General features: G+C 30.8%; 13 protein-coding genes across 31 annotated transcripts; 7 read left to right on the top strand and 6 right to left on the bottom strand.

Annotated features, from left to right (window-relative positions):
• Positions 1-1042: 1042 nt before the first annotated feature.
• On the bottom strand, positions 1043-11393 carry Scaf6 (SR-related CTD associated factor 6). Of its 6 annotated transcripts, none has more exons than XR_012991534.1 (11): positions 11234-11393; positions 10550-10720; positions 9270-9933; positions 9125-9196; positions 8490-8886; positions 8014-8417; positions 7448-7813; positions 2018-7365; positions 1878-1935; positions 1479-1761; positions 1043-1240 (listed from the first exon to the last, which is right to left on the bottom strand). XR_012991534.1 is itself a non-coding variant. In XM_076307644.1 (8 exons), the coding sequence occupies exons 1-8, from the start codon at positions 11250-11252 to the stop codon at positions 7071-7073; spliced, it is 2388 nt and encodes a 795-aa protein (XP_076163759.1). In that variant the 5' UTR covers positions 11253-11393; the 3' UTR covers positions 1829-7070. The 6 variants fall into 6 exon arrangements, 1 of the variants encoding a protein (XP_076163759.1); XR_012991535.1 differs by having other exon boundaries at positions 2023-7365; XR_012991533.1 differs by having other exon boundaries at positions 1878-7365.
• Positions 6030-13312, top strand: Eif3g1 (eukaryotic translation initiation factor 3 subunit g1). Of its 4 annotated transcripts, none has more exons than XM_076307652.1 (3): positions 6030-6292; positions 11971-12441; positions 12518-13312. In XM_076307652.1, the coding sequence occupies exons 2-3, from the start codon at positions 11997-11999 to the stop codon at positions 12928-12930; spliced, it is 858 nt and encodes a 285-aa protein (XP_076163767.1). In that variant the 5' UTR covers positions 6030-6292; positions 11971-11996; the 3' UTR covers positions 12931-13312. The 4 variants fall into 4 exon arrangements, with proteins under 4 accessions (XP_076163767.1, XP_076163768.1, XP_076163766.1 ...); XM_076307653.1 differs by lacking the exon at positions 6030-6292 and adding an exon at positions 11180-11590 and having other exon boundaries at positions 11980-12441; XM_076307651.1 differs by lacking the exon at positions 6030-6292 and adding an exon at positions 11182-11536.
• Positions 13313-14963: 1651 nt separating this feature from the next.
• Sccro4 (DCN1-like protein SCCRO4) lies at positions 14964-18025 on the top strand. 3 transcript variants are annotated; one of them, XM_076306513.1, is made up of 7 exons: positions 14964-15095; positions 15174-15266; positions 15497-15709; positions 16131-16269; positions 16672-17038; positions 17116-17323; positions 17398-17872. In XM_076306513.1, exons 4-7 carry the CDS (start codon positions 16142-16144, stop codon positions 17481-17483), a joined length of 789 nt encoding a protein of 262 aa, XP_076162628.1. In that variant the 5' UTR covers positions 14964-15095; positions 15174-15266; positions 15497-15709; positions 16131-16141; the 3' UTR covers positions 17484-17872. The 3 variants fall into 3 exon arrangements, with proteins under 3 accessions (XP_076162628.1, XP_076162629.1, XP_076162630.1); XM_076306514.1 differs by lacking the exon at positions 15497-15709 and having other exon boundaries at positions 17398-18025; XM_076306515.1 differs by lacking the exon at positions 15497-15709 and having other exon boundaries at positions 15031-15266; positions 17398-18025.
• Positions 18026-19371: 1346 nt separating this feature from the next.
• Positions 19372-25289, top strand: Unc-45 (unc-45 myosin chaperone). 2 transcript variants are annotated; one of them, XM_076305956.1, is made up of 5 exons: positions 19372-19769; positions 20000-20436; positions 20591-20920; positions 20996-21436; positions 21542-25289. In XM_076305956.1, the coding sequence occupies exons 2-5, from the start codon at positions 20017-20019 to the stop codon at positions 23168-23170; spliced, it is 2820 nt and encodes a 939-aa protein (XP_076162071.1). In that variant the 5' UTR covers positions 19372-19769; positions 20000-20016; the 3' UTR covers positions 23171-25289. The 2 variants fall into 2 exon arrangements, with proteins under 2 accessions (XP_076162071.1, XP_076162070.1); XM_076305955.1 differs by having other exon boundaries at positions 19373-19836; positions 21542-25288.
• LOC143144019 (cell division cycle 7-related protein kinase) lies at positions 23429-26519 on the bottom strand. Of its 4 annotated transcripts, none has more exons than XM_076305957.1 (9): positions 26129-26463; positions 25446-25643; positions 25145-25358; positions 24949-25042; positions 24718-24860; positions 24527-24641; positions 24110-24440; positions 23879-24000; positions 23429-23765 (listed from the first exon to the last, which is right to left on the bottom strand). In XM_076305957.1, exons 2-9 carry the CDS (start codon positions 25483-25485, stop codon positions 23643-23645), a joined length of 1182 nt encoding a protein of 393 aa, XP_076162072.1. In that variant the 5' UTR covers positions 25486-25643; positions 26129-26463; the 3' UTR covers positions 23429-23642. The 4 variants fall into 4 exon arrangements, with proteins under 4 accessions (XP_076162072.1, XP_076162073.1, XP_076162074.1 ...); XM_076305958.1 differs by having other exon boundaries at positions 26190-26463; XM_076305959.1 differs by lacking the exon at positions 26129-26463 and adding an exon at positions 25970-25985.
• On the top strand, positions 26215-27765 carry LOC143144023 (mitochondrial import inner membrane translocase subunit Tim22). 3 transcript variants are annotated; one of them, XM_076305965.1, is made up of 5 exons: positions 26215-26387; positions 26677-27027; positions 27100-27284; positions 27369-27441; positions 27519-27765. In XM_076305965.1, exons 2-5 carry the CDS (start codon positions 26787-26789, stop codon positions 27599-27601), a joined length of 582 nt encoding a protein of 193 aa, XP_076162080.1. In that variant the 5' UTR covers positions 26215-26387; positions 26677-26786; the 3' UTR covers positions 27602-27765. The 3 variants fall into 3 exon arrangements, with proteins under 3 accessions (XP_076162080.1, XP_076162079.1, XP_076162078.1); XM_076305964.1 differs by having other exon boundaries at positions 26215-26478; XM_076305963.1 differs by having other exon boundaries at positions 26215-26596.
• Septin1 (Septin 1) lies at positions 27315-31446 on the bottom strand. Of its 2 annotated transcripts, XR_012991324.1 has the most exons (7): positions 31058-31446; positions 30692-30884; positions 30353-30611; positions 29907-30272; positions 29724-29828; positions 29460-29648; positions 27315-29293 (listed from the first exon to the last, which is right to left on the bottom strand). XR_012991324.1 is itself a non-coding variant. In XM_076305961.1 (6 exons), exons 1-6 carry the CDS (start codon positions 31079-31081, stop codon positions 29516-29518), a joined length of 1080 nt encoding a protein of 359 aa, XP_076162076.1. In that variant the 5' UTR covers positions 31082-31446; the 3' UTR covers positions 27315-29515. The 2 variants fall into 2 exon arrangements, 1 of the variants encoding a protein (XP_076162076.1); XM_076305961.1 differs by having other exon boundaries at positions 27315-29648.
• Positions 31447-32149: 703 nt separating this feature from the next.
• Eif4h1 (eukaryotic translation initiation factor 4H1) lies at positions 32150-35059 on the bottom strand. Its single transcript, XM_076305962.1, has 5 exons — positions 34805-35059; positions 33942-34112; positions 33573-33799; positions 33110-33340; positions 32150-33024 (listed from the first exon to the last, which is right to left on the bottom strand). Exons 1-5 carry the CDS (start codon positions 34834-34836, stop codon positions 32882-32884), a joined length of 804 nt encoding a protein of 267 aa, XP_076162077.1. The 5' UTR covers positions 34837-35059; the 3' UTR covers positions 32150-32881.
• Positions 35060-35356: 297 nt separating this feature from the next.
• On the top strand, positions 35357-40153 carry Mybbp1a (MYB binding protein 1a). Its single transcript, XM_076307503.1, has 10 exons — positions 35357-35549; positions 35660-35857; positions 35932-36330; positions 36419-37005; positions 37099-37211; positions 37302-37825; positions 38051-38680; positions 38760-39008; positions 39090-39523; positions 39610-40153. Exons 1-10 carry the CDS (start codon positions 35373-35375, stop codon positions 40028-40030), a joined length of 3732 nt encoding a protein of 1243 aa, XP_076163618.1. The 5' UTR covers positions 35357-35372; the 3' UTR covers positions 40031-40153.
• A 582-nt stretch (positions 40154-40735) lies between these two features.
• On the top strand, positions 40736-44167 carry Noc1 (Nucleolar complex protein 1). The gene is made up of 5 exons (XM_076307226.1): positions 40736-40959; positions 41040-42163; positions 42230-42848; positions 42931-43344; positions 43422-44167. The coding sequence occupies exons 2-5, from the start codon at positions 41051-41053 to the stop codon at positions 43940-43942; spliced, it is 2667 nt and encodes an 888-aa protein (XP_076163341.1). The 5' UTR covers positions 40736-40959; positions 41040-41050; the 3' UTR covers positions 43943-44167.
• Positions 44168-44174: 7 nt separating this feature from the next.
• On the bottom strand, positions 44175-46187 carry LOC143144627 (chromobox protein homolog 5). Its single transcript, XM_076307227.1, has 4 exons — positions 46126-46187; positions 45607-45719; positions 45297-45531; positions 44175-45184 (listed from the first exon to the last, which is right to left on the bottom strand). Exons 2-4 carry the CDS (start codon positions 45700-45702, stop codon positions 44958-44960), a joined length of 558 nt encoding a protein of 185 aa, XP_076163342.1. The 5' UTR covers positions 45703-45719; positions 46126-46187; the 3' UTR covers positions 44175-44957.
• A 671-nt stretch (positions 46188-46858) lies between these two features.
• Idh3g (Isocitrate dehydrogenase (NAD(+)) 3 non-catalytic subunit gamma) lies at positions 46859-48762 on the top strand. Its single transcript, XM_076307053.1, has 3 exons — positions 46859-46943; positions 47062-47287; positions 47483-48762. The coding sequence occupies exons 2-3, from the start codon at positions 47075-47077 to the stop codon at positions 48419-48421; spliced, it is 1152 nt and encodes a 383-aa protein (XP_076163168.1). The 5' UTR covers positions 46859-46943; positions 47062-47074; the 3' UTR covers positions 48422-48762.
• Positions 48763-48939: 177 nt separating this feature from the next.
• Positions 48940-52410, bottom strand: LOC143144539 (putative ATP-dependent RNA helicase DDX10). 2 transcript variants are annotated; one of them, XM_076307051.1, is made up of 12 exons: positions 52252-52410; positions 51991-52182; positions 51644-51916; positions 51441-51562; positions 51174-51375; positions 50939-51101; positions 50673-50856; positions 50426-50602; positions 50115-50341; positions 49830-50029; positions 49364-49746; positions 48940-49256 (listed from the first exon to the last, which is right to left on the bottom strand). In XM_076307051.1, the coding sequence occupies exons 1-12, from the start codon at positions 52348-52350 to the stop codon at positions 49124-49126; spliced, it is 2355 nt and encodes a 784-aa protein (XP_076163166.1). In that variant the 5' UTR covers positions 52351-52410; the 3' UTR covers positions 48940-49123. The 2 variants fall into 2 exon arrangements, with proteins under 2 accessions (XP_076163166.1, XP_076163167.1); XM_076307052.1 differs by having other exon boundaries at positions 51991-52151; positions 52223-52325.
• Between the last annotated feature and the right edge of the window lie 1015 nt (positions 52411-53425).

Genomic DNA, 53425 nt, shown 5'->3' with positions numbered 1-53425 from the left:
AATGCAAACAACAGTATGCTAATCCGATGTGTATGCTAATCGTGTTGCCGATTATAAATTTTCCCACGAACATCGTTTGTGAGCCAGGTTAATTGACTCGATGAATTTTCATGGTAACGTTCGACTTCGAATACGAAATATGGAAAAAGATTTTATTTCGATACGAAAATTCCAAACTACAATCGTGATCGTGTTAAAAAAAACTCGACGAAACGATGTAATAACGAGAAAGTATTACTGGATACACGTGAGTCACAGTGTACACCGTCTAAATGTTTCACGTTACCAAGAAAGTGAACCGTTTGACTCCCGGTCTCTTTAAAGCGGCTACGAACTTGACGTATGCACGAGTACGCGCGTAACACGACCGATTCGAAAATAGGTGTCTTATTTTCTGCACAGCTCAGGAGAAAATAAACGCAATCTGTGGCAACTCCGAGTTATTTTTGATCTGGTACACCATTACGTGCATCGTGTCGCGCTTAATCGCCTCGCTCGAGACCCGTTGAAAAGAAATTATTGGAGTCAATATTCGCCAATTAAGTGACATCAAGTCGACGATATTTTGGTACCTCTGAACGTTAGATGTAACTATGTTTGATAAGGGGTCGTTATCGTGGACAAGATCTTTAACCTTTGATTCCGGATTCTGCCGCGAGACGGAGCAATTTAAATTCCTTCTAGAGCACTCGGCGGATTCCTCTTCGAGCCGGAATTAAATTATGCATCGTTGAAACGGTGACCATGTCCCACCGAGCCTACGTGACTTTCAGATCGAACGACTACCGTGGGTGGACAGATGTCGATGAATATTCAGCGATGTTTGCGTGCTTTCGTCGCGTATTTTGTCCAGGTATTTTCGGACACTTTGATCGTCGATTCAAAAATTCTCCGAATAAATATTTCATACTCTAAAAATCGTAATCGAGAGACAATTATCCATCGATAACTTTTAAATACACAACCCTCCTAATTAGCCAACTTGAAAGATTTGGATAAATGAAGAATTGTGTACAATAACACGAAGCAACTCAACTAATGTCGGAAACATTTTATTTCCTTAACGTCAAGCGTTATAAAAATTACAAAATCCACAAGGCTGTTGATACAAACTGTGTCCCGTGGATACTAATTATTGCATCGAATGAAAATTAATTGATCGCTCAAGGCCACAAGGAGCTATCTCCACCATACTGTTTGATCATCTTAATGTTCTATGTCTCACATTTTTGGCACGAACCTACGGACACAAACTATTCGATGGAATATGATCGCCCGAATTGGGCAATTAAAGTTGCATTTAATACACATCGCCTAATATTTCATCCTTTCCCAACTCCTTTACCCCAACCTTTGCTCTTTTTACAAACGCATAATCTGCATTGCGTAAAACTTGAAGAACATTGAATTGGCAACAACGTGACAAAGTGAAATTAATGTGCCCGCAGTTTTAGAACAGAGAGAAAAAGAAAACTTACACAAGGGTCGGGAGAGGGCACGTGAAAGCAATTACGTCACGGTGATTGCATCGTGGTGCATCGAGGTGCTTCCCCTCGATTATCGCCTGAAAATCACGTCTCGCAGAAATGTCCGCTCATTTGTCCTTGGCAAATTAGAACATTCGCTCGCTCTGCGCATAATTATAGCCGTTACGACGTTCCCTTCTCGCCCTGGATGGTTCTTGGGTTCCGTGGAGAAGAAATCCCGATAGGTCCGCACGTTCCCAAGAAACACACTCGGAACTTAGCTTCGTACTTGAACCTGAAAATCCCACGAACGTTTCTTTCCTTTTAATTGTACGCGAGCCTATCCGACAGGTTACGCTATGTTATCTCACGCTCTAATTTGAATTCCCCTGTTACGAATTAACTACTAACCTGAAAGTGTCGAAGGAGCTACCTACCGCGGCCCTTCTATCCGATAATGTACAGAAATCTGTTGAAACGTAATTACCGATTCGAGTTAAATATGATATAAATACCATAATTTCATCCGCCCGAATGTATACAGTGCCTACCTAACCTCAGTTACCTACTAAAACGGTGTATCAACAATTCTTGAGCACCGATACAGCGGAAGGAGAACGTTACGCAATCCGAGTTACATTTTCTAAATCAATATCGAGTAAAAGCATCGCGTTTTCGAAGCCCGACTACACGTCGCATTGATGCAACAGAGCGCTGTGTCATTTGTGATTCGACATGCATAACGGACCAACGTCCAAGAGATGTCATTGCACACCGTGCACAAAATAACCAGTTCTGTCGAGTGCGCGGTCGGACACATTGCGTGCACGTGTCGGTAAGGGTAAACGCGTGGTCGAGCGCGTGACTCGACGGCCGAGGCGTGCCCTTCTCTCGATCACGTGGAATGTAACGCGGTACATTCCCTCCCTCTTTCTCACTCTCACGTCATCCCCCGTCTCTCTTCGCCACCGCCTTTCCACCACGGTTACGAATGCACGCGTTCTCTCTAATTCACGAGTCACGCTAACCCGTTTTCTCTCTTCGCGTCGGCCGACACGCAGGTATGCCGATCACTACCTTCGTCGTGGCGTCTCTTTGCGTGCACCTTTCGGTTATGGGAGAAAGAGAAGTCGCACGCGAGAAAAAAAGGGCTGCTCGAAGTCCTTCGACAAGTATAACGAGGTGTACGACTCTTAACAACATCAAGGAGCAACTTGAGAAGCACTACAATCTTGGGATTAATAACAAGAATAACTAAGAACGTTCGTCTAAATTGTTCGAGACAGTGTTAATTTCACTAATCTAATGATTATGATCTTAGAACGTGTAGAAAATATACATACGCACACTGTATTATACACACACATATATATACATAAGTTGTTTGAAAAATAGAAATACGTTTATCCCGATAATACGTCAATCTACGTAACTTTATACCTAACAAATAAAGAACATTCTATTCGTGATTAATTTAAAATCGACATGGTAACATTACAATATACTAAAAATAACGCCACGTTTCTTTAATAAAAAGAGTATCCCTATTTGACTGTTGTGACAACATATTGTACATATCGACAATCAAATTCAGATAAAGTAACATACCGACATTACCATTACTAACTTGAAGCTAATTATAGCCTTGTTATCATAACGTCGAAAATAGACCGCCTAGAACGTTCGCTTGAAATCCATGTTGGATTCTCGTTATCGATAGCTACATACAAGGAAATCACCATTACAAGTCACTATTTAAAGCTATCCCTAGAGGGGAGCACTTCCGGCCCAAATACGCGTCTCGAGTGCAAGATCCGGTTTTTGCGTGACGATTATGAGGTCACCTGCGACAGAGCGTGATTTATTGCCGACTTTCGAATGGTAGCATACTCACCAGAAATCAGTGAATAGCTAAATGGAAAATTGAATTGTTCACTTTAAGGATTATGCATTCCAACTTTAACATTTTCAGGAATATTCCCATAGCGTTGACAATATCGTTTGTTTAGCATTGAATACTCGATCGCGCGTAAAGTACGACACAACATCGAAGATATTGATAATAGATGAAATCCACGTGCCCGAAAATTTAACCGCACATTTACATTTCTTTCGATTGCTTGATAAATATTTAGTCTTGTTTTTCTTTTATGTGACAGTAGCTGCACAAATTGTTGTTACATTAAATCTACAACGTTGCAGAATGCTGCAATGTTGCAAGCGAATCGACAAGATCGCGATATGTCTTTATAAGGAGCCATGGACGTAATAAGCCCAAGGAAACTTATTTACAAGTCATTTTAATTCGTCAGCGTCCGTGAAAATCTTGACAAACAAGGGTAAAATGATACACGGTGCTTGCTACTTGCAGTCGGTAATGTAAGATTCTCTTCTTTAGTGATGATAAAAAGTCACACACTCGGAATGGCGCCTCACGTAAGTTACGATTTTATCACCTACTTTCGCTCTACCTTTGTTTCCATATACTACGAAGAACGTGCGAAAATGTTGATCTTGTATTTTGGTTTCAAACCTTATTATTCTTATAAAGAATATTATTTTAATATTTCTTCTAAATAGAAAATTCTAAATAGAGATTTTTGAAAAACTTGAATTTTCTACGGTATCGTAGGTATGTACACACACGAATAACATTATCGACGCTGTATACTGTAATCTATGTTGTAAAATTAGATACCTTTTCCGTCTATGAAACGAATGTTTGAAAGGTCAAAGGGTGTAGTGTTGACCATGTTACAGATTATCATTCACCGACACGTTTTATATCACGCAATAGGTCGAGATAAGATTAATACACTTTCATGTGTAAAATAAGTTTATGAAAATGTCAATTTTATGTACACAAAGCATTAAATTAAAAACCACTTAAAGAGGGAATAAGTATCTTGCAACAACACATCTTATACACTCCCGTTGCCAGGAAAAGTGCAATAAAACGAATCATTTCCTTACGAGTTAATTTATCCCAATTCATTCCTCGATAATCAGTAGTCTCTTCTAAGAATACCTGTGCAAACTTAAACACTATGTTCTAAGAATAAACACTTTCAGGAGGCGTATGCATTCGATGAATACGTGCCGTTGCCAAATCGTTAACGTAATCTACTTTTTATCTTCGCATACTTTTCGAGTCCGGTGTCACGTTTTACTTAAACGTGCTGCATCAGTCGACCGAGATCGTACACGCACGTATATGTATCGTTTCCCACGAACACAACCGATTCTTTTTAAATACAGCCGTCTTGTGATCCACGATAAGAAACGAATCGGGCTTCAGAAAACATGACTTTTCGATACTTCTTGTCTCGTGACGTTTTGTTACAGCTTTTACAACATGATGTCACAAGCTTTCCGAACAGCGCACTAATCAGTGGTGTTCGTTCGTAATTACGTAAAACGTGTCTCCTTAGAGTCCCCTTTAAATCGTTTAATTATCGTATTAACGAGTAATGGCAATTATTCGTACTCCGCACAGTGCATTGACACGATTGCATCTTGGGGCAACGATCATCGACGCGTTACATGTACGTGGCATAGAAAGGAATACTTGCCTCTCTGTCGAACTGGATTCTCTAATTTGTTTGTCGCGTTTTTTTTATTGTCGCCAAAATTACGGGTTTATCGACAATCTTCGACTTCAACAAAACTGTCTCCCTGGGTGGATAATTGATATTGCAAAACCATCGTTAAAATAAATGTTTACGGTTCCTGAAGCCATTTATCTTCGGTACATTCGAGAAACGTTATCAACCTACATTACGTCTCCGGTGGCATTGAATATTTACGATGAAAAAGAATAAATGATGAATCAAAATTGAGATTTTCAAGATTTAAAATATCTATCTCTTATTTAATAAATATTAATGTTTCGTTCTAACCTTAGAATCCCATGAGAGCGTTTTACTACATATATTTCTTTTGTATAGATTTCGTATGAACGACTGGATGAAAAATATCACGTGATATAAAAAGAATATCAAAACTTCGATGACCTTGTACGATGGCTGTTAAGAACGCACACACCAGACCGGCTTTGTTTACGCCACCAAGCGAGTACTCGAGCTGTTATCGCCGCGAAACCGGTTCGCCGTTGGATTTATTTGGTTTCGATATCGACTGTCGCCGAGGGAGTTCAAGAAGGCAACTCACGATTAACAGTGTCATCAGACATGGAGCACTTCTTACTCAGTTACCAAGATTTTTGATTCTTTTACACCCCCAACCCACATACATGTGACAACCGATGATAAACAAAGGCATAAAAATAATCTAAGAAACGCTATTATTCTGAGATATCTCTACACCAATTAAATTAATTAAATTAATTTTCTCTGAGAGCTTCGCTCCGGCAGTTCTGTGAAATTCTAGCGAACGTCGAGCACGCAGTAAAGTCGTGGTAATTCTAATTACTCACGCCTTCTCCGCTTTTATTTTTTCTATTTTGTTCTTCATATTAAACATACACTGTTTATTTGTCGAGTTATCCTTATGTATCCAATATAATCATTTATTAATTTACTAAATACAAGTACCTTTTTTAGTTTCGTATTTCTCGTGTGCAAATGATGTCTGCACGCAAAATGTTCTCTTATTCCCGAACACGGACAGGATACAATCGTTTATTTAACGTTCAGTGAATTAGTTCATAATTTCACATAAGAGGAGAACGAACTCCAGTATGGTGTCGTGTGGGATACAATTAAAACATAAGCGTATGTTAAGTTTGTGTTGGACAATAACTGCGCAATTGGTCGACTTTGATTCCGTAGAAGACGACTTTTTAATACGAATAAACCGTCGTTTTGGTATGTTTAAAGTTACATTTTTCAAGTTATTCAAATTATTAATAGACAATTTATCTATCATTATTATCATTATCATTATCATTATCATTATCATTATCATTATTATTATTATTATTATTATTATTATTATTATTATTATTATTATTATTATTATTAGCGGTAACCTTGCCGAAGATCGAAGAGTTTTGTACATAATGTACAATAGATGTATAAAACTGTTCTTTTCGTATTATGCACCACGAAAATTGAATTTAGTAAATAACAGCCGCTCCTGGTGCACACGGTATCATAAACTTCCTATGATTCTTGTCTTTTTTATAAACTGACAAGTAATCATTATTATAAACAGTTGTCCATATTTTCATCATTCACTCATATTTTCCTCAGACGGAAATATACAGATAAATGATTTTTATCTCCATAAATGATCGACACAGCATCGAGAAGATGTATTCCTAATTGTCTGAAGTATTAAAATATAAAATAATCGACCGTTATTCCTAACGAGAATATAAAATTAGGTAACATGCATATGCGTAACTTGACAATTTCAATGATAAACAGTTACTATATAACATTAGTAGAATCAAATAAGAAACAGATGTACAATTTATTCGCCCACTAATAATCAGAAAAATACTATAGATCCACAAACTCAATCCATACGGACTGCTTTCATTGTGTCGACCATGAAATAACGCGAATTCACATTGTACGCGATAATTATACCTGTCGTTGAAAGGGTTATAGACAATTCAATTAGTTTACTTGATTATATTCAGTCCCGTTCACCCCTTTCCTCGGCACGCTCTTCCGCTCTCGCTTTCATTCTAGTTATAAATGCCTGACCTTTACTCTTTCTAAAATTCTCATACGGATCGTTTAGATTTATACCAACGCCTTTATATTGATCGTTTTTATCTCGAATTTCACCTCCCGATATGGGAGCTTCGATACCCTGTTCATTGGCACCAAGTCCCGCACCACTCCAACCCATTTTCTTGAGCAACTGATGACCTTTATTGCTCTCATCGAGACTAATTTCTTGAGGAGCTTTACTGTAAGTCGAACCACTGAAAGAAAAGAACCCATAACAATCAAGTTTTCCATTAAATTGCAATGCTGCTTTCTATCGAATATCGCATCAATACTTACAGAAAACTGGGCGGAGTTGGACTCCGGTCTTGCCTATCCAATCGTCTATCAGGACTTCGATCCTTGTTGCTATTCCTCCTCCTTCTGCTTCTATTATTATGATTGCTATTACGGCTGTTGCGTCTGTGATTAGTTGCTGGAGATCTGGATCTGCTTCTACCCCTCGATCTCGATCGTGATCTACTTCGCGATTTACTTCGATATCGTTTCTTTGGTGGACTAGGACTTTTGGACCTTGGCCTCAAAATTGGTGACGGTGATCTTGACTTTTGCCTTATACCAGCTATTATATCCTCTTCCTTACGCTTACGCGCAGCATTCTTTGCTTTATAATACTCGTATAGACCTAATTTTTCCCATCCATCGCTAGAATATATAAACATTACATTTAAAAAAGGTTCATTATTATTTTTATTGTTTTTATTATTATTATTATTATTATTATTATTATTATTATTATTATTATTATTATTATTATTTATTACTTGTATTTGATGGACTAGGTAGATATTTTTAAATATTGTATTGCTATTATTTCATAGATATAATTTATATTAAAACTGTACCTATCCCGTGGAGAGTCATGATTTGGCGGTGCATAGAATGCTTCCACAGCTGCCACCAGCCGATCACTTGGAGGAGCAGGTGGTGGAAGCCTAATAGCATCTGGATCCAAAGGTTTATATTCGGCATCTTCTAATTTAATTAGAGGTACCATCAAACCAGCAGGAAGTTCATAGTAAGGCATACTGGGCATTAAATCTTCAACGGAAGGTTCGTGTATAACAGGCGGTGGACCAAATCCAGGCGGAGGTTTTGAAAAATCTGGTAATGGAACATTTGTGAATGGTGGAGGTTCACTTCCAGGAGGTACACCCCATCCAGGTGGTGGTTGACTGAAATTTACATCTGTGGCAATTGGAGCAGGAGGGCCGGAATGACTAGGTGGTATAGACATATTCTGCTGGTTCTGTAGAATATTATTTTCAATTAGTATGCACAGAGTATATAAAGATAAATTACACAGAAGTTATTGACATACCAATTGTGGTGGTGGTAGAGGTGGAGCTTTCAATTGTTGATCAATTGCTATTTTTTGTTGCTCAATGTTCTGAATTTGTCGTAAAGCATGAGTAACAAATGCTTGATGTTGTGCTTGATAATTATCAAATGTTTGTTTCGTCGATGTTGTAATTGGTGTAATTGCACTGGCATGTTGTGCAACTAGATTAGCCTGATATTCGGACCAAGATGCACTTGGTTGTTTTAATTTATCTATAATTCCTTCATCAAAGTAATTATTTTTTGATTCCCACAAACTTAATAGTTTATTTAATTTATTAAGTTGTTCGTCTGATGCAGCTAGTGAAGTGTTACAGAACATGGGAACAACAACACTTTCCATTGCCTTGCGAAGATCCATAGATTTCTTTCTTGCACTAAAGAAGTTTAAAGTTAAATATTGTGCACAAGTACTATATAGAAGTTATCAAACTTTATGGCTATGAATACTACTATATCAAAATCGGAATATCAAGTGTTACATTAGTTCTATCGTAAGATACATTTTAATATAAAACATTTATAGAAGTAACAAAATATTTAAATTAAAATTTTATAAATGCTCCAAAATGTGTAATCCATGAATGATTTCAAAATATTTATCATTATACTTACCAATGATGTAAGACATCATTGACCAAATAGATAATATGAAGTTTATGACTAAAATTTGTTGCCTGAATTACTCTGAAATACATAATAAAAAATTAATTCCAATATCATTTACTTCTAAAATTATCAACCTAAATTTAAGACATACTTTTTTAACAAATGGTCTGCAACAACTTGATTACTTTGTGGAGTAACTGAGTTTTGAAGTATCCAGGCTTTCCCTGCACTTATGCTATCTTTAGTGCAGCTATCGATAATAGGTTGTAACACTGTATCAAATGCAGCAAGATCTGTATTTGTGCTTTGTGCATTGTTTTGCAAAGCTGTTTCTTGAGCTTGTCTAACAGCATCCTCAACCCTTCCTTGTTGTTGTGCCATCAGTGCAGCATGTTGCGCAGCCAGATTTTGTTCCGATTGTCTGATTTGCTCCTGTAGTGTGGTCTGCTGTGATTGAAGGTTTGCTAACTCATTTTGAAGCCATCCAGGGGGCCCGCCAATGTTAACCGGTTGCGTAACTCCAGCAATGGGTGGATTCACACCTCCCATAGCACCAGGAACTGGTCCAATCGGTGGTCCTGCATTTCCTGGCCCTCCAATTTGTCCAGGTACTCCAGGTATAACAGGACCGCCTTGATTTCCTACTGGTCCAATCCCCACTACTGGGTTTAATCCATTGTTCTGAGTATTTAGGCCAGGTGCAAGACTGACGTTATTCAGTGGCTGCGCGACGGTAGCGGCTGTTTGCTGCTGCTGCGAAACGTTTAAACGTGGGTCTGCATTTTGCATTGGATTTATTCCTTTTTGCTTTAAAACTGTAAACGAATGACGGTGGATTATTGTAAGATGTTTGATTCCTTCAATGGATATTGAAAAAGTATACAAATAGTCCAATTTCTGTTGACTCTTATCTTCTACCAGTGCATAATAAAATTCTTGGCATTTATAAGAGAAGTATATCAAAAATTCAGTAAGTCTTTTGAGAGCACTATACTCTTTCCCTGTGTATATATATACATATACACACACATATATACATATACTTTTTTTTTACAGTACTAGGGTATTACAGGGTATATAGTTATTGTAGATGGATTATAGTTCCCACATAGATTGAAGCAATATATTGACAATGTAGTCCATATTGGATAAGCTCCAGCAAGAATCTTAAAACTACATCTTCTTAAAATCACCATTGCCAAGAAATAGAATATGTCTTTAGCTAAAGCATTCTGCTTAATAAATAGCAATCCCAAAATCTTGAAATGAAGTGCTCATATTCGATGAATAATAGTTTTGTATGTTGACTATGACGAATTCAGACCCTTTCACCCGTATCTCTTTTTCAAAGTCATTCCTTGTTCGTCGAATAAAGCATGGCCATTATGCTTCTCAATTGTTGTAGCTGTTAAGGGGCTGTATCCCACTTACTGGCTTGCTCTGTAGTCACTTTGTACTGATAGTAGTTGAAGTGCTCTCCACCGAACAGGAAACCAAACTTTGGGTTGTCCTTCTGCTTGTTTTTCGTCATCTGCTCAAACTCCGGTCCGTTACGAGCCACAAACTGTGCCAGCTTGTCTATGATGTTCCGTAACTCTGTATCTGGGTATTATACCAAAATCAATGGAATTAGTACAATGATAAACTATTTAAGAATTGCATGTACAAGTATTACAATATAAATGGCAATATTTAAATACAGTACTGAAATAGGATCTCTTATTTTTAAAGTATGCAGTCCTAAATCAGCCCATCGTAACCTGAAAGATTGAATCCGTTTTGAAAGTTATCACTTTGTGAACATATCTATGAAAATTTTTCTGAGGATATTTTAATTCGTCGATCGAATAGTTTTGTAATAGTAACCTAATGTGTTGCACAGGTTTACATAACCTACTATCTAGAATCTACTTTTTTTCTTTTTTAAATATATTTCGTTACTCCCGTCGTGTAGAAACTCACAAATCCTCAATTCTGACTAATTAAAGTGCTAAAACGATAGATCACAAACATTACAATTAATAAGGAAGGTGGAATGTTAATACGCTCGCTCGAAGAGGGAATGTGCAAGACCGCGCTTGACCGGATCGCCAGATCACAACATTCGTTTCTTACCTGCAGGTGCCTGGTCCATTATCGCGACTACTCTTTTACTTTCACACTGAATTCGATCACGTTCGTTTTTAGTCTCGTTAACACCTTTCGGTACACAATCGAAATTCGGCTCCGGAAAACATTATTTTCTTACAGTGAACACGACAACGCTAGACGTCGCCATTAATTTCGGAACATTCATGTTTCGCAGACCTACCGCCAGGACCGCTGACACGCCGACTTATTACACGCGGAAATTCCTCCATTTCGACTCATTTTCATTCGCGTTAGAGAAGTGTTACTTTCCTGTCAATTTTTCGTAGTGTATGTGTTTCATTCAATTCCTCTCCTGATTATTATAAATTATAAATATTTACGGTAATACATTTCTAACAAAATTAATTTTTTAAACATCTTATTACCTTTACATTTTCACAGCACAAACGTTCCTGTTAGTAATCTATTCATAAGACAGAAAAAATAATTCTTTGAATTTCTTTTATTATATTTAATGTATTTTTTTGTCTGATTTTAATCCTTTATAATGAATTATCTAACATAGTTTTAACATTACCAGTAATGTTGCTTTGAATAAATTTAGTAATTAATTTCACTTTTAACCTAACGATTAACATGTCACATCTGTCTTATTTAATGTAATTATATCACTTTTGTATGTGAATACATAAATGCATGATGCTGCAATTGCCATCTATTGCTTAGTAATTTTTTTAAATGTTATAATTAATTATTTTCAGTGGTTTTAGTTTCATAGATTTCGAAGATGCCAATAGCAGATATAAAATCCAGTTGGGCTGACGAAGTAGAAGAAGAGGGAGGAGCATTGCCACCACCTTCTGAAACTTATGAAAATGGATTTAAAATTCTCACCGAATACAAATATAATCAAGATAACAAAAAAGTTAAAGTTGTCCGCACATACAAAATTGAGAAACGCATAGTTTCAAAGACTATCGCTGAGCGTAAAAATTGGGTCAAGTTTGGTGATTCTGCAGATGATCGACCTGGACCAAATCCTGCCACTACAGTTGGTGGTGAAGATGTTTTTATGCAATTTATTTCCAGCAAGGAAGAAGAAAATAAAGTTGAAGAGGATAACCTTGATAAATTGAAGAATATGGGTGATAAAGGTGTTGTTAAATGTCGTAACTGTAACGGAGACCATTGGACATCAAAGTGTCCATACAAAGATACCGTTCTTGCTGGAGGCATGTGTATTTCATTACCATAAATTTATATTTAAGAAAGTTTAACATTTCTTGATTCTATGCATTTAATTTACAGGAAAAGTACCAGACGATAAGAAACCACTTGTTACTCCTGGTGCTCCTGGAACAATGGCAGAATTGAAACCTCAGGGTAGCAAATATGTACCACCTGGTATGCGCGATGGAGGCAACAAACGTGGAGATTCTATGCAAATGCAAAGACGCGATGACATTACTACTATACGTATTTCCAATTTATCTGAAAGTACTACAGATGCAGATTTGGATGAGCTTGTTAAGCCATTTGGATCTGTTCTCAAATTTTATCTTCCTAAAGACAAGCAGACTAATCTTTGTAAAGGATTTGCATATGTACATTTCAAATATAGAATGGAAGCTGCAAAAGCTATTGCTACACTCAATGGTTACGGTTATGACCACCTTATTTTGAATGTGGACTGGTCAAAGCCACAAACACAAAATAATTAAAATTATTAAGTCAATTAAACTTCGATTACCAGTCTGTAAAGTTATCTGAAAATCTGTAAAACTGTTTCTTGATTTTGACACCAGGAACAGAAAGATAAATTAATTGATTTCAACCTCTAATACTTTAACAAAGTAAATTATTATAGAACTAAACTTCTAAGAGTATAATCAAGAAGAATGTTAAATGTATTAATTAAATGTTTGAAATTAAATTTAACAAATTTACAAAACAATCTTTCTGTTCCTGGTGTTACAATTTACTACCAGTTTTAATTTACTCAAGCCAATTCCATTTGCTACTGTAAAAATCGAGAATGTATCTATTAAACTGTAATTTGTATTAGCATTTTTCTGATTGAAAATAGATATATGCTATAATGTTCTGCATTTGTTGATTGAATATTAAAAATCTTTTATTTAAAAAGTCCCCTTCACTATCTTTTGGACATGTAGTCAGTGACATAAATTCTTATTGCGTGAAAGGAAAGTCACCAAGTCTCATCTTTTTTATTATCATGGAATTTTGCTAGATGAAATGTTATATAATTTTATTTAAATATTATATGTAGTAGTTACACAGACTAGTTATAAGATAAATATGCGAGCAATGCTTTTTTGTGACACACGGATTAAAAATTCGGGAGCCTCGTTAAAATTTCCATGTTACTTTCAACGTTATCGATTCAGATTAGAATAAACTTTCAATACTATTAGGTGTAAAAATTGAAACTCAATGTAGCAATAATTGATTATTTCGATAATAATCAAAATCACTACCGTGCACAAAAAAAGGTGGGTAAAGTACTCCGGTCGGTACGGAAGAGAACGCAGAGGGTACTTCAAGGTACCGTAGGGATTCATGTTAGGCCCCTTACTATGGAACGTCAATATGACACTGTCCCGTGTGACGAAGGCTTCCCTAACGGGCCAAGAAGTGTGCCCGATACGTCGTCGAACAAATCAAAGAGATTGGTCTATAGGTGGCGCCCCATAGCCGAGGTGATGAGTTATCACGCATTTCGGCGTGAGGAGCTGCCGCCTCCTCTGATCCGGGTGAGTGACGCCACTGTCAAAGTAAAGTTCCAAATGAAATATTTACTTTCCTTGTTTTGCTTTCATTTCCTTTATGCGATTTTAAATGAAGAATCAAGGAAAGAGATATGAAAGTTCCAAGTGTCCTTTTTTCTTTAGAGTATAAGGTACACTTTACAAAATAGGAGTCTGAGAGTAATTGGAACTTGGAAAATTTCAATAAACTGTTAAGTTTAATATAAATTAATAAACTGAAAGGTTTAATAGAATTGTTAACGATGTACAGAGACGAGTTTTCTACATTTATTACATTTACCGACTTCGTAGAAACATCGCCGTTTTTAAAACGAAGAGGTCGCTTCAAAACCACTAATATTTAACGAGGTCGGTATTGCATGACACCACCCTACAAAATGATACGTCTACATCTCGTCTGTGATTTCAAAGCCATTGATATTTTATGAGGTTGTTTCTTCCAAATTGTGTTATATCAAGTTGCGTAAGACAAAATGTATATACATTCTATATCTCTCAGCTGTACCCCTGATCCATGTGACACGAAAAAACATCACTTGTAACGCCTATTCTATATTTTGCTGTGCATTAATTCCCATAAGGTAATTCATCTGTGTCAGTAATAAAACGTTATACCGACTGTGGATATGTACTATGATCAACTTATAAGATTATCAATAGATGTAAACAAATACTTTACAGGTATTTATATTTTATTATTTAAATACACTGAATAATTTAATTAATTTTCAAATAAACAGTTTAAGAAAAATTCATAGAATTTTAATATTTTGGCATTGTACAAAGCAAATTTCTATTTATCTGATAAGAAGAAAACAATTTTGTGAGTAAACTATTGTTTATGTAAAATATTAATTTGATATCTGCATGTTTCTACACAAATTTTCCCACGTTAATTCAAGCTATCGATAGTATCGAAATAACGCGATTAAAACAGCATCGATATCTGTCTTTTATTTTCCAATAGTTGCTCCCACTAGTGAGAAATAGATTCTGCATTTGGCATCCCTGCGAAAAAGGCATGCTGACTCGAAACGGCAATAAAATGAAATAAAGCGGAGCTGTGAAAAAGTTTTATTTAACCGTGCAGCGTTTAGGTAGTACAAAATATCCAAATTAATAGATTAGCTAAATATTTGACGACGCTGACACTATGCTTAATATTATTTTTATAGACTGAACTACAAAGCAAGTTTTATATTGATGTTGACTTTTGACTGTGCGAAATACATTTCTGGTACAATTACTCTAGTGGTTCGGTGAAGAAGGTAGGGAGGGTCTTTTCGATTCATTATACATTTATATATTTCATTATAATTATGTGGTAATCATTGATCCACATTCCTGCAAATGTCTAACATTAAAATGCGACTCGTGTCGCAGCTGAAAATAATTTGCATACATAAGCTCTTTTAATAGTAACTTGCACCTTCTATTTCCACATTACAAACGCAATTCAAAATTAATTCTACTTATACAATGTATTGATGGCTCTTAGGTATTTGTTTGCAATATCACATGTACAAAGCGGTTAAAACTAGTGTAAGAAAAGTTGAAAATTACGTGATACTTCAATTAATCGTCGAACCTAACCTCATACTCGATCTTATAACACGGAAAGGAGATGTCAGTTTAGCTAGTACAAAACAGTTGTATTACGGATCCTTTGAATCTCCTTAATTTTTCTGATTACTTACATCTTTGCTGCGTGGTAAGTAATGTATTTTGTATGCTGTATTAATATATGCACAAATTGTCTATGTAATTTTTTTACACTTATTAATAAGATCATCTTTTGTCAATCTATATTTGTTTGTTTTTCCTGATTCAATAAAATTGAAATATTCTTTACAAAAATATTTGTTTTTTTTTTTTAATTTTTAAAAAAATCTATTGCGTACATAGTAGTATAAAAATAATGTAGATGCAATATGATGATTTGTTGTAATTAATATTTATTAAAGGTACCAGTCTATATGATTAGAATACTTATTAGCCAAATATTTATTTTATTATAATATATTTATAAAACATTTTTTATGCTTATTAACTTACAAACATTAAAACATTATTTAAAATTTAAAGTACTTCATGTTATATCTATTTATAAAAACAGTAAATTTTGGTTTTAGTTAAAAGAGGGATGCCACGCAGCAAGCGTAGAGCGCCCTCTAGCACAAATCATCACCATACATCTATTGAAATGACACCTAGTGCCCATGAAGAGGGTATACCAAGGCATCCGTCAAAACGACTTAGACACACGTCTAGGTAAATTATATTGAAGTATTGTATGTCTAGAGTATTCATTTTTGCCTAATAACATTATAAAATTAAATTCTACATGAACACTCTTAAGTATTATTTTAGATAATACATTTCTTTTTATTCTAATATAATCTCGTTTAAAAGAATCATAATTAGAATAAGATATGAGTTACAAAAGTAAATAAATAATAATAATTGGAAAACTTGCAGTTGTATGTAATTGTATGAAAGTGTCTCATTTATGGAATTCAAATGGAATAATATAAAAATATATAGGGAGAGATAAAATATGAAAATGTTTTTGAACTTACTTATTTTAGCACATGTTGGAACAATGTTTTTAATTCTATGAAACAATATTGAAGTTGATTAGATATAGTAAATACTGATACTTATTTCTTTCAGTGCAAGACGCTATACAAAAACAGAAGATGTCTCGAGCACTTCATCCTTTTCTCAAAAGAGGTGCATTACATGGTTTAGAGAATACACAACACCTGATGATTCAGACACACTTGGTCCTGAAGGAATGGAAAAGTTTTGCGAAGACATTGGCGTAGAACCTGAAAATGTAGTAATGCTTGTCCTTGCATATAAAATGAATGCCCGTCAAATGGGTTTTTTCACACTAAGCGAATGGTTAAAAGGCCTTTCGGAATTGCAGTGTGATTCTATTAGTAAAATACAACAGAAACTTGAGTACCTAAGGAATCAGTTAAATGATCCACATACTTTCAAGGGAATTTATAGATATGCTTATGATTTTGCTAGAGTAAGCATTGCCATTTATAAATTTTTTAATATTTTATACATCTGTGTATAAGTGTTATTAATATTGTTACATTTCAGGACAAAGATCAAAGAAGCATGGATATGGAAACTGCAAGAATTATGCTACAATTACTTTTGGGAAAGCATTGGCCACTGTTCACACAGTTTGCTCAGTTCCTAGATCAATCAAAGTACAAAGTGATCAATAAAGATCAATGGTGCAACATATTAGAATTCTCTCGTACAATCAATCATGATTTATCTAATTATGATTTAGATGGAGCATGTACGTAATTTTATAATGTCATTAGCAACAATTTTATACATTGTGTACATTCATTATATAAATTGTTTTCACAGGGCCAGTGATGCTTGATGAATTTGTTGAATGGTTAAAAATGCAACGAGGTAAGGAAGCATCATCAACAGAAGTTAGAGGCAGCTGAAACATTCAATAAAAATAGTCCACTGAAATAAAAAGAACTCATCCCTTCTATCATCATATTTTGTTAATAACAAAATTTCTGTTTATATCATAATCTCGCAACACTTCAGTTATCACCATTCGTATTATATTTTTTATTAATCGGTAATGTAAGTAGCATATTTTAATGTCATTTTGCAGTATGTTCTAAACAAATTCTGCTTAAAAACTTCTTAGATTATTCTCAATTACTTATCACCATTCATAACTGATCCAATGTTTGTCGTAGAACCTCGTGTGATTAAAAATAAAACTCTTTTAGTATAAGATTTATTTTTGCAATTTACAACAAATAATTTCAAGTGAGAATTAAAAAGAAATATAAAAATCTAATATTTTCAATGTGACAAAATTTTGTGTAAGTAGAACTTATTTTTCTGACTTATTTTTGTGTTTTATTTTCATAAGTCGATAAATAATTACACAAGTCCTATATTTTAGTGTTTTCATTTAATATACAATTTCTAGAGATTACAAATAAATTTATTTATGAACATGTATGCAAAATTATTTACAATGTATGTTTGCAATATACCTAATAATTACACGGAACTATTATGTAGATTCATAAATAAAATTACTTGTATACTAGATAAGTGCTATTACAATATTTAATATTTGAAATGCAACAAAACACATTGGAACACACTACTTACACAATATTAAATATTTCCTATAAATGCTACAAATATTAATGTAAATTAAAATATCAAGTCTCTTATTAAATCGTACATTGATAAAGTACAACTGGAATTTTTCTCAAAAATAATGTTTTGAGTAAAGTTATATTATTTTCATTATTATATATAACACATATATAATACATAATCTATTAATTTTATAACTTTTTACAGTAACTAAACACATCATTTTATTTAATGGTTTTCAAATTAAAGAAAATTAATATTAAAATTGTTTTTAAACTGCATTTTTTATCACAAAAATTTTTACGACGACTTAAATGGATTGATGTATGGTGATTATTTAAATAATTCTGTAATATATTTTAATTCATACAACTTGTTATTTAGCAGAATATTTAGACATACGCTGCGGTTCTAAATTCTATTTCATAAATAAATTTTGTCAAATAATAATAACATAGGAAATCATTGCAATTGCAATTACGAATTAGTTTAATTATTAAATCAAATTTGTTTAGTTATGTGTACTTGTATATTTTTTCCTCCATGTGTACTTCCATTACAAATAATGTCATTAGCAATATAATATAAAATTAAATTTCAAATTTCGCTCATAACTTCCAAATTAATAGTATCCTTAAACTCATGGATGAAAAGTATCTAATGGAAAATTATAAACTCATACATAATGAAGGAATTAGAAACAAGAATTTAAAATCATTGTATGCCGCTGCAATATAACTGTCATGTGGAGAATGTAATGTAATGAAGAACGTGAAATAAATAAAATACTTTTTTCAATATCTGCCTGTTCATTCATATAAAAAGTTATTATAAAATATATAATTTCCATGTAATGTGTTTGTAATTACATTCCAACAATTTAGTAAACAATAGCTACAATGATGATACAATTATTTCAATCCTTTTATAAATATTAACAGTTCCATTGTAAATTATCACCCGTTGTTACTTGATACATTTAAAAACTGCACCTGTATTTACTACTACTATAGGTGCTTATGTGCGTTTGCGCGATTATACATTTTTACTTGCAAGAGGTCACTAATTCTCGGACCAACCACGATGCCTGTTCAAAGATGAAGTTTCGATTGGTGTTGGAACTAGTGATTTTCTCTTTATGTGGTAAAAGGTAATAGATCTAGATGTTGCATAGTGCACAGGCGCAACATCTCAAACGTTTACACAATTGTACTACAGGTTAAAACCTCTTGTTTAATTTTATTTCAAATATGTATATATGAGTTATATAAAAACTTCAAAATAAAAAGTATAAAGTGATATAAAGAAACACTGTTTCATTTATAAATATGTTGTGATTAAACACTATTAACAGCGCATGTATTGTGGAATTCTAGTTAGTATGGTTAGGATATAGCTAAGATGAGAACACTATTGTTTAGTGTATACGAAATCTATTTTAATACGACGCTTATATTTTCGTTCAAACCGTTGGGCGAACACAGTTTAAAATAAACTTGAATCAATCTAGTAACGTCTGGGCAGTTCTGAGTCCTTTTTAACGCGATGAGGAACCGTTACCAGCCTCAGTATTGTGTTGCAGACTTTGGAAAGTGTTACCGGTAATCAAATTTCTGACGAGTGTATCTTTAATTCGAAGTTTATACAATATATATTATATATTTCCTAGTACGTATTACATTAATATTACTTCTAATTTTCTAATAGTTTTCCATTTTATGTTCATTAAATTAAATTAATATTGATTTATTTTATGCTACAGTTAATACAGTACATGTCCTTTAAGCCAATAAAAATTTTTGTTGTGGATCTTATTAAAGTAATTTTTCAGTTAAAACATCTTGCACCATGACAAAAACAAATCTGACTGCACATGAATGGAAAGAAAAAGGTAATGAAAATTTCAATAAAGGAAATTGGTCAGAAGCTTTGAGTTGTTATACAAATGCATTAAAGCTTACAAATGAAGACAATTCTGAAAAAGCTATATATTATAAGAATCGTGCAGCTGTATATTTAAAACAAGAGGAATATAACAAAGCCATTAGAGATTGCGACGAAGCTCTTAAAATATGTCCAAACAATCCTAAAGCATTATTTCGCAGATGTCAAGCATTGGAATCATTAGAAAGATTTGAAGAAGCATATCGTGATGCAAGATATATTATTTCAGCAGATCCTGGCAACAAGGCAATTCAGCCTATTCTTGCACGATTACATGAAATTGTACAAGAAAGATACAAACAAAATTCTCGCGTTAGTGCCAAGGTTGGTACTATAACATTAATTGTATAGCATAATAGACCTCACATATAATATATAAATAACTGAAAAAATGTATATTGCAAATTACATTAAAATTTATAATGAGATTTAATATAGTGATAGTTATAATTCAGTGTGCAATTATATTCTTTTGAAGGTATCACAGATGATGGATTTAGCTTTTGAAACGAAAGGGGATAGTGAAAAGCGTGAAACGGCAATGAATAATTTACTTGTTCTTGCTCGGGAAAGAGCAGGAGCAGAAATAATGTTTAATGAGAAAGTTGTTCCTAAACTAATAAAAATATTAAAACTTGAGAAAAATGAAGAAATAATAATAATCGCAATTAGAATTATTGCAGAATTATGTAAAGATAATATTAATCGGACTGAAATTATTGTGAAAAATATTGGTATACCTTGGTGTTTAGAAATGATAAACAGTAAAATTACAGAAAGAGTAAATGCTGCTCAATATTGTCTACAGGTTTGTAAATGTAACAACTATGAAAAATCATTAATATGATTAAAATATGTATTTAAATTTTATACCGTGTTGCAGACTATACTTAATACTTATAGTGGGATGGATAATAAACCAGATACAAAACCAAAAAAAGAATTATGTGATAAATATAATAAAGAAATTGATACAATTTTATCTTCTTTATTATACAGTGTAACAAGTAGAACAATCTCTGGAATAGGAAGAGATGCTATTATAGAACTTATTATGCGCAATATACATTACACTGCTTTAAATTGGGCAGAACAATTGGTGGAACTTCGTGGCTTACAACGTTTAATGGAGGTAGCAAGTGAACTTGAAGAATATAAATATGAATCTTCAATGGATATTACATCATCCACTAGAACCGTGACTAGTGTATGTTTGGCAAGAATTTATGAAAACATGTATTATGATGCAGCAAAAGAGAAATTTAGAAATGCTATTGATGAATACATTAAAGATAAATTACTTACACCAGATATGGAATCTAAGGTAAGCAATATATGTCTTTTACAACATTTTATGGGAAGCTTGTTATGAAAAACACAAGTGTTTAACTTGTGTTTCTAATATTCTTGTTTATCCTGTCTCAAATAGATCCGAGTTGTAGTTGCAATAACAACTTTATTACTTGGTCCATTGGATGTTGGAAACACAATAATTGCTAAAGAAGGTATTTTGGAAATGATACTTGTTATGGCTGGCACAGATGATTTATTGCAACAAAAGGTTGCTTGCGAGTGTATTGTTGCTGCTGCGTCAAAAAAAGACAAAGCTACTGCAATTATCAATCAAGGCGCGAATATATTAAAAAAATTATATCAATCTCGAGATGATTCTATCCGAGTACGTGCTTTAGTAGGTTTGTGTAAATTAGGTAGTTCAGGTGGTTCAGATGCCACAATAAGACCATTTGCTGATGGAGCAACAAAAAAATTGGCTGAAGCTTGTAGAAGATTTTTAATTAATCCTAAAAAACAAAAAGATATGAGAAAATGGGCAGTTGAAGGATTATCATATCTCACTTTTGATGCTGAAGTTAAAGAAAAATTAATTGAAGATCGTGAAGCTGTTCAAGCAATGATAGAAGTTGCTAAAACTGGGGATCAATCTGTGGTCTATGGTGTTGTTACAACATTAGTAAATTTGTGTAATGCTTACGATAAACAAGAAATTATACCAGAAATGGTAGAATTAGCTAAATTTGCTAAACATCATATACCCGAAGAACATGAATTTGATGATATAGATTTTGTAAATAAGAGAGTAACTGCTTTAGCTAAAGCTGGTGTTACGAGCGCATTAGTTAGCCTCTCTAAAACGGAAAGTCAGAACAGCAAAGAATTAATAGCACGCGTTTTCAATGCAATTTGTAGTCAACCAGAGGTAAGAGGAATTGTTGTCCAACAAGGTGGAGCAAAAGCCCTTTTACCATTGGCTTTAGATGGAACAGATAAAGGAAAGAAGCAAGCATCACAAGCTCTTGCACGTTTAGGAATTACAATAAACCCAGAAGTTGCATTTCCTGGACAAAGGATAATGGAAGTAGTTCGACCATTCTTAAATCTTTTAAATCCAGATTGTTCAGCACTTGAAAACTTTGAAGCTTTGATGGCATTGTGCAACTTAGCAGGTATTAATGATGGTATTAGAAAACGAATATTGAAAGAAGGAGGTTTTCAAAAAGTTGAAGTTTACATGTTTGAAGATCATGAAATGTTAAAACGTGCATCCACTCAAGTAATGAATAATTTAATGATGTGTGAAGATGTTATAAAGTACTACGAGCAAGAAAATGATAGAGTTAAATATCTAGTAATCCTTTGTGAAGATGAGGATATAGATACAAGCTTAGCAGCAGCAGGAGCATTAGCAATGTTGACATCAATTAGCAAAAAATCATGCATTAAAATACTTGATTCAAAGAATTGGCTGGAATCATTACGGTTTTTGCTCGCTAATCCAAATTCCGATTTGCAGCATAGAGGAGTTGTAATTGTTTCAAATATGATCAAAAGTGTAAAAGACGTCGCAGCCAGATTAATTGAAACTGATATAATGGAAATTTTAATGGCTTTAACAAAGAGTGATACAGTAGAAAATATAAAGATAAAGGAAATAGCAGCTAATGCATTAGAAGCTGCAGCAGAATGGAAACTTATTGAGAAAAGTGCAAATGCAGAACAAGTATCACAAAGTATAAATAATTTGGAAAATGTTGAATAAACATGCAACATATACTTAACTTAATTATTAAAACCATAAATACGATATCAAATATACAATTATGATTATATTTTATATTCGCATGAAGTGCCTTAGAGGATGTATTCATTCTTGTCTTTTATAGCAAATAGTGCAACAAAAGGGTTAGATACTTATTTAAGAATTTTTTGTCCAGAAATAACTAAAATTATGTAGGTATTGCATTTATTAACAATTTGATATATATTATTGTTGCCAATTAGAATAAAATTATTTATTTACTGTTTAGAAATTTTAATTATTTATTTTATGTAAACAGCATATTATGTTTGTATACATGTATATGTATATGTACAAGTTACATGATATGCAATATTTTTCAGTATAACAAAAATTAAATACAATATTAAATTTGTATACGTTTCAATATATGCACACTTTTCATACCAATATGCAAAAAATAATAAGTAATTAAAGTAACTGGAAAAATTTATTATAATTTAAAAAATGGATGATCTAAAGCTTGGTCTGCAGTAAGGCGTGTTTTGTAGTCTAAATCCAACAGTCTTAGTAAAAGATGATATGCTTCTTTTGGAAACTGAACATTTGATGATGCCTTAAAATATATAACAAATATTCTTTAATACAAAGTTATAAATATTGTTACATAAAATTTTTTAAAACGACACTAATTATTAATGATTATAAATAAATGATAAATCAAAATACCTTTTTATACATGCTATGATCTCTACTATTATTTAATAAACCTTTATTTCTTTTTTGTAACTTCTGACATAAAGATACAATGTCAACCCCTGGTACATCTTCATTAAAAATAATTTTTTTTCCTAATATTGCAAAGAAAATGTTTAAAACATGAAAAATAAATAAAATGGAAGTGAATAAAATATTTTGCAATATCTTTTAATTAAATTAAAAAAAAAATAGTTGTGATACCTAATTTATGTGCACATTGCTGCATTTTACTTGATCCAAATATGGTAGTTATTTCTGCTAAAGCTGTACAATCATCTGGAGAATGGAAAAATGGTTGTGTACCACTGAGAATGCATAACATCATAACTCCACTTGCCCAAATATCGATTGCTGGTGTTTGTGAAGGATATTTTAATAAAACTTCAGGTGCACGAAATCCTGGTGTGCCAGCTCTTGGGGCTGCCTGCTCTGGTCTCGATGTACACAGCGAACATACTTTTGGTTTTCCGAAACAATAACATTTTTCTCCTGTAACTTTTTTTCTCGAACTAAGAGAAAGATTTAAACTATTCTGGAAAAACATTTTAAGAAAATAGTATTAAAACCTTTTAAAGAAGTACGAATATTGTTTATTATTCTAAACAATGAATACTTCACTTCATCTGATCTTTTCCGTTTGAGAGACTGAGTTTCGGAATTAATTGACTTAAGTTTATTAGACTTATCTTCAGCTACATATTCTTGGGCTAATCCAAAGTCTACTAATAAGTATCTATATCATATAAGAAAATGATGTATTAAGTTTATATTAAAACAGTCTCATATAAAAATAATTAACACACATTTACCTTTTATTGCACCGATCATATAAAAAATTACTAGGCTTAACATCTCTATGTATAATATTAAATTGATGGACTCTTCGTAATGCAGTTAATAATGCTATCATGTAATCCTTTGATTCTTGAACAGTCATATTTTGCACATAATCCTATTTACAGTTATTGAAGAAAAATTATGAAGTCACAGTATTTGTTTAAAATTATATAAAATTCATTGAAATGTAAATAAAAATGTACCGAAAATTTGTTGTGTCTCATATATGGCATTACAAACACCACCGTTTCAAAACTTCGTAGACACAATTCTAATCCAACTACATAGTCCTTTCCTCTGAAAAGAAATTTTGTTCAGAATTTTGTAATATAAGTGCACATAAATGTTTATATATATATTCTTCATTAAAATATAATCAAGATTTAACATGTCTATTACCCTATCTGTTGCATACATTGCAGTTCACGTTCAATCTTTTCAGGATGACGAGTAGGTACTAAATGTTTTAATGCAAATTTTTTAGATCCATCAGAAGATTTTAATGTAGCTAAAAATACAGAACTGAAAGTTCCTTCCCCAACTTTTCCATGTACATGAAATAAATCATTTAATAATGGAACTCTATTTTTAAGGGCGACAATATTATCTTTTTCTGAAAGTATCATGTATTAAATTTTATTTTGCCTCTGTTAGAATTTAAACGCATTTGGTAAACAAAATTAGAAAACAAATTTTTAACCATCTTCATTATCCTCTTCAATTTGAGCTCTTCCTTCCATAATTACAATATATGATATAAAGCACTCAATTTTATTATCATGTTATTAACTTCCTAATTATTTCATTTAACAAATTAGAAATTTTTCTATTTAACATTGGAATTAAGTAACTGTCACGTGCATGATAGCTGTCACAATCATCAGACATTGGCGCCATTCTAGAAAGTTAAAGTGCACATGATTTGTAATATTAAAAAATGAAAAATATAAGTATACATCGATCGAAAATTTGAGGTTTCAGAGAATTTTATTATAATACGATTTTATTGATTTTTAACAAAAAATTTCTTTATTTATTGCTTTGACAAGTGTAAAAATGTCATTAATTATAATTTTATGCTTCAAAATGTAGGGCTTTTGTATTAAATAGGAAAAGAATATAATTTTTATTTTACTTTGATTTTCTCAATTTTTGATTGTTTTATAATTCATATAAAATTCTTATCAAAAGTTTTTTTAATTTTAATATTATTGAATAACATACATAAAACGTAGTGAATATATGAAAATGATGAAACTGTAGATTTCTATTTGAAAGAAAGAAATATATTTCTATTGTTTTTTTTTTAAATTATATTGTTATTTGTATTTACATTAAAAGACGACTTAATACTGAAAACTTTGAAGGTGTATCTCTACTAACATTTACAAATCATTCGCGAACAATTGAATTTCAATTTCCTAGAAATTGTCTATTCGTATACCATTCTTGATTATATTATGTAATTTCGGTATTCACCGAAAAATAGCTCATAAATATTGCTCATACACATTTTGTGAACAATCTAATCTTTTCTCAACAAACTGATTGTCTCAAGAAACTGTTGCTAGAATAACAAACAAAACAATTCCTGAACTATTAGTGAACATATTTCTTCGAAAGATGTCCGTAAATTGTTACGGTTAGTGTTCGCGAAAGGATTAAGTAATGATCATAAAAAGTTTGTGAGCTGCTTTTGAACATTGTTTACAACAGTGTTCACGAACTATTCAGTAATGTATATCCACCTTAAGATTAACCTCAAACACATTTTAATTCGTAACTTAATAAAATCCTACGATCATAAGTTAAAGTAAAGAACATGCTAAGAATATAATAATTGATTTAATTGTTAGTATTTGTTACTTCCATTTCTTTTCCCTTATATGCACTTATTTTTATCAAATTAAAAATATTTTTTTAAATTCCAGTTTTACATTAAAAAATCTAAAGAAACAGGATACAATCAATTAAAATATTTAAAACACATACTAATGGGAATGTATCTTCTACAAAAAGTAAACAGTAATTAAATATAAAAATGTCTATCTCTAATCCATCCAAAGTAATGCCACAAGAAGAAAGTGAGAAGAAAATCTTTATGAAGGATGGTGATTGGGAGAAAATAGCTCTTTATCTTGTTGGCAATCAACAAAGATTTGGAGATAATATCATAATTCCAAGAACTGTAGGTCCTGTGCGAATTAAAACTATTGACGAGAAACGTATGGATAGTATAACAGAAAGTTGTACCGTTACATGTATCTATAGTAGTTGTATAGGTATGCTTGTACTATAATATATAAAGTAGTTTTTATTTGTATCAATATGATTAAAAGAAATTATATTTTTAGGATATATTGCGGGCGTTGCAATAACTTTGTTTGGTTATACCTTCGCCTCAAGTACAGCTGGTCTCGAAAAGCAACCAACTGTTCGTGAAACATTTAGAGAAATGGTGGCTATGTCATCTAGTCATGGAAAAAATTTTGCTGTAATTGGTGGTATATATTCAGCAGTTGAGTGTACAATAGAATCGGTAATACTTCTATAAATTAAGTATAAAATTGTATTTTAATTCACATTCATACATATATTTTCATATTTTACAATTTTATTTTAGTATAGAGGTAAAACTGATTGGAAGAATTATATATATGCTGCTAGTTTTACAGGTGGATTATTGGGACTAAGAGGTACAATTATTTCACATACAAAATTTAAACATAAAATTACTGTACCTATTTCTGAATCTAATAGTTTCATGGTTTAGGTGGTGTAAAAGCAGGTTTATTTGGAGCAGCAGGCTTTACAGCATTTTCAGCGGCGATTAACTGGTTCACTAATAGAGAATAATTTCCACAAATTATAGTAAATATATTTGTATAAAAAGGATATAAAATGCACTCTGAATGTATTTGTATAATACATACAAAAGCGCAAAAATATTCTTAATGCAAAAATGCATACAAATAAGTACAATGGTTAAGAAATAAAATAAATTCTCATAACAACACTCATATATGCTTCACTTACATCATTTAAAAGTTTTCTTATACATTTCTATTCTTTAAATGTAATTATTACTTGAATTACCTAAATTTTTATGATATAAATCGTGAAATGAATGATTAGTATTATCTAATATTAAGTAAAAATAAAATACATGTCTCAAAATAAAAATAATACTTAGATATTGCAAACACATGAACATGTTCAAAACTACATTTTATATTCAACACTGCCTATCACAGTAAATAATAAATTTTACAGTTCTTAATACAATGTCTCGTCAGAAGCAGAACAACTAATTATCTTTATTATTGATGATATCAAAAAATATTTTAAATATAATTTGAGAGGTTTCAAAGAGTATGTCGTGTGTATATCGTGCGACAAAATATTTCTTCAATATTTTTCAAGGTCACTGATTCACCCATGTGTAGAGTGTAAGCTTAACTTAACCGCAATTAAAAAATTTTAAATAAAACATTCGTGCCTCTAGGTTTTAGTGATAATAGTATTCATATTTTCTCCTTTGAGTAAACTATAGGCATCTTAATGTTGGAGATGGTGATTTTCTCTCCACCCAGAATGAATTAATGGATCCTGGTGGTGATTCATTTCAGGCACCAATAGTACAGACAAAGTTTGTGTATGTGTATATAGGTAATTAATCAGTGTATTGATAAATATTTTATAATGTAATAATAACACATTTAGAACAAGCAAAAAGAAAAAAAAACTAGAGAAGAAAAAACATGAGAGAGAAAATAATTTGAGTTTATATTGATATTATTTCCGACCTAATCTCAAACTCAATCACAAGAAATCGAATCATTTCATCGAATTATTTAATTTATATTTGAAACATTTTTCAGAACCATGAAAATAAAGGATATAATTAGGTGTTCTATTTCTGGTAAAACCACCTTTTAGTGGTGGTAGTGACAGTTTGATACTGAAACAGTCTTTTTGTTTTACTTAAAAAAATATACATGGAACACTGGAAGAAATGGCTTGTAAACTGTATGAATTTTTCAGTACGGCTGTCGATTATATAAAATATTAATATTCATAAAACATTACTATATATACGTATCTATAGAATCTATATAGATTCAATTACATAGATTATTCTTTAATTATTCACTATTAGTTTTTTGATATGAGATTCTTCATATAATGTTTAAGAGATTGTGCATATTTTGTTACACACTTTCTGTGTGAGTACATACTACATACCTACTACAATGATGTACCAAATACGAATTGTACTATATTTGTTGAGAAATATATGACGTTTATAACAACTTGTTATGTATATTTATTTTTATAAAATGGATTATATAATTTTTGATAATTGTATTTCAATAATGAAAATTGTAAATTTTTCTATTAAAACGGAATACGCAAGGCACTTTTTGCACATTTCTATATTGTATAATTATAGATTAATATTGTTTGTCAAACTATAGTCATTTTGTATTATGTATAGCTTTTTCCTGTACTTTTAATTGGTTGTCTTATTTTTTGACTCTTAAGACACTGGAATATGAACAATATTATGTGGCTTAGTATTTAAAGAAAATACTGAATAGAAGAACGTATTTTTTATAAATACGTTTGTCAAAAATAAGTTCTTAAAAATTATGCACTTCTTTTAAAATTGAATCATGAATATCATATTAATCATTTAATATTTTTTTGGCACCTGCAATGGCAAAGAATTCTTGTCTCTTCACACATTTGTGCATAAGTCGCATATGATTACGGTTGCTGCTGTTGCATTTGTGCTTTCATTACTGCCAAAAGTTCTTGCATGCGACGTAATTCAGCTTCTTTTTCTTGCAAAATACGGTCTTTTTCTGATACAGAATTGGCTTTCTCAGATTCTACTATCCTGTTAATAAAAGTATTCAATGAATTAATAAATATTCTCTCAACATGCATTAAAAAAATATATTATTATACTTACGTTTGTCTGCGAGGTGGTACAGGAGCTCCCTTTGCTAATCTTTCACTGCGATAATTTTCATAATGTACTTCTTGTGTTACTTCCTGTAAATCCTGCATGTGCGTGCTATAAAGTCAAAAAAACAATAAATAATAATATCTCCTTTAATCTATGGATTAATTTTTTAAAAGATATATCACATACATTAACATTGTCCTTAACTTTATAAAATCACAATGATCAGGATTTTCAACTTCTACCACACCCCATGGATACAATCGTCCACGTACTTTTCGTCCTTTTACTTCTAGTAAAGTATTTGCTCCGCATACTGCAAATGGGACAGCTTCTTTTAGCTGTCTAACTTGCTCTTTATAATCTTCATCTTCATCACTATCACAATCAGGCAAAGGATAGATTTTAATACCACTACCCTCAATTTCTTCCATAACTCGCTTTTTTAACCGTAATACTTCTTTTTTTGTAAGTACATCAGCTTTTGCAATTACTGGCACAATATTAACTTTATTGTGTAGTTGTTTCATAAATTCTATATCCAAAGGTTTTAATCTAATGTGATTTAAACAGACACAAAAATTAATACCTTCATAATTGTTCAGTAAAGTAAAACTACAGTTAATGTACCTTACCCATGTCCAAATGGAGAAATAAAATAGAAGCAACAGTGTATTCTGTTATCCACTATATTTCTTCTATTCAAACCACTTTCATCTCGTAAAAATCTTTCAAACTGATCATCTATATATTGTATAATAGCCCTAAAACTATCTGTATTATCAATTGCATCTCCATAACCAGGAGTATCAACAACAGTCAACCTAAGTTTGACACCCCTTTCTTCAATCTCCACAGTCGATGCATCAAGCTTCACAGTTTGATTAGTTTTTTCTACTCGAATAATAACAATACATTAATTATAATGCAAGTACTATTAATATATGTAAAAATGACAACATAATAAAATTTACCTATAGCATCAGGAATAACACGTTCTGGATATAAATCAGTAAGAAACAAACTATTTACTAATGTAGACTTTCCAAGACCAGATTCTCCAACAACCATCAGCGTAAATTCAAATCCTTTTTTTACTGATTTTCTATGTACTTGATTAGGTAAATTTGCAAATCCTACATATCCAGGAGTTTCAAGACTAGCAAACTATTAAAAATAAAATAAATAATTTTAATTGAATTATGATCATATCTTAAATTTATATTTTATGTTATACAGAAAAATATAATATCTAATATGTATATAAACATTTTTTTAATAACAAGAGTAGCAACAAAAAATATTGTAAATCATTTACATTTCAATTAAACAGTACCTACCGTTTTTATGCTTTCAGTAGACATTTTTTTGTTGTAATACAATTTAACGAGTAGAAAGAAGTCTGTAATCGTTTGGCGTTTTGAAATATTATTGAGAACCCTAAATTTTAAGCAAACAGGCGCCGTATTGTGACAGAACGCGATATTACAACCATACCGAAATCATGTACAATAAATGAAACGAACGACAGGTTATTTCACTTCAAAGTGTTTTGCTTCATCACTATTACATTTCCGTTAGTGCAATGTACTAATTGATAAACAAAGCCATAATTAATAAATTGATCGTTTTATTGTAACTTTATCGAAATATGAAAGATATTGCACCGACTGTACAGGAAACGTCACCGTATATCCGTATAAGGGGGAAGGGAGATAACCCTCAATTGACGGAAATTTAGGCGTGGCAACTGAAATACCTCTGTTGCCCCATAAAAAATGCGATGGCCATTTTAATTTTGTTTTATATTTTTTTTTACACATATTACTGTTACATTTATTTATAACTGTAAAATGTAATTGATTTTATTATAGTTCTTTTTTAAATATTTAAAATATATAAGAACTTAAATTAAAATTTAGCATTAAACAATTTTATAAAAAATTCTTCAAATAAAACATTCCAAATATAATAGATTGTTTAATAAGTTTTGTCGCTCGATAAAACTTATTGAACAGTACTATTCAATGTAGTACAATGTAGATATTTGTCAAATCTTCAAATAAGTTTTATCGAACGACAAAACTTATTGGACAATCTAGTATTTAAGAGTAACTTACAAAATATATTAAGAATATTACATGTTGTTCACAATTCAAATTACACACAAATTTTATTACCTATCTTCTCTTAATTTTCTAACGATGCATTGTACGAATACGAGACAAACGACTACTTTATTTAGGAAATAATATCATATACAAGCATAGTTTTACATAATATTTGTCATTATTTCAAGTTTTTCTTTATTTATTATCTCGTAACTATCGATACTTTTTTTAAATGATTGACATTTATTACTAGCACAGTTAATTAATTCGTTACACAATATTAATGCATAGTGATCGACAAATTATTCTCATACCATGATGTAAACTTTTCAATCACTCAAATATATTTATTTTTCATAATTGTTGTTATTTCACGAGCGCGTAAACAATTGTTTAATACTTTTAATCGAATACGACTGTACCTATTAAACAATCATTTACGAATCATTTTAACAAGCACATACAATGATTAGTATTTAAGTGAAACATAAAAATTATAAAGGAGGAAATGATAACAGGGATGATGTTTTGTACTCTTTAAAATAGGGATTATTCTAGAGTACAACTTTAGAAGATTCGGCTTGCACGGGATGAAATACACGTGCAATGACTACACTTAAAATGTACTTTCCGTGTTATCTCACATTATGATATATATATATATTGGTGTGTGTATACATATACCACTATTGAAACGTGTGTTGTGTACACAGTTTTTACTTAAAATTCTCAATTTACTATCTTTTAAATCAGGAAGTCAATTCAAATAGAGAGGGCATTAGACAAAAAAAAACTTTATTCATAATTAAAAATGCCAAATGCTTGGAACTTAAGAATCTTATTAAATCACCTTTTGTCTTTATGTATTTTTGGGGAAGACTCCCCCTTAGGGGTAAATAAAAATTATTGTAATTTCATTTCATCTTCGAAGAAATTCTTCCCACTGTATTTGAGGAGACTAAGGAATCTCACATTGGTTTCCAAATTTTTTGTTGTGAAAGTTACTTTCCCTGCAATTTAGGGAATCAGAAACTATTAATCATGATAATATTTTTACTTCTCATCAGTTTTAAGTTTTTCCTCTCGAGGTTTTGCACCACCATATATTGAACTTGATTTACTTGATTCAGCAATTGCATTTACAGGAGCTTGAATTGTTCTTGGTGCTAGCACCAGACGTTTTCTTCCAGTTGTGTCTGTTTCGATAACAATTTTATAAATATCAATTACACTATTTTAAAAACACCGATTTTAATATAAAATTTATACGTGTAAACAAACCTGGAGGTAAATCTTTATTATACATTTCTTCTGGATATGGTTTTCGTTCGAGTCCAGTTCCACGAGATGGTGGCCTATTACCATATGATCTAGACAATGCATTACGCGACCAATCTCGACTTCCGCCACCTGTCTCATCATTGAACTGACTATAATTGCCTCGGTTACCCCTCATGTCCCATATACTACCTTGCCTGTTACCATATTGACCTCTATCACTGTAACCACCTCCTGTAAATTTTATATACATTATAGAAATATATCTGTATGCATATATGTATATATATGTCCTAAAAGACTATTTTTTATATGCATAAAGCAGTTTATATCATTCATAAAATTTTCTCGTATATTAGAATGTAGTAATTGAACTAATTGAGTTAAGTAATAATATTAAACTTCAAATATTTAGGAAATACATTATGTAAAGCATAACGCTTATTCAAATACATAGGTTTTCTACCAAATTCGTTATTGAATCCACCACGGCTATCTCTTCCTCTAAAGCCTCCTCCACTGCCACCGCCAACGCGACCTCTCCTGTCAAAGCCACCTCCTCGATCATTTCTTTTTCCGTCTGCTAGATCTATTTTAATGAGAGTTTTATCTACTTCTACAGCTCCATTCATTTCCAATGCAGCCTTCAAATTTGACAAATCTTCAAATTCAACATAACAGAAACCCTTAAACCTACGAGAAAAAAAGACTCAGCAATTTTGATTATAACTTCACTATTTATAGTATATTTGATTTATTAAAAATGTTGTAAAAGTAATAATATATACTATAATAAACCTTAATCATAACACAAATAAGGTTAAGTTCTACAAACCTATCAGTTTCCTTATCTTTAACCAATCTGATTCCTTTAACATTAAGGTTTTCGAAGATCTTGTCAACATCTCCTTGAACAACTCCATTTGGCAAATTTCCCACATATGCAGTAAAAGGTGGTTCAGTTGGCAATGGCTTTCTGCCACTATGATATCCACCTCCATAATCTCTGCACAAAAATGATAAATCATCACCAAACCATTTGCAATGATTTTCAACTGCCAGAAAAAACTACATCAAATAAGAAATTGTTTTTCGTAAATTATATTACACAAAGAACTGTATGTATATATTTTACAAACATTACTTTGTAACTTTATCTAATGAAAGGTGATAAAGAACATGAAACACTTTAGAAGTAATGTATCAATATTATTTAATATACTTAAAATAACACTCTTGTATTTGTTCTTGAAAACGTAACAACATAATTGCAACAAAATCTAAGAATCTAAAAACTTGTAATTTCGAAATTCATTCAGATATTAATTTTCTAAGCATAATTTTGACGAATAATAGACTCAATTATATTTGCGCGTTACATCAAATAATGTTTGTAAGCAAACAAGTGGTGGTATAATTGCACAAATAATAAGGTAATGTTTCTTTTAATAGTGCTACGAGTAAGATAAACCAGTGTTTGGCCGGCCAAAATAAAGCCGCGTGTCGAAGACACCATATCTGCAAGGTGCTGCGCTGGCTGCACTCTAATCGAAACTCACTTAACCTTAAAATCATAACATTGTCGAAGGAAAGGGGAGTTTTTTTGCCGACTTGGTGCACTGATTAAATTCCACCGTCGCACTATTGTAGGAAACCTCAATGATCGTATCCACAAAGGAAATTGCAGCTTTTACTTACCTTGAAGCTTCGTAACCACCTCGACCAGCCATATTGAATGCACGAAACTGACCAGGACCGCGCGGATCGAACGAGTTACTATGTTCAAGATGGCACTTTTCTAACCATCAAAGAAACTCAAATCATAAAACTACGCAAATCTATTTAATTGTATAAGTGACCTTCGATAATGACCTTTATTCAAAGATTGCAAATTTTTAGATAGAAGAACATAACAATTACTACTGCTTTTACCATAAATTTTCAAACAATTTAATTACGATGAGGCCCTGTAGGAAAATAATTCACTTTTGCATTCGCATTGTATAATATTACTAAAAATTTGTATAAATAATAATTTGAAAATTTTATGTAAAAATACGAAACTTTTAAAGAAACGATTGACAGTCTGTGCGAACCAAAAATGAAACATTCACTTTTGATTTTACAATCTATTCATTATTTGTTTCATTTAAATAATTATTATTAAAAGATTATTAAAATATTAAATTGTTCGTTTGTTCTCGTATTATGTTTTTAATTTAGGTAGTCATTAGATTAGTGCAGTTTATAGTTAAAACGAGGCAAGATGGCAGACGAGGGCATGCACATGGTAGAGGTGGTTTCAAATGACTTTAAAATACAGAAAACGAATAAAATGGATTGTACAATTCTTGATTACTTTACAAAACTCAAAAATGAAACCGAATCTGACAGGATAGTTGGTGGAATTGAACTATTAAAGTATTTACTTAAACAAAATTCAGTAAGTATTTATTTAAAAATAACCTTAAATTTATCAATTTTTGTGTAGCACGAAGTATTTTTATAGTATGTTTTTTATAAACGAACTATTTACAAATAATGACGTTTTAGGAACAAAATGATAGAAAAGAATTTAAATATGCAATAAGAAGACTTATTCGAGGTTTAGGTGCATCAAAAACGTCTTCTTGGATAGGGTTTTACACTACTTTGACAGTATTTTTAATAATGCATTCTGAAATATCAATAGAAGAGCTTTTGTCGATAATAGACAGTGAATTACATCCAGTACATAGTAATAGTAAAGGTGTAAGTAAACCAATTTCTATTACACAATTATATTTAACATTGTACATATACTTTATTAAATAATATTACTGTAGGAAAATGCTGATATTTACATGGGACGTATATTAGCTTATGGTGCATTAATACGATCTAAAGTACTTTGTAAAAGTTCTGATAAAATACAAATACAAATTATACAAGATCTTATCAATGGAGGAAAGCAGCGTAGTTATTTATCATTTCCTTCTACTTCATTTCTTATTGAATTTGTAAATCAAATTGATGATGACAATGTTAAAAAATTGATTTGGCCAATTGTTAAGAAAGAAGTTGGTAAGCCATGGACAGAGCAAACCATAGATACATTTTATACCTTATTGGTAATAAAAGGTAAATGTCCACCACTTGTAAATCAAGGATTCTCAAAGAAACATTTTGGTACAGAAGATATCATTACTAAAGAGTCTATGAATAATATAACAAAGGTATTACTGGTAAGTGTATTTTAGAACTTTGTCTATACAGAATACTATAAGATGATACTTACAGGCATGTCTTAATTTGTACATTATTAATGTTTAGGATTTGCCTAAAGTTGTATTGTGTTATCACCCAGTATTTAAATTATTCTGTGAAAACTTAACATCAACTGAGCTTATTACTGATTTTTGGACATGTATAGACCAGAAATTTACAAAACCGACGAAAATTGATGAATACTTGGCTGTACAAGTTCTCAAATTAATATTATCAAATACCATAGATAAGTCTGTACTCCCATCATTATTATCTCCAAACTATATGCAATATATGTTAAGAAAGTTTTCTGGTTCTAAAAGACATGATAAAGATAAAGTACTTCTTACATTCAAGGAAGTTTTACTTCTGTTAATATCAGCTACAAATAGTAATGATACTAAGCCAAAAACACAATATGCTGTGTTAAAGAAATTAATATTATATCCAGGTGATTTAATGATAGAAAAAAAGACAGGTACAAAAGTAATTCAAATGATTACAGGAAATTTGAATTTAGAAGGAATTAAAAAAGTATCAAAAATATACAGAGATATTATTGAAAATATGATTCCTAAAGAAAACTCGGATGTAAAAACAGAATCATTTTGGACAAATGCTGAGAGAATTTATGCTGCAAACTTATTAATAAGGTATTTATGTTTCTAAGAAACACAGTTGACATATAATTTTGCCTTTTAGTATAAATAAATATGTATACCCAATCTATTATTGAATTTCATTAGATTAATGGGACATTCTACTACTCTAATGGACAAAAAATGGAGATTGTGTCAATTAAAATTCTTATTTATTCACGGATTGTGTGAAATGTCAAATGTTGGAGTAGATCTAGCTCGTAAGTTTGATATCTTTTTACTTAAATATTATATATATCATATTGTATATTATTACATATTTTTCTAAAGTGTATTTTTACTTTTTATAGCACAACTTAAAGAAGCATTTTATCGTGCATTGGATCATAAGTTACCAAAATTGAGTGATCAACGAAATATATTGAGTGAATTAGTTCATTACTTAGATACTCATTTAAGAAATAAAACTTTGAAATTAAGAAATCTATTATCAAATGAAGCAAATATAGCTTGGGAAAAAGTGATACATTTAATTGAAAAGTTAGAGAATAATGTGGAAAAGGCAGAAGCTGTACCAGTATTTCATACAATGAATTTACATATGGGCTTACAATTATTTTCAGACCCACAAATGGCAGTTATGGCTATTATTGAACTTCAAAGTTGTTATGAAAGGCTACTTAAAAAATGTAAAAAATCTAAAGTAGAAATTAATAAGAAAAAAGTAGATGAACCAGAATGGGTAGAAGTAGTAGTTGATTTATTATTGTCTTTCTATTCTAAAAATAACCATTTATTACGATCGTTAGTAGGATGCGTATTTCCACATATTTGTCCATATGTAACACCAACAGCTATACATCAAATTTTAGCAGTATGTAAATATTATTTTAACCTTTAATTAAACATACGGGACTTTAGTAAATTTCCGCTGAAGTATATTTTTAATTAGATTAAAAAAAATTAAATACAAGGAAAGGATAAGGAAAGAATGTTATTTATAATTAAGAGAAAAAAATTGGGAGTTTAATAGACCTTTGTGGACTTATTTCTGGTTTAAATATTGAAAAATATTCTATTTTACATTTTGTTATGTCAGGTCTTAGATGTAAGAAATGAAAGAGGACCACTTGTAGCGGAAGATGATCCTGATGAAGATGAATCACCAGATACAGAATCAAATTTTGACAGTGAAGATGAAACTACTAATGATGGATTGGAAAGTTCGTCGGCTGATAATGATTCCGATTCGAATGAGGAATCAATGAATGAAGATGAAGATGAAACAGTAACTGACCGATTACGAATGGCAGTGCGTCAAGCATTAGGTGATGCTTCTGTTCAAACCGAGGATGAAGACATAGATGTGGACAAAATTAATGAGGAAGATGGAAAACGGTTAGACGAATCATTAGCAGCAGCATTTAGAATTCTTCGTGAAAATCGTCAATCACGATCTAAAAAACAAGAAAAATCGGCGCAAGCTCTAACACACTTCAGAATTCGAGTCATAGATTTATTGGAAATGTATTTAGAATGTGGACCATCAATGACAGTTGTACTTGACATACTACTTCCTCTGTTTGCGTTATTGGAATATTGCATAAAAGATCCTCATCAAAAACCTCTTCAAGATCGAATTCGATCTTGTTTAAAAAAACTAACTGCAGTAAAGAAATTCAAAGATACAAAGAACATTGATGAAGATTTATTAATAATTATATTAAAGGTAATTATAATTAATCTTAACGTACGAATAATAATTTTATACTTAATACATATGTAATTAGTAATTTTGTACTCTTAAGGCTTTAATAGAAAAAGGAGAAAGAACCACATCAGTTTATCAAGAGATGAGCGATAAATTGGCAGAGTGTTGCATATTTCTTGTAAGATGTGCACAGCAAGCAGATATATCTACTGATTCCATAGTTAAAATTTATGTCGAAAATTTAACCGCCTTTTTTAAAAGAAGAGATTGCGTACTATCGCCTATGTTATTCAAAAGTATATTGCAATTACATTGGGAGGGTAATTGGCAACTAGCACCTTTATTGGTATATTTTAAACTTTGTATTTTTGTAAAATGAATTGTACTGAAACATTCTTTTCCAAATAATATGTACTCATTCTTGTAGGTGGATTTTGCTTTCGACAGTACTGTCAGGTCTTTTCGTCGAGGACATGCACTTGACTTTTTAACAGTTTTTTATAACAATGGTCGCTTAGTTCATTTAGACACAAAACACTTTGACATTAGGATGAAGATGGAAAAAAAGTTGTGTAAAAATACTATAAGCACACTTCAAGAATTATCTAATGTATATAAAGCTGAAAATGAACAACCTGTTTTAAATAATGGTAATGAAATAAGTAAAGAAGTCAGACAAAGGTATGTTTGTCTTCTTTTGTCATTACTACGAAATGTTTATACTCAACACTTACCAAAAGCATGGAATTGGGAAACTATTGGAAATGTACTTATTACATACAGATCTCATGCACCACTTGCAAGAGATACAAAAGTAGCATGTAATAGATTAGCTGCACAAATCGGAATTTCATTTAATATGTGAGTAGAAAGAAAACTGCAAAAATTGTTTAAACATTATTAGGTAGTGATATTAAACTATATATTATTTTATATTTTTGCTTCAGACCTATAAAAAAGGCTAAACATGAGCAAACTTTCAAAATGAATGGAGAAACAAGTACAATAAACGATATAGAACAATCTGCCATTATACAAGAGAATGGAAATGGTCATAGTAATAATACAGATGTTCCTGCAATAACGAAGACCGAATTGAAGAAAAAAAAAAAAAAACAAAATAAACAGAAAGATAAACAATCACTAAAAAAGGAAGCACGAACCTTACGTGAAAAAGCAATGTCTGAAGGTTTTGAATCATTTAACTTTAGTTCTTTTAACTTACATGATGAACATAAAATTGAACCACTTCAAAATGGAAACTCACAAAATGAACAGTCTGGTTCCAATTTTTCACAAAAAAGGGTGCTCAAACATACATCAGATGACACCAAATTAAAAAGAAGAAAAAGCATGAAAACTGCTTGATACATGTAATAAACTCATTAGCATTAATCTGGTCATAAATAATTGTTATTTTTGTACATGCATTTATAAAAATATGTATCACAAAGTTTGTACAACTTTGAAATATATATATCATTAACACGAGTTTTTAATGTTATATAAATAAATGGTTTCTTTACAAGTTTCGATATCATATTATATTGTATTGATGATGCAATATTCTATTTATATCTTATATTCGTAGATCTTAAGAAATTATTATACATGAGTAGCCAATTAACTTAGCATTACTTGCGACAAACAATCTTTCGTCGCGAGTCGTAAGTAATACCGATTACCAGGTCTCATCACAAAAAAGTTGTTGCGAATGAAAACTCGGAAGGGAACAGATGAATTCAAAGTTACATCAATCTATCCATTTAGCCAAGCAATTATCGAACAAAATGAGACAAAATTAGGGGAAATGCGATGGGAACTGTAAAATTGGTTCCACTAGGTCGGTCCTGGTTCCTCTTAGTGAACCCGATTCAAAAGGAAGTGGCCAACATTACTGGAAAGAGTGTCCCGTTTCTCCTAACTTATGTATATATATAGATGTTTATTCTACGTTTACTACCTTTTACCGACTTCGGTGTTTCTGCTGAATATAGTTCTTAAAATCACTAATCTTAAACATAGATGTCGCTCTAAACCATTGATATTCTACGAGATCGGTATTTTAAATCGTCCAACACCAACTCATAAGTTGATCGCTGTGTAATATTTACCGGAGAGATATGTTTGTGTAAATTTTGTTATTACTGTGATAGAACGTTAATCGAGAGAAAACACCAATTTTGATAATAAATTTCTTTTTTATTATTAGAGAAATAGCATTTTCGGTATTATCTTATTTTATTTTATAACTACAAAATCTTAAATACATCAATGTTACTAAGGTTAACCACGAGGTAAGAGTTCCTATATTTCTGTGATATAAATGTACCATTTTTATAATATTTATGAATAAATATCTATATAAATATTTAAGTTTTTAAAAAGATGAAGAAAGGGCTCAAATATGAGGCCACCATTGGTGGTAATTTAAAATGGTATGAAGAATATCCTAAAGGAGAAGAACCATGTAAACATTCTATGTCTGAAATAGAAACATCAAACTTGAAAACTGAAGCAAAAAAATTCTTAGATGCAGAAACTTCTGTGTTTCAGTTGAAAGAAACAAAATCCTGTGATTCAGAGACAGCATGGTTAAAAACAGCATTAACACAGGGTACAACCTCTGACAAAGTAGCAGCTGCCATTGTATTAGTACAAGACAATCCTAAATATAATTTAGCTAGAATTATAATGCTTGTTAATCAAGTACGAATAGCAAAACACAATCAATGCAATATGGTAATAAAATCTTTAAAAGATCTTTTCTTATTTGATTTACTTCATCCTAAATACAAGCTACTTAAATTTGAAGAGCAAAATTTAAGCGAAATTGATAAAACTAACTCTGTAGATACAATGGTTAAAACAGACGTATCGAGAAAAAAGTTAATGGCTCACTGGTATTTTGAAGACCAATTACGTGAACAATATGAACGTTTTGTTATGTGTTTAGCTACCATTGCTTCAGATACAGTAGATGTAAATCGTGAAGCAGCAATGTCAGTGATGACAGACCTGTTAATAGGGAATGCTGAACAAGAACATAAACTGTTGGGATTGATTGTAAACAAAATAGGAGATCCAAGTAGTAAAATTGGATCTAAAGTTATATTTTGTTTAAATAAGTTGTTACACGAACATCCAAATATGAAACTTGTTGTATTACGAGAAGTTGAAAAGTTATTGTTTCGAAAAAATGTAGCACAACGTGCTCAGTACTATGCAATCTGTTTATTAAGTCAATTTCTTTTGAGAAAGGATGACGAAGAAATTGCTTCTACTCTTATTGAAGTTTATTTTGCATTTTTTAAAGCTTGTTTAAAAAAAGGAGAACCAGATAGTAGAATGATGGCAGCAATTTTAACCGGTGTAAATAGAGCATATCCATTTGCAAAATTGAATTCAAATATATTGCATAATCATATAGATTCTGTGTACAAAGTTGTACATATTGGTTCTTTTAATGTTTCATTAAATGCCCTCAATTTACTGTATCAAGTAAGTATTTGTACATTGTAATATATTTGTTATATTTTCTGTTTCATTTTTATGTTATTGATATAGGTCACAGGAAAAGATGAAGTTCAATCAAACAGATTTTATTCTACTTTTTATCGAAAGCTATTAGAGCCACAAATTGGAGTTGCAAATAAACGGGCACTTTTTCTTAATTTATTGTTTAGAGTTCTTCAAAAAGATGATAAAATACAACGTTTGTATGCATTTATTAAAAGAAGCTTACAAAATGCATTGTATTTTCCTGCAAATATGACATGTGCAATTTTATATATAGTATCCAAAATTTTACATATGCATAAAGAATTGAAAAATTTATTGCTAAAACCACAAATTTGTATTAAAATTGAAGACAAAGATCCTGGAATTGATAACAGTTCTGTAAGTTTAGAAAATATTGATGTATGTGAAAAATCTAATACAAATTCAGAAGAGTCAATTCTATTAACAAATGTTATAACTGGAGTTGATGTAAACATGGAAACTAAATCTGATGTAAAAGTAGAAAATGATGTACAAAAAGAGTCGTGTAAACAAAAAGAATATAATCCTTTCTACCGTAATCCTCTCTATGCTGGAGTAACTAAGGGTTTATGTAATGAATTGATAATATTATCTAAACATTATCATCCAAGTGTTGTATTATTTGCAAATACTATCCTTGAAGGTATTATATCTGATTGTTATTTTCACAAAAATATATTTCAATATTAAACATCCAAATATACAAAATATATTTTTATTTATAGGAAAGGCAATTAATTACACTGGAGACCCACTAGAAGATCTGTCTTTAATGCGTTTTCTGGATCGTTATGTTTTCAAGAATCCCAAAAAATTGGAAAATAAGAAGATACAAAAGAAAAATGATCCTCTGGCTCAACGTGCAGGATACATACCTAAAGGTGTTAGGTCTATACCTGTAGATAGTGTTTTATATCTCAATGAAAAGGAAGAACGTATTCCTGTTGATGAATTATTTTTATATCGGTATTTAAAAAAAAAGAGGGAATGTAAACACGAATCTAAAGTAGAAGAGGATGATGTTGAAAGTGTTAATAGTGAAGAATTTGATGACATGTTAGGTAGATTAACAGATGGCAAAGATTTTGGAGATCTAGATATTGCAGCTGATATTCAAATTAAAAAAATGAAGAAGAAAGGTACATTGACAAAAGTCTCTTTTCTTTTTTGAACGTGAAAATTATTTTTAACGTACATGTGATTATATGTTCTATAGATATTGAAGAAGACGAAAATTTAGAGTCTGGCAGTGATGATAGCGCGGCAAGTGATGACTCTGATAAAATGAATGATTCGGACGAAATTGATGATACGGATGAAGAATTACAAAATTTAAGTGACATTGACCTAGACGAGGACGACGACATAAGTGATATAGATTTTAATGAAGACATAGACGACAATGAAAATATTTTTGATGATAATATTGAACTCAATATAAAAAATAAAAAAATAATGAAAAAGGATCAAAGAAAAAATAAACTAAGTAAAAATTCGATTGGAATTGATAGTAATACATTTGTATCGGCAGAAAAATTTGCAGAAATGCTTGAAGAGCATAGTAAACAAAAAAATAAACATGGTAGTACAGATATGTATAATACTGCAGATGGTGCAGGTTCTAAGCAAATAGATTGGGAAATGAAACGACATCATAAACTTAAAGGACCAATAAATAAAAAGAAACGAAAAGGTTCTAGAACGTTTAAGAAAAATATAAAAAAAATTAAACATTAATTACGAATCAAATGTTTTTCTTTTCTTAAATATCAATTTTTGTTAACCTGGCTGCGTATATAAGTAATCACAACGTTCTATAAATTATGCAAAAAGAATTTGTTACTTTAATTGAAATTTTATACAAAAAAATAAATCGTACATTCAAGTATTACTTATGTACTATATCCTTTTATTTCAGATTGATTAAAAAAAGAATAATCTATTAGGTATAAACCTATTATTTTAAGGGTAAATTGTTTGAAAAAAAATCTTAATTACTGTCAATCTTATTATTTCTTATTTATCAAGTAAATATTAATGTATTTTAAAAATATGAGGACAGATTTCGCTTTAATGTAGTTGTTTACTTTTTTGGGCATAATACCAATTTTATCTTACGTAAAAGCAACTGTGTTTACAATTATACTTACTATTACAAGTTTTTATACTTTTAAAATTACTGATACATTTTACTCATATTTCAGTACATGCTGTACATTGTCATATTCTATTTAAACGAAGTAGATAAGTTTGTAACTTCTTTGGCAACTGCAACGATTTGTACATATTTAAATGTAATTACTGAATATTAAATAATTATAAAATGTAAAATTGCCAAATTGAAAAGAAAATTAAAGAAATACTTTTATTTTATACTGCAAATGCATGTTTTTAGATCTATATCCAGTTGAGTTTTAATTTTTTTTTTTTTTTTAAATAAATAAACTAATAAATGTTCTTTAAAAACATTTTCACTGATAATTTTTATGTAAAAGTGTCAGTTGCAAAAGAATCTGTAAGTGCACCATTTTAAGAAAGTACATAAGTATAATTATTTTTACTAATAATGACACAGGTATGCCTATATTTGTTCAAGTATAGTTTGCCATTTTTTGTAAAAAACCATTTATATCCATATTATCATTACTGTGCAATGACAAATAAATCTTTAGTCTCATTTTGTACACACTATTTCTTTTCATAAACGACAAATTCTAAAGCGTGGCGTGTATGAGTATCGAAAGGCAGAACGTTACTCTGGATCAGCTTTCGTCGAACTTTCTTCATCATGAGTAGGGCTGTGCCATGTCAGTCGTTCTTCATAGAACTTTATTACAATTTGTGGACACTTTTCATTGGCGATTCGTGCAGGGACTAAATCTGCGTCATCTGTTCCTTTCCACTTCATTAAAAACATAAGTTCCCCACTTGAATCTGTTGCACCAATGATTCGTTCTGGTTCCAAATTTCTATCAAAGCCTGAATAAAATCAAAATACTTTACTTACAAACCAAATTAAATATTAATTACAAAATAAAATAGGCTTCTTAGATAAATTGTTTAAAGTAAAGATTCATTTATGGCCAGTTACCTTCAGGTTTTTTTTCTTCTGCCACTTTTTTCTTAGCTTGCGTAGGTGTAGGGGTACTTGAACTTTTCCGTTTCTTTTGTTCTTTATCTTCATGCCGTTTTCCAGCTACAGCAGCTTCTTTCTTTTTGCGTTGTTCTTCAAATTGTGCAATCAAATCTGGGCAATCTAGGTTTTCTTCTGGTTCCCATGTATTTTCATCGTTAGAATATCCTTTCCATTTCAGAAAATACTCAACCTAAAAACATGATATAGTAATAAATATGCAAAATGAAAAATTCATTGTTTATATTATAATACTCAATTCAAATACCTTTCCTTTAACCACCCTTCTATCTAAAACTTTTTCAACACTGAATTCTTCTTCTCCCTCACCTTCTGCAGGAGTTGATTCCTTGCCTTTACTCATCTTACTTTAAAAGAATACTGAAAATAAATTATAATGAAATAATAAAGCGGATCAAGATAAATTGTATAAAATAAATAAAAAAGAATTAACAGTAAATAGAGAAAGGATTGACTGTTGATTAAAATAATTAATTAAATTTAAATAATACATTCGTAAAAGAAAAGACTTGCATATAAAAATTATTACAATGTAAAGTAACGATACATTCAATAATTCTACTAAAATAAAGCTATAAAGATGTGAAGAGAAATGAAACGAACACGATGCAAAATGGCGGTACGGCAGCCGGGAAGCAATCAAAAGATTTTATTAGTTAAATTTACAATATAATGCAATAAGAAACGATACCAATTTATACCGCTTTCTATTACGACTATTTATACCAAAATATGACTGTAAATTATTTATGATTATAATACTTACTTAAAATACAGCTACAAAATGCTTTACAGAGTACAAGCAGGCACGAGTAGCGGCGGGCTTTCTAACGCTTTAGCGTCTTGTTACCGTGTTGCCGCGAAAAATAACAGGTTAGCCAACACACTATTTAAGATTTCTTACAAATTTATTATTTTTTGATGTTTAAAATTGTTTCCTTCGAAGATAAATCAAATTATTGACATTTTAAAATAAAAGAGAAAATTATTTCACATTTAAAAGACTGATAATTGTACAAAACCAAATAAAAAGATAATAATTATATTTATTATAACAATATTTCTTTTTGCAATGTTGTAACCAATCATTTCAAAGTGTTTGTACGTTAAATTTTTTGGAAATGTATTTTGTTTAACATTTTGTATTTATAGTGTTTTATATATACATTAAAATTTATTTGTAGATCAATATAAAATTGTCTAGTTTGAAGAATATTATAAATTATTTTCCTAATATGAAGGATTTTTTCAGAAAGTAAATATTCTTAAATAGTATCTTTTCTAAGAAAAAATTTAATTATATCCTACAATATTATAAAAGATTACCTGTATTAATTTCTTAAAGTAGCTTTTGATAATTTATTGAGAAATATAGTACAAAATATGTATATAAAAAATGTTACATAAAGAATATTTATTAATAATAGATCAAAAGAGAAGTTTATATATTTGAAGTATATATTTTTTTATTTCAGTATTCTTCCAGATGGCGCTATTATTTAACATTTTAACGTTGATTTTCAGTTCTACAGTGATCACAGTTCAAACGGCGCTGAAAATTTGGAGTTGGCAAGGACTTTCAAGGTATTGTTAAAATAGAATTTGCAAAGTAGTAGTATGTATTTAAAAATCGATTAATTCATTTGTGTTATTGAATGATGTAATATTAAAATTTAATTGTATTCTAATGTGTAATTTATAGAATAGTATTCGTAATGGCTGCTCGATCCGTCGTTAGATATTTACGTCCGAAAAATGTTGTACCTCAAATTCACCGATGTGCTTCATCTGCATTCGAAATACAACATAAAACTCCAACTATTAAGAAAGTGATGCCTATACCAAAGGCACATTACGGTGGACGACATACAGTTACTCTTTTACCTGGCGCTGGTATTGGTCCAGAATTAATGGCCTTTGTAAAAGAGGTATAAACATAGTATTAATATTTTTAATTCAAATGACGATTTCTCTCTATTATATTACTGGACATATATGCTTTCTTAAATATTACATTAATTATTTGATCAAATTCGAATAACATTTTTTTAATAAGAATGAGTGATAAAGTTATCATATTCTATATGAATGTCTTATATAATTTTTTCATATGCTTATTATAGGTCTTTAGATATGCAGGTGTACCAGTAGACTTTGAGGATGTAGAAATTGATCCTACTGCAGATGATAATGTTGATCTAGATTATGCTATTACATCGATTCGTAGAAACGGTGTTGCACTAAAAGGAAATATTGAAACCCGTAGTACAGAAGCTGGTGTACTTTCTCGAAATGTTGCACTTCGAAACGAGTTGGATCTTTATGTAAATGTTGTACATTGTGTGTCATATCCAGGAGTAAATTCGCGCCATAAGAATATTGATATCGTCATTGTAAGACAAAATACAGAGGGAGAATATGCCATGCTTGAGCATGAAAGTGTACAAGGTGTTGTTGAAAGCATGAAAGTTATCACACGTAGTAATTCTGAACGTGTTGCAAGATATGCATTTGAATATGCTAAACGAAATGGAAGAAAGAAGGTCACCACTGTTCATAAGGCCAATATAATGAAACTCTCTGATGGATTATTTTTAGAAACATCAAAAAGAGTTGCAAAAGATTATCCAGATATTGCACACAATAATATGATTATTGATAATACCTGTATGCAACTTGTCTCCAACCCACATCAGTTTGATATTATATTAACAACCAATCTATATGGAGCAATTGTATCAAATGTAGTCTGCGGTTTATTAGGTGGTGCTGGATTATTAGCTGGAAAAAATTATGGTGACCATTATACAGTATTTGAACCAGGTACTCGTAATACTGGTACAGGCATTGCTGGAAAGAATATTGCTAATCCTATTGCAATGTTAAATGCAGCTGTTGATATGTTACGTCATCTGGGACATAAGGATCATGCCACTATAATTCAAAATGCAATCAATAAAACTATTAACCAGGGTGTTCAGACTCGTGATCTTGGTGGACAAGCTACAAGCAGAGAAGTTGTTGATGCCATTAAGAAACACATTAAAAAAGCATCTGATTAAGACTGACAAAATATATTTTGTTGGGTAATATCTGTAGAGATATACATACATACTACTGAATTTTGCTCTTTGGCAAGGATATTCTGTTGTTTGTTGATAAAAAGTATTATTTTATTATTGTGATTGACTGCAGTCATTATACTCTTTAATTTAAAGAAATTCTATAAAATTATGTAAATTGCACAAAACTATGCAAAATAATTTTTAAGCAAAGTAATAAATTTAACTCGTGTAATATATTAATATTTTATGTAATATGACAACATCGTTTAATAAATTATTAAGATTTAAACTTTGTAAAATATACATTGTAAGTATTAGTATTAACATATACAGTTGTTTAAACATTGTAAGTATGATGATAGGACATATTTGAGATGTAAACCATTTTTGTTTAATTTACATCTTATTAAACGGTATTGCCTTGTAATTGAATATACGTTTATACACAATTATTAAATCTAGATTAATGGTGATCCATCAAACTAGTAATTTAATTTACGCTAAAAAAATTTCGTCAGAATTAATCTATTTTTTGTTGATAAATTCTTTAATCATATTGAATACAAAATAAATTAATTTGTTTACATGAATGGTTATGTAGATAATAAACAATAATTAATAATATTGACAATATTGTAACACGAGACATAAAAAGAAGATTAAAGACTTATTCAACAAACAGTCAAAATATATCTTGTTTCAATTTTGTAAAAGTTGTAATGCTAATTCCTCGTCTGCTTGTAAATGTGTGTTGTCTATTTCGAGCAATGTTTTTTGTTTTCCCTTTATTTTATTATAATCCTCCTGTGTCAACAATTTTTTTTTAGGAGGCCTGTAAACAATAAAGGTATGATTACCAAAAATCAAAATAAAGTTAGAAATAAAACAAGTATATTTTTCTAGATACGTTTAATATTAAACAATTATTGCAGCGCATACCTATGTATTTTGTTTTCCTCTTCATTTTCCTCTGATTCGGCAATGTCGTTTTCTTGTTGCTTACGATAGATTTTATCTGGATCTGGTAACCATGATAAATCTGGTTCACTGTACTCACTGTCACTAACATTATTGTCAATATCATTTTCTATATCTTCTTGATTGCTAACTTCATCCTTGTCTATTTTCCTCTTACTAGCTTTTAATTTTCGTTTTTCTTCTTTATGTTTTTCTTTTATTTTCTGTCTAAAGCGTTGTTTATCAAACTTGTCTTCTTCACGTAATATCTGTTTGGCTATTTCTATATTAATACCAGAGTCTACTTCGTTTTCGTACTGTCTAGCAAATTCAGAGATCTTAACTTTAGTAGAATCTAATAGTTCCTGAAAGGCGGAATATTTTGTAATTATACTTCAATGTACATTAATGTATTACTTAAATTTTACACCAAATGATATAATCAAACCTTTCCCTCATCATCAAACGTAGTTTTCTTGTTTGGTACTATTTTCTTCCTAAGCATTCTTTTAGCTACAGCAGCTTTCGTAACCACTTTCTTTTTATTCGACCCTAAATTCTCGTCGTTAGTGGTGGAGATTGGTAATATATCATCAATGTTTATGTTTTTTCTTTTTACAGTTAATATCTCATCATCATCACTATCGTCTTTATAAAAAAAAAAAGATATAATCAAACATAATTCAATAGAGTAATGAATTAATTCTATACTCGTTAACATTAATTATCTTACCAAATGCAAAATCACTTGCTTTTGTCCTTTGATACATAGCCATTTCTTCATTTTCCATAGAGTAATTGTCATCAGATAGATTAGAAGTTTTTACTCGATTTATGTCATTATCTAATTCATTATTTGTAATAATTTGTTGTTTATTTTCATTATTTTTATTAAAGGATTGTTTTTGTTCCATTCTTTGAAGAAACCGAATTCTTGGTGGTATAGCTAAACCTAAAGATCTAATAATGCAACAATTGCAAGATCATGAAGTAATGTTTTCACATACAGTTTTAATTGTACTTATACGCATCTATTTAGTTTACCTTGCATACGAATCGGTATTTAATGCATGAACATTAAAAATTTCTTTATCCTTCATTAGAAAAACTGATTTCACGTACGTTACAAATGCTCTTTGAGCACTTTCTTTTAGCGATACATCTCGTGCTAATAGAGCTTCCATTTTACGTTGTTGAGATTGTAATTTGTTCGGATTAATTCTAGGAAAATACATTTTGTTATCAATTAGTAGATAACTTATATTAAATCATATAAAAATGATTAACTTACTTTATCATGGAGATTGGAATTTTGCGTTCTTTGAGCTTTTCAATCATTTTTTCTTCAGAAGGTAGTAAAACCAATAAAGATTCACCTCCTCTTTGAAATCTAGCAGTCCTACCAGCACGATGTATATACGCATTTACATCTTCAGGACAGTCCATTTGTACGACCCAATTTACAGCAGGAAAATCTAAAATGCATTTTAATTATACGCAATGGTCGCGGTACCAATTTTCTTACCGTTTATTTAAAGAAAGAGTTTTCTTTTCTACCTAGTCCACGAGCAGCAATGTCAGTGGCAAATAAAACTGCAAATTGTTTTTTACAAAAAGTTTCATAAATTTCCATTCTTCTGAGTTGATGTAACGTACCATAAAGAGCTAACAAGCTTAGTCCAGGTTTTAATCGACAAAATACTTCATATACATATTTGACCTAAAACCAAACGATGTTTCCAGTTTTTCTATTTACATATTAAAATCAATTGTATCAATAATTAGACTATACCTGTTTACAACTAGAGAAAAATACAATAGTCTTTTGTTTTAAATGATTTCGTATAAATGACCATATCATTGACATTTTATCTTCCAAAGCGCAAAGAATATAACTTTGTTGGAGACCTTCGGGTGTAGTATGTTTAGCATGTTCATGAACAGACACATACATAGGATCTTTTAAACTTAATCTGGCTAAGTCTCTAACGGATCTAATACAAATTAAGAGATACAATACAAAGACTGTAAAATTTCTATCATTTTTAAAAGTACATACTTTGTTTGAGTCGCAGAAAATAAGAGAGTTTGTCTTTTTGGTGGTAAATTTTCTATAATAGAATTCATAGTGTGTTCAAAACCCATATCCAAACATCGATCAGCTTCGTCCAATACCAATACCTAGATTTTAAAAATAAAGTAACTGTAGAATTATTATTCTTCATTAATAGTGAATATTTCTATCTTTTAATATTCATATACCTGCATATTTACACAATCAAATAATGGATTTTCATCCATATGTTGTAATAAACGACCTGGAGTGCATATTACAATGTTACATCGATCCATACGTTTCTTTTCAAACTTCAAATCTTTTCCACCTATAATAAGACCAGCAGAAATATCATGATGTTGACCAATTTTACGTAATGTTTCGTATATTTGATAAGCAAGCTCTCTGGTTGGTGTGATAATGAGCGCACCAAGCCCATCTAACCTTGTCCACTGTTTACAGTATAAAATTTCCAACACCTTAATAATTAGAAAATTATGTTATAAATTATTCTCTTAAGATGTCTTTAAACAATTTTAATCAAGTGCTCTACCGGAATAAGAAACGCTAAGGTTTTTCCACTGCCAGTTTTAGCTGCTCCTAAAATATCATTTCCACGCAATGCCAGTCCAATACTTTGCCTTTGAATATCTGTCATACTAAAATAATTATTTTCTGCCAAGCCTTTTAAAGTTTTTGGTGACAACGGGAGGTCTGTAAATTTTTCTATTTTTGTTTCATCGATCTGCAAAGATATAAACTTCGTAAAGATAAGTTATACTTACAAATTTGGGAAAAGAGAGTCAGAACTTACATCGTGATACTTCGATAATAACTTGTCGATTGCTTTTATCTCTGGATCATGTTTCTTCTTCGTATCGTAAACTTTGACCACTTTCTTTTTCTTAGACATTGTTTATTATTATCGAACACGTTGTACGAAATGCATGAAAAAGAAGGTTATATTGATAGTCGCTTTATCGTAAAACCATATGTAAACTGATACATAGTAGCCGGTGGTACTATACGGTGGCGACACTATTTAGTTTTTGATACTTGGAGCCAGTTCGAGAGCCAGTTTGAATTGTAGGTAATGAAATGTAAAAGGCTATTTCAATATTTTTATATTACGATTTTAATATTCTACATCGATCGTATATATTTATATATATTTTATTAAACGTTTTGATAAAATACTCGAATTTATCACATTTCTTACAAATATATAACTAATTAAATTAATGAAAATTATGAATACCGGGTGAAAATGATTTAATCGTATCTGAAATGAATTACTACGCGAAGGACCTCAATAATGTAATTGACAGATACCATTTTTTAATTGTTGCGATGAATCAGTACGTAGTTGCAGAAACATTGTAAGTTTTGATAAGTCTCTTTCAGAACACGTTTGATTTCAGAATAAAGAAAGATCGAGATCATAATCATCGAAGCGTGTACAATCAATGGGTCACGAGATGTCAGAGTTTTCATTAGCCAGTATAGAGGGTTCGGTCAGTGACCACTGCGATTGTCGCTAGGGGGTGTACCGGAAGTTATTTGTTAATAGTATACGAAAAGAAAAAAATTATTATCTCATTGGATGCATCGCGTTAAGTATTTTCAAAAACGATATTTGCAGTAACGATTAATTAAAATTTTCGCGGTTAAACATCAAATTAATTCATCAGTGACACGTACAAACGGTTTTCAATATACTCGGATGGAAAAGGAACTTTTCTACTTTTTATAATTTTTTCCTTTCCAATCTATACAAAAAAGGAAACGATCGTAACTGAGAATAATTTTGAAAACATTTTTTTATGAAAATACACGTTTCAAAAGCTGCCGATCGTTTGTTAGCAATTAAAAGCGAGAGATTTTTTATTTGGAATGTGCGCGTATACGTCAGTTAACCAGATTGCATTTAAACGACTCGACGAATTTCAACGAAACAAAACTCGATTTATTTTTGAGTAAAATTACTT

The sequence above is a fragment of the Ptiloglossa arizonensis genome, chromosome 3 (assembly GCF_051014685.1).
Source record: "Ptiloglossa arizonensis isolate GNS036 chromosome 3, iyPtiAriz1_principal, whole genome shotgun sequence".
Taxonomy (NCBI): Eukaryota; Metazoa; Arthropoda; class Insecta; order Hymenoptera; family Colletidae; genus Ptiloglossa; species Ptiloglossa arizonensis.
The sequence above is the reverse complement of the archived record's forward strand: the minus strand, read 5'-3'. Positions and strand labels throughout refer to the sequence as shown.

Bases quoted from the DNA above. Each gene is read 5' to 3' on its own strand.
- LOC143144539 (XM_076307051.1), bottom strand. From the start codon at position 52,350: ATGTCTAAGAAAAAGAAAGTGGTCAAAGTTTACGATACGAAGAAGAAA. The intron at 51,563-51,643 runs GTATATGAATAT...TTTAAAATCTAG, and splicing joins TTGATTGTGTAAATATGCAG to GTATTGGTATTGGACGAAGC. The intron at 50,342-50,425 runs GTAAACTAAATA...TTGCATTATTAG, and splicing joins AATACCGATTCGTATGCAAG to ATCTTTAGGTTTAGCTATAC.
- Idh3g (XM_076307053.1), top strand. From the start codon at position 47,075: ATGGCTGCTCGATCCGTCGTTAGATATTTACGTCCGAAAAATGTTGTA. The intron at 47,288-47,482 runs GTATAAACATAG...TGCTTATTATAG, and splicing joins TAATGGCCTTTGTAAAAGAG to GTCTTTAGATATGCAGGTGT.
- Septin1 (XM_076305961.1), bottom strand. From the start codon at position 31,081: ATGTCTACTGAAAGCATAAAAACG. The intron at 30,612-30,691 runs GTAAATTTTATT...TTATTCGAGTAG, and splicing joins TGTTATTCCTGATGCTATAG to AAAAAACTAATCAAACTGTG. The intron at 30,273-30,352 runs GTAAGGTACATT...AAATCACATTAG, and splicing joins ATTTCTCCATTTGGACATGG to ATTAAAACCTTTGGATATAG.
- Scaf6 (XM_076307644.1), bottom strand. The intron at 9,934-10,549 runs GTAAGTGGGATA...ATTCGTTTACAG, and splicing joins AGTGACTACAGAGCAAGCCA to TTTTAAAGCAAAAAGGAATA. The intron at 8,887-9,124 runs GTAAGTATAATG...AAACTTCTTTAG, and splicing joins AATGATGTCTTACATCATTG to TGCAAGAAAGAAATCTATGG.
- Eif4h1 (XM_076305962.1), bottom strand. From the start codon at position 34,836: ATGGCTGGTCGAGGTGGTTACGAAGCTTCAAG. The intron at 34,113-34,804 runs GTAAGTAAAAGC...ATTTTTGTGCAG, and splicing joins GGTGGTTACGAAGCTTCAAG to AGATTATGGAGGTGGATATC. The intron at 33,025-33,109 runs GTTTGTTTACAC...TTATCGAAACAG, and splicing joins TAATAAAGATTTACCTCCAG to ACACAACTGGAAGAAAACGT.
- LOC143144627 (XM_076307227.1), bottom strand. From the start codon at position 45,702: ATGAGTAAAGGCAAGGAATCAACTCCTGCAGAAGGTGAGGGAGAAGAA. The intron at 45,532-45,606 runs GTATTTGAATTG...TCATGTTTTTAG, and splicing joins GAAGGGTGGTTAAAGGAAAG to GTTGAGTATTTTCTGAAATG. The intron at 45,185-45,296 runs GTAACTGGCCAT...GATTTTATTCAG, and splicing joins AGAAGAAAAAAAACCTGAAG to GCTTTGATAGAAATTTGGAA.
- Eif3g1 (XM_076307652.1), top strand. From the start codon at position 11,997: ATGCCAATAGCAGATATAAAATCCAGTTGGGCTGACGAAGTAGAAGAA. The intron at 12,442-12,517 runs GCATGTGTATTT...TTTAATTTACAG, and splicing joins AGATACCGTTCTTGCTGGAG to GAAAAGTACCAGACGATAAG.
- LOC143144023 (XM_076305965.1), top strand. From the start codon at position 26,787: ATGTCTATCTCTAATCCATCCAAAGTAATGCCACAAGAAGAAAGTGAG. The intron at 27,028-27,099 runs GTATGCTTGTAC...TTATATTTTTAG, and splicing joins TATCTATAGTAGTTGTATAG to GATATATTGCGGGCGTTGCA. The intron at 27,442-27,518 runs GTACAATTATTT...TTCATGGTTTAG, and splicing joins TGGATTATTGGGACTAAGAG to GTGGTGTAAAAGCAGGTTTA.
- Noc1 (XM_076307226.1), top strand. From the start codon at position 41,051: ATGAAGAAAGGGCTCAAATATGAGGCCACCATTGGTGGTAATTTAAAA. The intron at 42,849-42,930 runs GTATTATATCTG...TTTTATTTATAG, and splicing joins TGCAAATACTATCCTTGAAG to GAAAGGCAATTAATTACACT. The intron at 43,345-43,421 runs GTACATTGACAA...TATGTTCTATAG, and splicing joins TAAAAAAATGAAGAAGAAAG to ATATTGAAGAAGACGAAAAT.
- Mybbp1a (XM_076307503.1), top strand. From the start codon at position 35,373: ATGGCAGACGAGGGCATGCACATGGTAGAGGTGGTTTCAAATGACTTT. The intron at 35,858-35,931 runs GTAAGTAAACCA...ATATTACTGTAG, and splicing joins TACATAGTAATAGTAAAGGT to GAAAATGCTGATATTTACAT. The intron at 37,006-37,098 runs GTATTTATGTTT...GAATTTCATTAG, and splicing joins GCTGCAAACTTATTAATAAG to ATTAATGGGACATTCTACTA.
- Sccro4 (XM_076306514.1), top strand. From the start codon at position 16,142: ATGCCACGCAGCAAGCGTAGAGCGCCCTCTAGCACAAATCATCACCAT. The intron at 16,270-16,671 runs GTAAATTATATT...TATTTCTTTCAG, and splicing joins CGACTTAGACACACGTCTAG to TGCAAGACGCTATACAAAAA. The intron at 17,039-17,115 runs GTAAGCATTGCC...GTTACATTTCAG, and splicing joins ATGCTTATGATTTTGCTAGA to GACAAAGATCAAAGAAGCAT.
- Unc-45 (XM_076305956.1), top strand. From the start codon at position 20,017: ATGACAAAAACAAATCTGACTGCACATGAATGGAAAGAAAAAGGTAAT. The intron at 20,437-20,590 runs GTTGGTACTATA...ATTCTTTTGAAG, and splicing joins ATTCTCGCGTTAGTGCCAAG to GTATCACAGATGATGGATTT. The intron at 21,437-21,541 runs GTAAGCAATATA...TGTCTCAAATAG, and splicing joins CACCAGATATGGAATCTAAG to ATCCGAGTTGTAGTTGCAAT.
- LOC143144019 (XM_076305957.1), bottom strand. From the start codon at position 25,485: ATGGAAGGAAGAGCTCAAATTGAAGAGGATAATGAAGATG. The intron at 25,043-25,144 runs GTAATAGACATG...ATTTCTTTTCAG, and splicing joins CAATGTATGCAACAGATAGG to AGGAAAGGACTATGTAGTTG. The intron at 24,642-24,717 runs GTAAATGTGTGT...TATATGATATAG, and splicing joins TATGATCGGTGCAATAAAAG to ATACTTATTAGTAGACTTTG.